The sequence below is a fragment of the Anabas testudineus genome, chromosome 4 (assembly GCF_900324465.2).
Source record: "Anabas testudineus chromosome 4, fAnaTes1.2, whole genome shotgun sequence".
NCBI lineage: Eukaryota > Metazoa > Chordata > Actinopteri > Anabantiformes > Anabantidae > Anabas > Anabas testudineus.
This window is the reverse complement of record NC_046613.1, coordinates 24145306-24206253: the sequence shown is the minus strand read 5'-3', so window position 1 is coordinate 24206253 and position 60948 is coordinate 24145306. Positions and strand designations below refer to the sequence as shown.

At 38.5% G+C, this 60948-nt stretch overlaps 5 protein-coding genes across 7 annotated transcripts; 2 read left to right on the top strand and 3 right to left on the bottom strand.

Annotated features, from left to right (window-relative positions):
* Positions 1 to 312: 312 nt before the first annotated feature.
* LOC113152641 (tetraspanin-1) lies at positions 313 to 11091 on the top strand. The gene is made up of 6 exons (XM_026346007.1): positions 313 to 603; positions 3218 to 3292; positions 8176 to 8274; positions 9450 to 9593; positions 9979 to 10062; positions 10163 to 11091. The coding sequence occupies exons 1-6, from the start codon at positions 421 to 423 to the stop codon at positions 10220 to 10222; spliced, it is 645 nt and encodes a 214-aa protein (XP_026201792.1). The 5' UTR covers positions 313 to 420; the 3' UTR covers positions 10223 to 11091.
* Positions 11092 to 11356: 265 nt separating this feature from the next.
* On the bottom strand, positions 11357 to 24490 carry pomgnt1 (protein O-linked mannose N-acetylglucosaminyltransferase 1 (beta 1,2-)). 2 transcript variants are annotated; one of them, XM_026346171.1, is made up of 22 exons: positions 24435 to 24490; positions 23923 to 24149; positions 23312 to 23414; positions 22807 to 22922; positions 22377 to 22442; positions 22006 to 22119; positions 21765 to 21882; positions 21333 to 21431; positions 21047 to 21174; positions 20284 to 20354; positions 19898 to 19973; positions 19551 to 19634; positions 19269 to 19310; positions 19116 to 19174; positions 17845 to 17917; positions 17412 to 17540; positions 16869 to 16994; positions 16689 to 16753; positions 16527 to 16571; positions 16307 to 16442; positions 15982 to 16091; positions 11357 to 15010 (listed from the first exon to the last, which is right to left on the bottom strand). In XM_026346171.1, the coding sequence occupies exons 2-22, from the start codon at positions 24040 to 24042 to the stop codon at positions 14929 to 14931; spliced, it is 1962 nt and encodes a 653-aa protein (XP_026201956.1). In that variant the 5' UTR covers positions 24043 to 24149; positions 24435 to 24490; the 3' UTR covers positions 11357 to 14928. The 2 variants fall into 2 exon arrangements, with proteins under 2 accessions (XP_026201956.1, XP_026201955.1); XM_026346170.1 differs by having other exon boundaries at positions 24361 to 24477.
* A 1296-nt stretch (positions 24491 to 25786) lies between these two features.
* On the top strand, positions 25787 to 28643 carry LOC113151935 (interferon-induced protein with tetratricopeptide repeats 3-like). Its single transcript, XM_026344801.1, has 2 exons — positions 25787 to 25816; positions 26358 to 28643. The coding sequence occupies exons 1-2, from the start codon at positions 25812 to 25814 to the stop codon at positions 27667 to 27669; spliced, it is 1317 nt and encodes a 438-aa protein (XP_026200586.1). The 5' UTR covers positions 25787 to 25811; the 3' UTR covers positions 27670 to 28643.
* Positions 28644 to 30898: 2255 nt separating this feature from the next.
* On the bottom strand, positions 30899 to 38873 carry LOC113152968 (phospholipase A2 inhibitor and Ly6/PLAUR domain-containing protein-like). Of its 2 annotated transcripts, none has more exons than XM_026346525.1 (5): positions 38628 to 38873; positions 32241 to 32339; positions 31995 to 32153; positions 31768 to 31887; positions 30899 to 31669 (listed from the first exon to the last, which is right to left on the bottom strand). In XM_026346525.1, exons 1-5 carry the CDS (start codon positions 38674 to 38676, stop codon positions 31449 to 31451), a joined length of 648 nt encoding a protein of 215 aa, XP_026202310.1. In that variant the 5' UTR covers positions 38677 to 38873; the 3' UTR covers positions 30899 to 31448. The 2 variants fall into 2 exon arrangements, with proteins under 2 accessions (XP_026202310.1, XP_026202311.1); XM_026346526.1 differs by lacking the exons at positions 30899 to 31669; positions 31768 to 31887; positions 31995 to 32153; positions 32241 to 32339 and adding exons at positions 35760 to 36279; positions 36421 to 36546; positions 36668 to 36832; positions 36936 to 37040 and having other exon boundaries at positions 38628 to 38716.
* A 12460-nt stretch (positions 38874 to 51333) lies between these two features.
* On the bottom strand, positions 51334 to 53863 carry LOC113152969 (phospholipase A2 inhibitor and Ly6/PLAUR domain-containing protein-like). The gene is made up of 4 exons (XM_026346527.1): positions 53724 to 53863; positions 51936 to 52040; positions 51668 to 51832; positions 51334 to 51552 (listed from the first exon to the last, which is right to left on the bottom strand). The coding sequence occupies exons 1-4, from the start codon at positions 53770 to 53772 to the stop codon at positions 51368 to 51370; spliced, it is 504 nt and encodes a 167-aa protein (XP_026202312.1). The 5' UTR covers positions 53773 to 53863; the 3' UTR covers positions 51334 to 51367.
* Positions 53864 to 60948: the final 7085 nt, after the last annotated feature.

Sequence of the window (60948 nt, the reverse complement as noted above, 5' to 3'; positions counted from 1 at the left end):
AGATAAAGGTGGTCGTAGGAAAGGGCAGTTGTTTCATTCAGAGAGGTAAAAAGAGTTGTTGTTGCTCCATCTCGGTACATAATGGGAAGCCTGAGGCAGCGCCTCTCTCAGCCAAGAAATCCTCCTCTGTGAATCGAGGGGCGAACATTGAAGTCATGGTGTTACTTTGAGGTAATAATAAGAGGGGGTTAGTGATGTGAAACGGCTTCTTATTTCCAGAACCTATTACTTGTCAACTTGACCCCATCTGAATGACGGCCAAGCCTGCAAATGATTGATTTGCTCTGCATTGTTAAATGTTGCCTGTGTCCTCTGTAAAGCTAACTGCTCAGTGTCCCACAGCCATAGATTGTTGAAGTTGTAGTTTGCAGTTTGTTTTCCTGAATCTTCCTGCAGTTGGGCGGGCTGACCCTGTTGGCCATGGGGTGCTGGGTGAGCGTGAACGGGAGCTCCTTCCTGAAACTCCTCGGGCCGTTCTCCAATCAAGGCAAGCAGTTCGTCAACGTGGGCTTTTTCAGCATCGCCATCGGGGCCCTGCTGGTACTGCTGGGGCTTCTGGGCTGCTGTGGAGCCCACAAGGAGAGCAAGTGTCTGCTACTAACGGTAGGTGACCCAGGTTAGCCGTTTGTTGCCACTGATGCAGAACACAGTGGGTTAATCTGTGTTAGGTATCACATTAATAACGCGCCCCTTGAAAGAGCTGTGGTTTACTTTCTGCTTAATAAGTTAGTCCACCTACCTACACACTAGTCCATAACTATTTGGACAGTAAGACGTCTCATTATTTTGATTTTGTTACACATTTCTTTTGATCCCTATTATAGAGATTATTGAAATTCATACAAGGCACTAAAGTCTTCTGCCATGGTCTGATCTTAGGAGTAAGGTTTTCCTCCATCATTTTTAGTCAAGGTCACAGACGGTTGACACCCCAAAGACTGCACTTTGAAACCAAAGTAAACTGAAGCTGAAACTCATTCATCTTTGAGTGCAGTAGTAGGTTCAGCACCGAAGGCTGTAAACTTCACTCAAAAACAAGAGGGACTTTTCGAGCACAGCGAACACAGCGGGCGTTTGTGTTGACAAACCAACTGAGGATTTTGTGCAGCTTTTAAGCCTCTTTTCACTGATAAGTTTGGTTTTGACATTTACTGTTTTGCCTGAGGTTCAGTGTTTAGCACTACTTGTCACAGCAAGAAGATTCTGCTTTGCATGTTAAGTTTGCATGTTCTCATTGTGCTTATGAGGGTTAACTGGTGATTCTACACTTTCCATAGCTGTTTATGGAAGTTTCTCTGTCTGTCAGCCCTGTGACAGACCTGTCTGAGGTGTACTCTATTTCTCACCCACTGCTAGCAGCAGGTATGGCTGGATTGACTGTATTGGTTCACTCTCAGTGTTTCTAGGAAGCAGTTTTCATCAAACAAGTTCTGTTAACCCACTGTCTGTTACACACACACACACAATTATAAACTAGATGGTGAAGAAAGTGGAACAAATAGCAGCTGAAGAGCTCAATAATTTTCTCAGGTGGTAGGGACCAAACCAAACTTTAAACAGGAGGAGACAATGGACTCAAATAGGTGAATTATGTCTCTAAATATTTAAGTGGGCAGCTGTGCTCCATGTCTTTTATTGTAAATAATTTCTGAGGGTGTCTTCTAGGAAGATTCAAGACTAGACATGTATGGCAAATAATAAAGGTGAAAAACCAACCAAGTGCAAAAGTCAAAGGTGATGTGGTTCAGTCATCTACACGTCTTGTCTCATTGCCCTAAAACTGATTTCATCCACTGACCCTATGGTGTAAAACAACACAAATAATAATGTGTGGCCTCATAAGGTGCTTTCACACCGAGCTGCTGCACAGTCTCTCCACTCCTTACATCCGGCCCATCAACAGTCCAGCTAATATTCACATCTGCCCTTCCTGCTGCAGACATTTCAGCAACACCACCATTCCCTGAACAGCACAGTGTACATTATAACACTCATTAGTAACGGAGCTAACTACCTCTTAGTCCACTGCAGTGAGTCTAATGAGTAGCACAGTCAGCACATTTCCCCCCTATAGAGCCCTCATCATGTCCACATGTCCCATTGAGTTGAATGATGACGGTGCAGCAGATCCTGCAAGTGACAGCGCAGGACTGAGTTCAGATCTGGCTCCAATGAGAAACAGCTGTAATGGACTGAACAAAAAGGATGCAAGGCTGATAGCAGAGATCATTCAGGCTCTGCGTCTTCTTACTGTTCCTCTGTGTAATCGGCCAAGCTCTACTGACAAGCTGTGATTGTTAGATTCTGTGCAATAGGACTCTAGATATTCAGACATGTTGGAGAAAACAGACATAAAAATTTTTAATGAAATGTTTTATGACAGAATCAAGTCATAAATCTGCATTTGCTGCTGTATTATTAATTTAATTTAAAAGATTTTACTTTACTCATTTTATGATTAATCTGGTTTCAACTTTAGCCAAATTTACAAATTACTTTATTGTATTAATTTTTTAAATTTCATTTCATGGATATGTTTAAGCTTGTTTGACAGATGTCTGTGTGTGTGTGTGTGTGTGTGTCTTTTCTCTTACAAGGCTACACTCTGTGTATTAGGATATTAAAGACCCTCTTAAAAGTAGTGCTTGTCAGTCGTTTTGAACAGTTAGTAAAAGGCCGATTGTTGGTTTAATAACTGGTGTTAAACACCAAATCTTTGATATTTCTCTTTAAAACTGTTTTTAGCAGTGGAGCTTGTCACTGCCAGCGTGGAGCATGAAGCATGTCAGCCATGATCTACTACACAGTCTAGCTTCCTCTTTCTTGAATAGGCCTCAATTCGTATTAAAATGAACATTAACAGTTTGAACCCACAACCGAATGGTAAATGGAAAATGATCTGCACTTATAGCACTTTTCTACTTGTGTGATTTGATATGATCCATAGCTGAAAGAGAAGAAGTGAATTCCTAACTGTGAACTGAATGAAATGATTTAGCACATCAACGTGATTCATAATCTCATTAATCACACTCAGTCTTCTGTTACCTGGAGGTTTCACTACGTGACAAATCACATCATTCATTGAAAATCAGACTTAATTTGCAGAGGGACAGAAATAAACTACAAGTTCAAAAAATTGTGATTATGATTTTTGAAAAACTCAGTGTACAATATAAACACTTTGTCCTTACCGCCTCTCTTCCCCTCCCTGCAGTTCTTCTCCATCATCCTCATCATATTCATCGCTGAAGTGGCAGCAGGAGTTGTGGCCTTGGCCTACTCTTCATTTGTAAGTCACCTCTTTCTCTTTTTTAGTCCTTCTCTTCACTCCGTTCTTTAGATTTTGGTATTCTTTATGTCCTTCACTGTCTTTTTGAACTCATTGTCCTACACTCTGGATTTTATCTCAGTGTAAATTCTCCATCTTAACAGCAGCCATCGTTGAATTACTGGTGTTATGTCCACCTCACTACATTCAGCTACTTAATGAGACCGGGATAGCCTGGGGCTATGTGCGCTGTCTCTCCCTTTGAGCAATTTATTACTCTGGAATATTGAAGCTAAAGCATTTTATATGCAGAACAGCCTATTTACATATGTGTTCTCCCCTATCTCACATACACACGTGCTTCATTTCAATTTAGTGCCACGTAAAATAATTACAAGGATTTCAAATGAGGTTTAAAAGGAGGTAGGTCAGGACTGGGATACTAATAAAGAAAGGAAAAGGTTGAGATTTTATCCAATCAGAGATATATCTGGGGCCCCAGGAACAAGGGAGGTAATCTAACACACTTCCATCTGCAGTGAGAAGCTGATGAATGGAGCAGGCTCAATGAGAATTCCGTGTTTGTTTCATTTGTTTGTGCGTCCGCTGTTGGTCAAACAGTTGCACTCGGCAAATAAATACAACGCACTAGAAATACAGCAGCAGCACTGGTTCATTTCTGAGAAAGCCACTAGATGTCAAGTGACGTCTGGTGGCCGTGTGCAGTTCTTCAAAGAAAGAAAATTAAACATGGTAGCTACTGAACTGTACCTTCCTCGTTTTAAAAACTCGATTCCAATTTGGGAAACATAACGGTTTAGTTATGTTGAGGAACAAAAGCTAATTGTTAAGATTTAAGTACAACAGTAAGTTACACCTCCAGAATGTTGATGGCTCATCGTCATCATGGTTATAATAACACAACACGAGGTTAACATCAGTCAACAGTCGGTTAAAACACCAGATGTAAGTGGAGCGGTGAGATTTTATTTCTGTGCTCCATTCAAAATCCACCCTCCTCCCACTTCACACTGGTTTTTAAATATTTGTTTCAGTATAATGATGCTTCGTTATAACAGTTGTACTCACAAAGGTCAGCGCAACTAGACAGAAGTTACTGGGAACAAGACATAGATCAATGAAACACCATCACGACGCCTACAAATACAGCTTATGACAGATTAAATAGAGTTATTAGATGCAATATTAGGTAATAATTAATGTTGTAAATATTATAAATAGTAATGAATCTGTGTGGTCACTTGCTCAATAAACCTGATACTAGTAGTAATAATAATAGTAAAGCTAGTAACAGCTTTTGAGGTAAAGACCTCTGTTTTGGAACCTAGAAGAAATATTTAAATAAAATTAATAAAAAATATTTTTAAGTAATTTCTAGAACATTTTTGAAATAAATTTGGATTAAAAACAAAACATTTTTATCTGCACTTCTTTTTTTAAAATATATTTTTTACATTCATGCTCTGTGTCTGTCAGTATGTGTTTGAATCTGTTGCTCAGTTTCAGTTTTCTGGTCCTATCCAATTCTAGGTGTGCCTGTTCTCACACAAAGAAGCTGTAAGAGTGTGTGTGTTACTACTGCTGCTGCTGCTGCTGCTGCTGTTCAGGCAGTTTTGCTGAAATAAATCTGCCCTTTGTCTCCCCTGTCATTTACAAAAGCCGAGCTCACCAAGGTGAGCAATGTAAACGGCATCTGCCTAAAACGACAAAGAGCATCAGCAGGATGGTACAGAGAGGAGGGAGGTGTGAGCTATTGTTGAAGCTCAGTAAAATGCAAGACATTACTCTTAGATTTGTCTTCCATAGGAAGACTGTAGATGTGGTTTAGAGTCAATTTAACGCACTGTTTGTTAGCTTTAGCATCATCAGTTCATTACAAACACAAAGGACATCATCCATTCCATCAAGGATATGAGTGTGTAAGAGTAGGTGTCCATCTCCTGCTTTTGATAAGACACTGTAAACACAGCAGCATTAGAATAATGAATATGGTCAATATACATCTAATATGCATATATATAGCTGCCTGTGTCAATAAGTAAGAGAACGAGGCGTAGACAATGAAAGGAGACAATAAATAAAGCGTTGATCTATTCTCATCTACTTATCTGCAGCATAAATCTGCCTTATGGCCGCCTGGCCTCTGCAGCTCATCTAACCAAAGAGCCAATAACCTTCAGGTGGTCGGAATAACGGAGATTTAATAAGCAATTCCAGCAGGCATTATGAGAGGCTGTCAGTGGTCATGGTTGTTCTTTCTCCCCCAAGTGATTTGGAAGTGACCAAGGTGGAGATTTATGACTGGGACTATATAGACTCGTGGACAGTGGATTAATGAAAGACACTGTGGCATTTAATGTCCGGTCCAGCCCATGTTCGTCCGGTAAAGTACAGATCACTGTTTTCTTAATAACTCATTAGTAGTGATTTAGCTTCACGTTAGTATTTCAGCTCTTTAGAGCTTTTTAAGCATCTTTCAGCTTAAACATTTGGTTTTCCATGGCTCAACTTTAGCAGCAGAGGAAACTTAGCACAGCAGATACACAAACTGTAGCGAGGCAGCCGTTGCTGACCATTTTCACACCGCACACGGTTTATAGCTACTTCTAATCAAAATATGTCTGATAGGAAGTTGTAAATGGCACTGGGGTCTATTCTTCTTCTCATGCATTCATTTACAAAGCTGACCCTCCAGTTAGAGCACATCTACCATCGATTTAACATGCTGAATCATCAGAATACACACTGATGGGACTACAACTGGTGTCAACGATGTGGGACACACTGTAAAAACAAGGCCGACAAGGTCCGATATTATTAGACGACAGACCAGCAGAGCAGCACAGAATAGACCCCGGTATACAAGGTGGTCTATCAACACTATGATTATGATTCATGACCCTGAAATCATCTGTGGGCAAAAACTATTGAGCACAAGGCAACATCATGGACGAGTGCAGCATAATTTATATCCAAAAGAGCCCAGAAGGACAGACAGAGAAAAGTGGTACGAGCTGTGGAAGAACCAAATGCTTTCTATTTGCCAACTTGTTCAAATAAAGACTAAAGACCTGTACGGGTCCCTGATTCAGTTCATACCCCCTGGACACACAACCACCACCTTCATTCACTGTTAAGAGCTGTTTCTCATCATCACCGCTCTAGAAGCCATCTTCCAACTACTTCATTCTACTCTCACTGAAACTAGATCTTCTTTAATGGTTTATTTTAGCAGACATCTCAAACCCTAACTCACGTGGACTCTTTGGACGAATGGTTAAATTGAGTGTGTATAATAATTCTGATTAACATTCCACAAATTAACAACTGAGTTCATTTCCAGGGATCAATAACACATGCAGATGAAGATTTGCACCCTGTTTGTAGGTGTTCACTCGACTGTATTGACAGATGAGTTAACGCCTCCAGCCTCACGGTGCTGTGTGGGTAGGCTTTGTCCTGTCTGTCCACCACGTGAGTGTAAGGGCCCATATAAGTGTGTAACCATGTGAGTGAGTGTGTGTTTAACGGGATGTAGCGAGGCGCGGAGCCGAGTGACGGTGATGAATTAGGCGGCTGGTAATAACCCTCTCTGATCTCAGCCGCTCTCCCAGCATCTTGGGGGGCACTTTTAATTACGCTGTGTATCCCAGCATCCCTTTGGGCATCTTGTATACCCGCCCCCTTCACTGTACACACACACACACACACACACTTTTTGACACATAAATCTGATAAACACATGGCTTTATGTGGCCACAGGAACATACAGTAACACACACACCATCCCTCCTCATCAAATGGGTCTCTGACAGTATGCGACGGGATTATTAATCAAAATGGGTAAAAAGGGCTGAAGAAGGGAGGGGGGTGAAAGAAAAGCTAACCTGTGTGTTTGGAAAGGTTTTCTCGTTTTCTCTCTCTGGCCAGAAACCTAACCTGCCTTCTCTGCACTTTGGATAAGCCTGAATATCAGACAAAATGTGTCCTGACCAAAGCCATCAGGAGCATCAATATATATGTAAATGTCTCTCGGGTTACGACCATAAAAAAAGGAGAAGAAGAATGGAGAGTAATGGTTCGGTCATGTTTTGATTTATTTTCATTTTTTCCAGGTGCCAGCCTGGGGCTGTTTATTTCCCAGGTGCTTTGTGTGAGAGAAGATTTATTTAATTTCTGATGAATAGGTGACTCCCACAGAATTACTTTTCCTGCCTGTGAAATCAGCTGCACTGTTTTATTTTCTCAGGCCTCCACAGCGCGTTCTGTGTGTGAATACACTTAAGTGTGTGTCTGTGTGTGTGCGACTGTTCCGCTTTGACAGTAAAAGCTCCGCGGTGGAGTGATGTGCTTCTAAACCCATTCACAGAAGTGTATTTGCATATGTTGGTCTTTTATCTAAATAATGGACCCTAAAAAATACAATATGCAGCTGTGCAGTGTCTGGAAAGAGAGAACGGCTTTGGACATTTGGTGTCATTTCTTATACATGTGGGCATAAAGTGGACACTGAGGACATTTTAAAATGTGTCAGAATAATTCTGGAAAGTGAGCTCAAAATACTGGGACATTTTAGTAAAACATTTGATATTTTTGGTCAAGTAAATGCACGCCGACATAAAAGATGTTGTTTTGGAAAAGTAAGAATTGAAAATCAGGATGAATTTTTGACATTTTTGGAAAATCACACAACAAAAGAAAATTTGTGGAAATAATTCGCATGTAGACAGTTTTGAACGGTTCAGTCCTCATTTCTTCACTGGTTAGTTTGAGGGTTAAGAGCTGGTTCTAGGGATGAAGTGAGACTATGTGTAGGTTGACCTTACCAGCAGGACTGAGGACTGAAGGTCTGAAGATTTTCATCAGCCGTGTGTTTTCTGCAGGCTGAGGGGATCCTCAGAGCGTGGGCGGTTCCTGCTTTACAGAAGGATTACGGCAGTGATCCTGTGGTCACCAAGATCTGGAACAGCACCATGGCAGAGGTACTGTACCTGTCAAATCCTACACTTTGTCATACAGTTTCAACTTTAAGGGGCATGTTGGGTTATAATATTCCTGCTGATCATTTTCCACCTTACCGCAGCTACAGTTTTCAGTTCTCCACCAAAATCAACTTTGAGGTGTTGAGCTACATCATCTGTGGTGCATTTAAGGATTCTACAAAAAACTGCATCATATAAATTTGCATTTAAAAAATTTACCACAAAAGACAGGGGAACCCGAGGGACGGAGGTCCCTGAGGGTCCTGAGGAGGTGAAGCAGTCACTGCTAATCCAGAGTTCAATTTGTGTGTGGATGCTGGCAGGGTGTCATTTTCTATTTGCTTCACTGTCAACAAAGTAAATACTTAACATGTTTAGAATTTAGAAAACAAGCGGGACTTATTTAAGTCAAGTATCCTCTACAGGCTCTAACATGCTAAAGTCAGCGACCCAATCCTTGTGTACATACTTGCACGAGTTGCGCTCTCGCCTTTGCAGAAATTGTTGTGGGTCTCTGGCACCACAATGCTGTGGATCAGTGTGGAGCTGCACACAGGGAGGCAGCTGTGGAACAAGAAAGCGCTAAATGTTTATAGACAGTGTCAGATTTTGAGAGGCACATCGTGGTTCTGCACATCGTCGTTCTGCACATTGTGGTTCTGCACATTGTGGTTCTGCACATCGTGGTTCTGCACACCGGCTGCAATAATGTCATTTTGAGGACGTACATGAACGTTAGCTGCGACTGCTGCAGGCTGCTCCTCTTTGTCCTTCACTGAGCTGAACAAACAAAAATGCCGAAATGAATGGCTGAAGACTAAAATGCTGAACTAAATTCTTAGCTGGAGTCAAATAAAAGGCAAAACAGCAGCTCTACGCTGTTGATAAAATATGACGGCCTTTGTCCGTTAGTTCACCTCAGCTGACCTACTCACAAAAGACACAGCCAAGGTCACTCAAGGAGCCTCAGTCTTACATCTTTACCTCAGCCACTGAAAAAGAAACTTGCTGGAGCTTAACAATGGATTCTGTAGATTTGTATTGGCAAGTATAATAATCATGGTCAACATCAGACCTTGAGTTTTACTATATATATATTCCACTGACATACAACTGTGTAAAGAAACAGATTATTTTGTTTTTATTCTGAAGGTGTGTTTTCATCCCTCTCTCAGCTGAGGTGCTGCGGCTTCACCAACTACACAGACTTTGTGGGCTCTAAGTTTGAAAGCGAGAACAAAGGCAGTCTGCCGTTCACCTGCTGCTGGACCAACAGCACCACCTGCAGCCGAGACGAGGCGGAGCGCAGCGGCGTGCAGGTGAGGTGGAACACGCTGCTCCAATGCAGCATCACTGGTGAAATTCAATTTCAAAAGCTGCAGCTTCCAAAATGATCATAAAGTTTAATCTAAAGCAGCATAAAATGAATAATTATGATAAAACATGCAAATACACCAGTATTAGTCAGGGAACGTTTACTATGTTCACTTTCTTAGTGTCACATGTTAGAATGCTAACATATGCTCAGTGACGCTAATCACAAAGTTGCAAAAGAGTTCCTTCTTCCACAGTTTTTAATTATTGGGAATGAGGCTGCTGAATTTACATTAAAAGATGTAAATGTGACATTTGGTGACTTTGCTATCTGTGTTTATCAGGTCTATTTGAGAACTGATAATACTTTAATAACTCATTCTTCCAAAGGGCTGTTTTAAAGAAATCCTGAAGACTCTCAAAGACCACGCCAACATCGTGGGAAGTGTCGCAGCAGGAATTGGGATCTTAGAGGTAAAATATCATTAAAAGAAATTGAAGAAAGTCCTGAAGAATATTTGAGCCAATTTTTTATTAACAAATAAACGTATTGTTCTGTTTGTTGTTTTGTCAGATTGCTGCGATGGTTGTGTCCATGTACCTTTACTGCCACCTGGACAAAAGAGTCCACTGAGAGGAACATGAAACCATGACACAGATAGATCATACATGAAATCTCAGATCGATATTATTTAGCAGCTCGATCACTCAAATTCTATTTTCTGTTTTTCTATTCTTAGCCTTCAGGCAAATTTCTAAATGAAATCACATTTATCAGTAAAACTGAGCATGTATCCACATCTCATCACGTTTCTGTGCGCCAATCATAATCCATCCATGATGGAGCCACATTATCTGTTTCTGTACGAAGACTGTGCTACCCTGCATTATTTAAACATGTATTTCAAATGTGTTTCTCTACACAGCAGATCAAGCGTTGTGAAAGGAAGCAGCAGCGCTCCTTTGTCCTGTACACTGTTCATTAATGTTCCATCTCCTGCCCTTGAAGATTACATGCATTGTGAAACAAAGCTGAGTAAATACTGGCCAATAAAAAGGCCCATAATAGACAGGAGGTGGGGCAATGTTCAGCAGCCCCTGAATTACAGATCCTCAACCAGAGGTTTTGTTCTGCTGCTTCTGTACAAGAGGAAATTACAATGACAAAACATCATGTTGCTCACTCACACAGCGGCTGAAGGCTTTCTGCTTTTCAGTTGTGTGCACATCCATCCCATGGAGGGACTCGAGGATGAACTGATTAGATTTTGGATCAGTGTCTCTTGTCTGCCTCATTCTCATCAGTGCTTTTGCTCAGAAAACAGCCACCTGGACTCGTGCAGGAATGATTATAACCACAGTGCCGTATTTCCTGATCTAATAGAGATCAGGTGTTGACATACTGAGACTGAGGCCTTTACTTATTACTCTTTCATGATATAGAACGTTCCCTCTTAACACATGATTTTGTCCTTTTGTTTGAATGCAACATAAAACCTAAAAGCATCGTTTAGTAACAAGTAAGAAACTTTCTTATAACTTTCAGTAAATATGTTCTCGAACTGAGATTGTTTAATTTGTCATGTAATAATAAAAAAAAAAACTTGATCTGAAGAACAAAATGCTCTGTAATTATTTTATTTGTACTTTCAACTGATTTGTTCTTTTATTTCTTTTTATTATATCATTTTTCCTCCTGGATTTTTATATATATATTTTTTAATATATTTTTTAACATGGGAGCTGACAAATACACAAAGGATTAAAAACAACAACAGGAAGGTACTAAGATCATAACTGATCATATTAATAATATATAATTCTCTGAACCTTGTGTAAATTCTTCCTGGAACATGTCTAAACTGTATCATCCACAAATAAAACCTAGTACAAAGGTCGTCAAAACATTTAGTTGGGGTCAAAGAACTGAGCCCCGTGAAAAGAAAAGTCTGAGACAGATTCTATTGGTCTTGATGTGTACGTGTTATGGAGGAGGAGAAACTATATGCATGATTAAATGTGCATAGTAAAATTAAGAGAAAATGTATTTCAGTGGCCATTACCTTCATTAGTACTGTACATTTGCTGGATTTGAGTCCCAGCAGCTCAAGTTGCTTGACAGTTTCTACTGTTATTCATTTTAAATACTGTAATTTACATTTTGCATCCGGCTCTGTAAATAAAACCTCGAATGGCAAAAGGGCCACAAAAGGCACAAAAACATGTCATGCTCACTCTTCTTTCCATTTATGCACCTGTGATGTATTTAGAGTTCGATCTGTCATTTTCTCAGTGCTGCTGAGCTCCATGTTCAACAGTAACCCCCCAGAACACATGTAGAAATCAATATTTCATCTACATCTCAGTCGGCAGCCTCTGAGCTCGGCTAGTTAGGATGCTCAATAGGTCAAAAATGACATTTAGCACATGCACAGACACACAAACAGAGACTTCTGACTGACAGACTCAAGTTTGTTACTATTTACATTCTCTCACTTATGAATAAAACCTTTTTCTTAATTAAACCTAATGCAGAGGTACATTCAGAAACCTATCTTTTAATCAACACAATGGACGTCAGTGCACCAGGTCACAAACACGACAGGCTTCACTAACAGTTTGGCTCACGTTGATGAAGAAGAAGGGATGGACATGTACTGGCTGTCGTTTATGAACCGAGAGCTGAGTGAAAGTTCAGAAAACCAGCTTTGAAATATACAAATCAAGGTCAAGATAATAGAAATAGATTTATAAAAGTGTTTTATCCATAATTGGGCAACGTACTGACTTCATTTATAGGAGCCAAATCTTTACTGATCAGTGAGGGGTCAAAGGACAGGAAACCACATTTGCCCTTGGTCAACCACAGCGGCTGCTGAAATCCACTGAACCCTGAGGATTTGCATACATTTCCCTCGCTGCATGCGTTTCCTCATACGGTTGTGCTGCCTTATGGTCTCCTGGGAAATCTGTCAGCAGCACAAGCCAGACAATGTGAGCATCTCTAGAAAAATCAGAGCTCAGAATAACTCCAAGATAATAGCTGCAGGCTTATTGCATGAATAATACGTACTAATAATAAACCCTTCTTTATGAATTATTTAAACAGCATCCAGCACAGCCCCAAAAGAGGAAAAGGCTGAAAGAGACTTCAGTAAAAACCATCTTTATTTACTCAATAAAAGGAACTCATACATGTCAAACTGCATCTCAAACTTACAGTATGTCTACCGATCCCGACTGTCACTCCAAGGTACCTGCTGCCAATTATACCGCAAGCAGTAAACAAACATTCAACAGTATTGCTGAGAAGACAATGATTTCGTTTTACCCTCTCGATTAAATGAGGAGAAGCACAAGCACCACTCGAGAAAAAAAGAAAAAAAAAAAAAGACAAGCTGACATTTTAAGACAATCATAAAGTAGAGTTGAGGTGAAATTTCGAGGACACAAACATCCATTAATTCACTCATGACATGAGCTCCAATACTGCGTTATAAGTGGTTCTGTCTGACGGGATTATCTGGCTGCACAAAGTAAATATGTGGTTCTCTGGCAGCCATTAAAATCAAATGACTGTGCAAATACTGGAGCCACAGAGCTGCATTGAAATGTGATTCACACGCTCACTCGTTTAGTGGGATACGTCAGCGGGAAAGCACGACTCGAGACGCAGCTGCTGACGACCACAGCGTCTCCTCGTCACGTAAAGACACGATTTTAGATTAACTGGTGTGAACAACACGGGGGGAGACACTAAAAAGACTAATAATTCTTGTTTGTTTTAGTGTTTGAGTAGATTATTAATGAATGGATCATTATAATACAGCGAAGCTGTAAGAGCATGTTCGAGTGTTTACAACTATCTCTTCAGGTAAAGTTTCTGAACAGGTGGTGGTGGGTGGGGTGCTGTTGAACACCCTGACATCGTACTGGCCACACCTATCCAAATGGTCTGGATCCACCACAGTTAGATGCAGTCACAAGATTGAGGGCGGCACATTCACTGGAGTGTCGGTAGGTAATTATGAGTAGAGATCCAGATTTGATCACTTTAAGTTAATGATCAGATAATTTTGGTTTAAAATAAAAATTTTCACATGAAAAATAAAAAATAAAAGATCAAGTCAATGTAACAAGAAAATCATCTTATTTAGAAAGATATTTAAATTATGATCTTGAGATAATTGACCTAATACAACAGCAGCAACTACGATCACACCTGTATACATATTCTAACTGTTTAATACTCACACGTTTGTTGTTGATAATACAAGGGGGAAAAAAAATGAAGAATAAGGCAACAGAACAAAATCCACTACGAGCCAACTGGATGCAAAAAGACAAATGAACACTGCTGCTATTTTCTGGTCGATCACAGCAGTTTTAGGTCAGAAAATACATGATCATTATCATGTTAAGTGGATCAATTCTGGAGTTGTTTCGTTTTAATAAGTCGATTCTCGCAGTGAGCACTGAGGTTCAACACCCAACACAAAGTCATGAGCTCTTACCGGTTGAAAGCAACAGTCAGTACATTCAGAATGAATTACAGTGTTTGTTTTGTGTAGTTGCTTTCTGTAGTGTCTGCTGTAAAAAGTGAATATTTTACCCTTAAATTAATGTCAGCCACCACCGAGTGTCTTCATGAAAACTGACCCAAGCAGTCGACAGTAGCCCACAGGGCTGTCATCAGCTCTTTCACTCAAACTCAACATTTAATGCTGAAATATATGACGACCCCTTATTCATTTTCATCCAAAAATATATCTATATATGCATGTATATACATTATTTCATTATCTGTAAACGTTAGGTTTTTAAAAATGCATTGCTCTTGATAAAAGTGGATACAAAAAAAAAAAAAAACTGAAACAAAAAGCCAACAAACCACTAAACTCTTTGTTCGACGGCTGTAAAATAAATAGATAAGTTAAAATGTTTGTACAAGATGGACAAAGCACTCAGTAGTTAAAAAAACAAAGTAACACAAATGAATCACGTCTCATCAGTGTGTCGTCTGTACCGTTTCTGTTATAGTCTGGGTTGAAATTTAACGGACCGCAGCTCGTCCCACAGTTGTCACGGAAACAGCTGTTGACAGTCATTTGCTGGTTGTGCAACTGGCTTTAGCGTCAACTGTTGCCCATAAACCGCTGGATGGAGTCAGTAGTGTAGTTTGTAGTGTTAATCCCTCTTTTGTTAAAAAAAGACAATTTCCAGGTTCCACATCGAGGAGAGAGAGTCAGCGTGGTAGTAGTCCCAGGCTGGGTTTTAGGGGGATTGGTGTTAAGGCCTGGGCTAGTTGAAGTGTGTGTGTGTGTGTGTGTAATGTTAGGTCTACATCTGCTCCACGGGTGCTCCCTCTTCTTTGGGTGGAGGCTCTAAGTGAATGGGAGTGACATTGGCTGGTTTCTTCCCACTGGTCATGAGACAAAGAGACAGACGGGACAACAGAGACAGAGGGTAGACAGGTAGTGGTGAAAGATAATATCACATCTCTTGTGTAGGGGAAGGGAATCGTTTCAACTATGTTTCAATTCTCATTTTTTTATTAAATGAAAAGAGAAATTTTAATTTTTAACTTTAGCAGAAATAACTAAACAAATATGAAGCATTTTTCCTGCTTTACTGCAAAACTACACAAACATGAATTAAACTATAGAACAAGAGCCTGAAGAAAAAATAAATCAATTTCCTTTACTCGGTACACAGTGTTGGAAGAAGTATGTTAACGCTTATATTTAGTCGTTTGGCAGACGCCTTTATCCAAAGCGGGATAGTGAAGGGGAAGGGAAGGGAAGTGAGGTACAAGGTACAAAAGCATCTTTAGTGTTGTTCCATTAGAAGAAGTTGTCTGGGCTAAAAAGAGCCACATGAGGACTTCAGATGCTTCCTGTTCTTGTAAAGTTACTAATTTCAACAGTTGACGGTAAATAAGTACATGAGCCAGACTGAAAATGGCAGAAAGGAGGATGCACCTTCGCTCACATTTAATGTCAGGTTGCTTTTATGTCAGGCAATAATTAATTCATGCAGTCACTTGCAGACAAGGTTGAGACTTGACCAACGATCGACTGGCTAAATGCATCTACACTGACAGAACACTGCTGCTGTTAAGTCTCAGAATATAAGCTCAGTGCTGCACAGATAATTAGCTACTAACAGCAAAGTAGATCAATGCAGCATGGTGTTACATGTTATGTTCTTAAACCCAACACTTTCTTTAGGATAGTCTTAGAAAGCACGAGTAGTGGGTCAACAGAGAAGAAGAATTGATGAACGCACCTTTTCATATTACAGGGCATTAGATATTTGTTCAGATGGATGCGTTTGTAAAAGTCCAGTGTGCGTCTATGCTAACACAGAGTTTACAGTTTGAGCTTTACTTACGAGTACGGGGAGATCGGAACAGCCACCACCAGGACATGATTCCTTTTTCTGAAAAGCCGCCACAGGCCTCTGTGGTATCCCCGCACATCCAGGTCCCAAACATGCAGGCACTGGACAGAACAAGCAGAATTATCAAGGAGAAATACCAATAATACCTCATAATAACCAAAAGTTTTAACATACTTTTAATTACGTGCTCTTCTGCACCATGAAACGACAAAAATGAGCAAATACAAAAAACAGAGTAACACACAGTAATACCTAATGTTTTTTTAAACTTTTGTTAAACTGCATGTCAATATGACCGAGATAACAATATGCACACCTTGGCAAGCTCAGTCCAGGTAGATGTGTCCGTCTCGGTTTCCATCCTAATGAACATGGCGTAGACCTTACCCTCAGAGTCTGGTAAGAATGAATCCTCACACGGATTCTTAGTGTGGTCCAGCACCTCTGCTTCTCTGGAATCACACAAACAATTACACCAACCATTTCTGTAGTTTTCCCATGATCATAACTCAACACCTACGGGTTCTGGGACTCACTTCAGCAGGTTTTGAATCTCCACTTCATAAGCGTCTTTCTTCAAGCTGCGAAACACAAACACAGCCAGACTGTAATGATGCGGCTATATTACTTTTCAGATACAATTCGGGAGCTCATAACATTAAAAAGAGCCGGTGTCCACACGTCCCGAACATACACACCTGTCAACATTCTTCAGCTGCACATTGGGAACAGTGTTGAACCTGTGTTTCTTGAAATAAACCTCCTAGACAGAAAAGACGGCAGCAGAATAATATGAGGAGGCAACCGAAACAGAAATGACTAAAAATAATCACAGACTTCCTGAAAAGGTTTAAAAACACTTTTCTTTCAGGTCTTACATGGAAATAGCCGTTCATGTTTAGGCCGATGATGCCAAAGTGGTAGGAGCGGGACACATCAGGGATAATGCACTCTCTGCCCTTCCTCTGCTCAGGCATTCGCATCCACATGTCCCAGTCCCACAGCTACAGGACAAAAAAAAAAAAAAAAAAAAGGGTCCTTAATGTAGATTCACATATTTTAAAACTTATAATTATATTAACTGCTAAATTGTGTTTATGGTTATTTGATATACACATTGACATTTTAAAAATCTCTGCCAGGCATCTCATGCAGATATTTGAAACTACAGATAGATGTAGTTATGGAATAGTTATAATCTATAAGCTGCATTCGGCATCTTTTGTCACTTGGAGGCAGAAAAACTAGATGAGACAATAAATTATCACTTTTCAAAGTTGTTTTTTTAGCCACATGAACTCTAGCAAATGCACTGAAGAGATGAAAAGGCTGAAAATCATTCTGGTAATCTGTCTGCAGGAATAAAGGAAAACTGTAACTGGGAAAACATAGGTAAGTACTGTGTAGGCAACTTTATGTACCTTTTCAGGTGTTGGCCATTTTGGCTCCAGTTCGTCCTTGTAGAGGCTCTTTTTCAGCACCCAGCCCAGCCCGGGCATACTCTCCACTCTGTAGAGCAGGGCCGGGTCCTCCGCTGTGTGTTCATAGCCCTGTACAGGAAAGAACAGCTGTCAATGACTTTTCTGAAGGTATCCAGTCATCCTCCAGGTCACTCAGCTGAGAGAAACAAGAGTGGAACAAATACATCTCAACTGTTACGGAGGACACATTCACTAATCAAATACTGCACAATCACATGTGCACTTTCATATTGTCACTGTAAAGCAATGATGATCAGCATATGCCTGTTGCTGTCTCAACAAGGTTACATTTTTAAAAGAGGTTTGGTTAGAAATGAAGAGAAGCACAGTAAACAGTACTGCGCTGGTTTAAAGGGAAACAGTCTGAACTTACCTGGTCGTTCCAGGCTGAGATACAGTACAGACTATCGTCCTCCTCCAACAGGTGGATGGTCTGACTCAGAAAACTGCATCAAAAGCAAAAATCGACATTCAATACCAAGTCAGGGTTAGTAACATCATCACTGTGAAAACTGCCTTATTGTACAATGGAGAGTGACTAAACTCCTTATTTCAGAGAAGACTGTTTAGTACCAAGACAAAATGTCAGATAATCAACCACTTAAGCAAAGTTCCAGTTTACAACTGTGGCACAGTTTTATTTAATGGGATTGTTGGGTTTTCTATATCATTTTTTGTATAATTATACTCTTTAAGGTCTTAAACCTTCCACTGTCAAGTGCCTTGAGATGACTTCTGTTGGGAATTGGAACTATACAAATAAAATTGAATTGAATTTAATTTCAACAGAAAGGTCGGAGCTTGCAGAAACACAAACATTAGATATTTCATATTTGCCTAACCTATATTGTCAAAACTCATCACATAACGCATGGAATAAGTGAACATCAATATTTGCTGGGATTAATGTACACTGAACGATTAGCTCTCACTGGAACCCCTCCCGCTTTGTACAGGTCAGCACAACACATCAGTATTACAGTATTATTAGTTTACTTTGACACTGAGCTTTAGTAATTATGCTATGTATATATAATTTATTCATTTTGACAAAAGAAAGACATCAGTCTGGAAATTCTGCCTGGAAGAACCAGGTTCATAGTCACACACCCACACACACACACCCCCACACACACACACCCCCACACACACACACCCCCACCCCCACACACACCCCCCCACACACACCCCCCCCCACACACACACCCCCCACACACACACACCCCCCCACACACACACACACACCCCCACACACACACACACCCCCCACACACACCCCCCACACACACACACCCCCACACACACACACCCCCACACACACACACACACGCTTTAAATCAGCAAACACACAGTTCAGAGGTGAATTTGTCCAACAAAGAAAAGATGGAGCTTTTCCACAGCTCATCACTGTGGGTCTGCTCCCACCTAGTGGTGACCTGGGTAGCTAGGAGTGGTTCTTGAGCCCTTCTGTAGCAGAGTGTGGTGTGAAACTTTCTCATAAAATAAATTCAACTTTCAGTTAACAGCCAAACGCATGTTACTTTTACTAAAAAAAAAAAAAAAAGATTACAAGCTGCATTGTCTGTTTTAGCTCCGATAATGATCCAGTTATCAGTCATTCATGAGCAGCACATACTAAAGTACCTGAAGAAGTCGATGGAGATGTCCAGGTCTTCTTCTAGAACGATGGCAAAATTAGCATCCTGATAAGAACAACATAGACAACAATTATAATCAAACTGTGAAAAGCAAACCCTAGAGAGCCTCAGCGTTTGGCATGAAAAGCACTGTACTCACTGGGTGGAGGTTGAAGGTTGCAGTCAGACTCGCCTTGTAGTGCTGTGACAGAACAGACACATTTTCATAACAGAAACAAGGACTAAGGTCTCAGCTATGTTTTGACTTAAATTCAAAGCATTTTAATTTCTTGTATGGGACAGTTGACTGCGTTGCAGACACTGAACATGAGGACCGCAGCAGTCTCCTGGATTCACTGTATATCACACTATGAAAGTCGACAGTTATCACACCATGAACATTTGAACAACCCCTTAAATGTGGCGCCAGCTGTTGTTTTACCTGCGACACTCTGGCATTCTTGATGCTGATGGGTGTGTGTTGAACTCCCTTGAGTCCAAACAGCTCCACAACATCCATCGGCTCCTGGATTAATAACACACATTTGAACAATAAGATGTAGCAACACAGCTGTGGATCATCTGTGAAATGCTCTAGTCTTAATGTGAAACCTGGGATTCAGTTTATTTAATAAAGTTTTGACACATTACATGATTTTAACTACACAGCAAAATTTTAACCAGTTTGTCGCAGTGTTTTTCATTTTACAAAATAGATCCATAAATCCAAAGGCATCATAGTCTACATTTCTGTAGTGACTGAAATTCAAGGAGAAATAAGAATAATACCTCATAATAACCATCAATGAAGACTGTGATCATCTGTGGGTTGACACCATGCGCTGAGAGAAGTGACCTCAGCATCCTGAAAACAAACGACAACTGGCTTTAACTTTATTTTAGAGGACTAACTTTATTCTTATTTATAACTGTGGGACTGGTTCCAACATATCCATACAGATACATACAGATACATGGAAACATATTTATAGATGACTTGTCACAAAGGCATTTCTACAACATTACTTACAGTCCGGTAGAAAAGTAAAATAAAATAAAAAGTCTGTTTTCTGGTGCCAATTCTTTAATTACAAAAAAAAACAACAACAAAACAACAACCAAAAGGCTTCACAGTCCTTTTGATCACGGATACAAATATAAATTATTAATCTTACCGGTAGAGATAGTTGGGTCTGTTCCCTGCGATGACTGCCACTGGGACATTGAAGACGTTATTGTTTGGGAGCTGGAAAAACAAAGAGTTTGTATCAAGAGTGTTAGTCTCTGAGATCAATGAGTGGTCAGGTTCTGTAGTAAGATGTCACAGGTTAGAGCAAAAGAAAAATAAAAAAATACAGTATGTGTGAATTTATCTGTTCAGCTGAGAAAACGGAAGGTTTCAGACTTATAGAAGATATTTCCCATCAATTTCAGACTTAAGACAGACTTCAGAAGACTACACCACTGCAGATAATGATTTCCTTCTGCTCAATGTTCCCTAAAATCTTTGCAATGCCTCCATTCAATACACCTAGGGATTTAACAGTTTGACCGCCACAGCAATCAAGTCAAAGAAAGTGAGCTACATTCCACATTTGTTTGGGGACAGTGAGAGAGTCTGAAAGCCACAATGTTTAAAACAAAAGTGCCAACACTGATGTTCAAGAAGACGGAGCTGAGCTCTGATTCACATATACTATTCTAAGTCCAGTCCAGTCTTATGTGCACTGTAATGAACATGTCATATACACATCCCAACATTTTGACCCTACTTGAATGTTGGTCAGTGTCATATGACAAATAAGATGAAAATAAATATATGTTAAAGCCTTTCAAAATAAGTATCACTACTATCTCAGTCCTCAATATGTGCAGCTTAATGAGGGAAAAAAAAAAAAAAAAAAACAATCTAGTGCTGTGTTGTATTTAGTGTCTTACAGGGTCGGGATTGAACTCGATGGGTGCTGGGTCTTTGCAGCTGCAGATGCTGCCGTATCCTTCCACTTTGCTGCAGAAGAGCTTCCTTCTTCTGTTCAATTCAGTGTCTGCCCAGTGGCACTCTGCTTCTGCAGAACAGATGATCAATCACATGCAGTTTGACAGTATTAAGTAATCTTCATCAATGATTTAAAGCATGATCAGAAGCAGTTGATCAGGTGAAGCTCTCATTTGAAGTATAAAGGAATATTTCACCATTCTACATTTTGTCAGAACTGTATTTTACCTTCAGAGGCGGTCAGCTGCACCTCGGTCTTCAGAAGCACTGGGTCTCCCCATGTGGACAGAGCTGGAGATTTTGAGTGCTTCTCTCCATACACCTGACCTGGACACACAAAGCACACATCTTAAAGCTTATCAGACTCTAAAACACTGCACACTGCTTATTATACCAACTATCCTTTTTCTCAGTGAACCTCAAGCAACAGCTAACTTAAGTTGCCTTTTGTACCTTTAATGAGGACAAAATCATGTTCTTAACAAGCTGATCAAGTATATGATCAATAAATGGTTAATTATTAAATGTTCACTGTGTCATAAAATACAGAAAAGGCTTTACTGATTCACTGATTCCTCAATGAGAGGAAACATAGTTTGAGATCTAAAACACTGGGAAATTGAAGTTACAACAAATGAAATCAAATGTTTACTCCTCTACCTCCTTTCTTTACCACCAGAGTCCACATGTCCCTCCAGCTCAGGTTGAGCGACACCTGGCTGCCAAGACTCTTCAGCAAGTTCTTAGCAGCATCCTTCAAGTGGAATGTTCCCTCATCCTGCAATTCATTTAATTTCATTAATTCAATTTCCACTTAGTCCGATTTTACCTTTGAATTTATCATCTGTCTGTATGAATATAACATCAATTACCAACATCTGACTCAGTAGCAGTAACTGACCTTAATAGTAAAGATGAGGACTCGACCCCGGGTCACCATGTTCAGGAAGAGGATCATGGCTTCATCTTCATGGGGAGAGTAGGTGTCAAATATCCTCTTGGCCATCACATGACCCTGAGACAGAAACAAACAGAGCAGATCTATCAGAGCTTTCTTTAAAACAGGGGAGGGGTGTTAGGTTGCTTCTCCTCTTATATATTCTTTATTTAGTTTTTGCTGTTTGTCTGTATATGATATAACAATCAGGACATATCAGTCTAGCAATGCAAAGGAAAGAAAGTGTGTATTACAACTTGGTTGTGGCCCCAAATAAAACATGAAATTGTAAGAAAAGGCATTTGTTGGCCTATAATCTGGAGAACAGTGCTCACAGTTGCCTGGTTGAGAACAATCACATGGATGCCTCTGCCCTGCTCCCTTGTGTCATCTTCCAAAACCTACAGGAAACCAGAAAATAAAAAATAAAAACACTTTAAGCTGCACCAGATAGTGTAACTGTGTGACCACAACAAACAATTTACACTGGTTTTGAAGACAAACTGCATTTTCCAAAATGTTTCATGGTAATATTTAGCTAAAGTGCATGGAATTAATTTGAATAAACACATTTTTCATTTGGTTTGATTGGTTCGTTTAACACTGTGCTGTTAACAAAGACTATTAGTGAATTGGCCTATTTGGCCTGTTATTTGTACTGATTAAAATCACCAAAAACAAAAAAAATAACTTTGACTAAACCATAATTTCAGTTTTTAAAAAGTGTTTTATGGTGGTTTTGACAGAACAGTCAGTTGAACTTACAGTGGTTCCATCCACTGCCACGTAGACCTTGGAGCGGCTGGAGTACACTTCAATGTCGAGGACTTTGCGTCCATTAACAGGCCTGCGTGGTGTCTCCATGTTGGGTATTGCATCCTCTAATAAAAAAAAATAATTTAAAAAAAGTACATATGAAAGATTGGATAAATTTGCAACTGTGTAGATACAGAATCGGGGACATTATGCACAAGACAAAGTGAAGGCTTTAACTAGTTCACTTAGTGTAAACGTCAAAGCTTCAATAGAGGATTAGAACAAGCTGACACAGAATAAATCAAGTCCAGAATGAGCCTTAGAATAAAGACCAAAGACCAAAAAAGTATCTACAGTATGTGTTCCAAAATGTTTTATGTGCTAAAATGAAAATGGGAGTTGATATGGTACAAGCTAGGAAAACAGATTCAACTGTTAATGGAAAAATGTGAGCAACATCTGATCATTCATGTGGCATTATCCATAAAAACTTTATTAAAACTCAATGTCTTACCATACTCTTGAGAAGCCGCATCTTCATTAGCTACTCGTCTTGTGTCCAAGATGAGTTTAATATTGACTATAACTGTTATCAGCAGAAACAACACAGCACCAGCCTGAGGAAGGGGGGAAACAGTTTAGTGGTCACTTACTTAATTTGACACCCTAAATTGGTCTTAATGGAAAAAGAGTAAGTGAACAAGCCAATGTAATGTGTGCATTAATTGCAAGAATAACTCATTATGTAAATGAACCCAGCCGACGACACCTATGAATGAAACTGGAATTACATCAAAGCTAGTTCCCCTCTGGATATTGTGCCCCTCTCTATAGTTAGATCAGATGTAACAGAGGTAGTTGTTGGTGTAAGTTTGAACACCATATGCCTGCTACTGCTGGGAGATTTTAAAACGTTTCTAGGGCAAATTTAATCTCTGCAAGTGCTCTGGCTTCAGACTGGTGCAAAAATTACCTTTCCCAGAAAAAGTGGTTGACTCAAGGTCTAGAGCATTTTTCATTCTCAGTACCGTTTTAAATTTATGCAGAAGTCAGGAGAAAATAAAGCATATAACGTTAATTAATGAAGGAATTACTACCCAAACCTAAGAAGCCGGTTTTACTGACCTGACAGAACCGTCGGATCGTCCTTTTATTGGTTAGCTTATACTTCCAGGTGAGGTACAAGCTCCTTTGTTGGCGGGGGATGAATGGCTTGGCTCGGGGATTGGGAGTCCAGGTCTCCATCCCGGACACCGAAAGAGCTCACACCCTCCGCCTTCCCTCCTCCACCTTCTGCGGCAGGGACATACACTGCTCCTCAACACCACCCACACTGGTTGTCACATCGTTACCTGAAAAACGCCAAAAGGCACGGCACGAGTCAGAAGTAAAGTTTGCTAATCACCAAGTTTAGTCGACAGGTAGGTATTTTAGCTAGCTAGCTAGCTAGCTAACCGCTCAAACACAAACAGTGACTACTGGAGGCAGTTCTAGTTCACTCAGCCGGAGCCTGACGCACTCTAATAGTCTCCTTTCTGTAGAGATAACAGCATAAGTACTCACAGAGTCTTCGATAATCCTTCTATTAACCTTTCAATCTCCTAACGAGCAGCAAAACCAAGTTATTTGGCGTATACCTTGTAACTTGTGTTTCATGCACAGTGTATCTGTCGCGGAGCAAACGACGTCATCGTTCTTCTTCGTGTCTTCTGTGATTCCAGTCAGTTTAAACCCAGGTGTTCTCTTTACTGACCTCCACAGGTTAAGTGATAAAAGACTTTACACCTGTCCTTACATCAATCACACATTTCACCCACAGAGTCAAAAACTACAATTAATTTAACCAAAACTCCACATGGAAACGGAACTTCATGTAACTATTACACCAAGCAGGTTACCTGTGTTATAACTAGTTATAACATGAGGCTGAGGTGCATTTTCTTCTGCTTTGTTATTTGATTGCACTAATTAGGCTACAATTACAATACAATACAAAGATTTTAGAAAAAGACTTATAATAAACTTTAACACATTATGTTATATAATTATTTCTACATTATCTTGTGTAATTTACAATAATATAGACGTCACAAAAGACCTTTATATATTTCAGTGCATTTGCTAAGTGCATTAAACACCTTGTCCATCAGTCTGCTTTTCTTTATCTACTTTTTACTAAATGAATCCCTGCCTATTTTATTTTAGTTTACTTAAGTATAGTATAGTATAGTTAAATTTATGAATAAATACTACTTTACAAAAAAAAAATACTCTAATTGCAACATGGGAAAATTTTATTTTTGTAGATATAATTCCAGAAATGGTCTCAGTCATACTGTCCTCGTGTTTGAGCCAGTGTTTCCAGTGTTTCCAGTCTTTCTGGCTGACTGATTTACAGTCTTTGGTCTTGGCTCTCTTGTTAAGCTGGAATGTGGCACATTTTCACATGTGTCTGGATTTATACATTTATAGTGCTATTTATCTTTTAAATGACATGTATTATTTTATTGCAAGCTATCACGGCCTTATCTTGCAACTACCTTATGTAGAAATAAATAAATGGCCCGATGAGAATACTGGACTTGGACTTAATGACTTACAACTCAAATTTGACTCCAACATTATGACTCACAACCTCAAACGGACTTTAGTCTATTGGCCCCTTCATTGAGAATGTCTGGTTCTGTGCTCCCTAAACCATTATGTTGACTCCATCTAACAGCTGCACATCACAATGCTCGAGCAGGTGAGAAAGGGGAGTTTGTCAGTATTGATCTTATTCTGCAGTGGGGGGTGTGAATAAGTTCTTTATGATTAAAACCTGGCTTAACTTACTGTTAAATTTCTTTACAGATAAGATCATTTAGGCTCCATCCAGAACATTTCGTCACTTACACAGCACATTAGTTAAACATTAGTGATTTTATGGTGCTGCACCCAAAGCACATAGACACATAAAAAGCACAAACCAGAGTTACATTCAGAAACTGTTGAGTTCCAGTGACAGCAGGGTAATGAGGTGAGTCGCTGCTTTCTCATTTCATATCTATAATCAGTAACATTGTTATTATGTTACTGACTTCATTTTGTGTGACTTTCAGATCGTGACGTTCTTCATGATCTTCTGCCACTTCTTCCACTGTTAATTTAGTTACTTCTCCCATTTCTCCTGTCTCATACTTTGCTTTTTATCAGTTCTTTCTTCTATTTACTATTTCTTTATTGTTGTCCCTGCTCTTTCATTCAGTGTTAAATAGACATTATATAGATTTTATTCGACCCTTATATGAAATTTGTTTTTGGGCTCTACAATACAGTATCTCAGAAAAAACAAAGGCATGATGGCCTATGTAGACCTACGTAGGCAGTGGAGGTCAGTGGCAGAGCAACATAATAGCTTAACAGACACCGCAGGGCATTAAACACACACGGTATTCCTCAAAAACTAAAATCCACAGTGACATCTTATATTAAATGTTAAGACTGAAACAAGAAATTTTACAGTATATAACATTAGTGCACAAGCAATGTGATTTCCTCTTTGTAATTTTCATCATCAGTGCTGCTCAGAGTCGGTCGACACTGGAGTCCAGACTGGAAGCCCTGCAGTGTCACTTCACCTGGGATCTGGGCCCCAGTAGATCCAAACTGTTCCATCTAAGAGAAAATTTGGAGGACATCGGCACAGAGGAGGGATACAGCTGGCTGGGTCACATTTTCAACCTGCAGGGATACACTCACTTCCAGCTGGGGTTCACAAGTGTTGCCCGGTGTTTCTTCAGCAAGGCTGCAGAGGCCTTTCGCCAGATCAGAAACACTGTCTCAGAGGATGGACCCTGGTTGATGGTGAACTATGGGAACCTGGCTTGGCTGCACCACCAGCTGGGAGAAGAGGCAGACAGTCAGGCGTACCTGTCAAAGGTCGACGCCCTGATGAATGAATACCCACCTCCATCCCAGGACGAGCTGCATCCAGAGATCTATGCTGAAAAAGCCTGGACCCTGATGAAGTTCAGCAGAGACCAGAAGCTGCTGGCTACAGATTACTTTCAGAGAGCCATCAGGATGCAGCCGGACATGGTGGACTGGCAGACCAGCCATGTCTTTGCATTAGTGAGTAGCTTTAAACACCATAAAACAATGCTGGGGACAGACATCACAGAGAAAATGAAAATTGCGAAGGACCATGATCCAGACAACTTGTACCTTGCTGCTCTGTACCTTGAGGCATGTGCTAAGAAGGGGAAAAACATTGAAAAAGAAGCACGTTTGTTAGCCAGAAGGGTTTTAACAAAGCCTGTCAGCAGCTACAGTGGTTTAAAACCGTTACTAAAGCTGTTTAGGATCTACGTCTCTATGGATGAGGCTACAGATTTGGCAGAGGAGGCTGTGGAAAGACATCCACACGAACGTTATCTGAAGAGATGTGCTGCAACCTGCTACAAAATGAGGATCTTTTTACAGAAGGACAATCCCCTGGAGCACAGCATGATCGAGCGAGCAGTCAGTCTCCATAAGGAAGTGATTTCTCTTTACCCTCACTCGTCACTTAAAAGCAAAATCTCCCTTGCAAACATATTTAGCCAAACAAATTACAGCCAGGCTGCAGCTGCCCAGATGTATGAAGAACTGCTAGAAAGTGATCTGGATCCCGACGAGGCACAGATGCTTTACAACTACTACGCAAAATATTTACAGTTCAGTCAAAAGGACAGTTACAGGTCAATAGAATATCACATGAGAGCAGCAGCGATACCACAACAATCGTACTATCATGAGGACAGCGTCAGAATTCTGGAGAGGATCAGAGAAAGAAACAAGAACCGGATGTGTGGAGCAATAGAAGAGTTTCTGAAAAACCTCCATCACTGAAGAAACTGTGCTGTAGTGTCCAAGTGAATACACTCAGCTCTGCAAACAGAAGCATGTTAATTTCATAGGCTTTCATTGCACCAAGTAGAGTTTGTTTCCTCTTACACCTCTATTTTAATATCTGAATTATTGTTGTCCTGTTGCTTTTTAATCTGGGGCCACTTTACTTCAGAAAGATGTTTATTGGCATCTAACTTGAACCTGACCTGTTCCGTCTTTGTTTCTCAGCACAGCACTGAGAAACTGAGACACAGCGTCTCATTACTGTTTAATTTGTTGCTGAATCCAGACACCAAACTCTGAGGTATGAAAATTGTCTTTTTATGAATCAGGGCCTTTAACTATGCTAATAATAAAATCTCATAGGCACACAGCATCAGTTGACACTAATCTAAACACTTAAGAGAGTTGAGTGACTCTGGTCTGACTTATGGTGAGAACCAATTTAAAACTTTTGAATCTCAGGTAAGAATTCGAAAATGTTTTTGCATGAGGCCCAATGTTTTTATATTTCATGCATCTTCAGTTATATGCTTTACACCTTCTAGAACTGCACAGTGTCACACTTTGGGTAGTTTACATGTTTAATGAATTGGATTTTTATTACCTTCTGTGGTGTATGAGAGATGTCTAAAAGTCTTACATTATTCACTGCTCTCTGCAGGTCTGCATTAAAACCACCATAATCACCAGGTGATGTTACCAGGAACCACATTATTCCATATATATATATATATTTCCTATATCAGAAAAGCGTGTAACGTGGTTTGGACATCACACAAGTGTTTCTGTTTCAAGAGATGTGAGTACAAAAAGAGTAGAAAAGTTTTTTATTTATTTATTTTTTTAAGTGCATAGGAAGATGCGGAAGAGTTCTGTTTTCAGCAGTTTAAATATTGCAAGTGAGGTGGCTGAGCGTGCAGAGATAGGCAGCTCATTTCACCATCATGGGATCACGTGATGGTACCACCAGACGACGTTCCCTGGTAGAGCTCAGTGGACGGGAGGGGATGTAGATTGAACTGAGATAAAATGTGGAGTTAACCACTCTGTAGGCAAGAGACAGAGCTTTGAACTTGATCCTTGCAGCCACAGGAAGCCAGTGCAAAGATCTGAAGAGCGGTGTGACATGAGACCTTTTTGGTTGATTGAAAATGAGGCGTGCTGCTGCATTTTGGATCATCTGGAGGGGTTTGGTCGTGGATGCCGGTAAACCCATCAGCAGTGCATTGCAGTAATCCAGACGAGATAAGATCCAGACGAGATAAGATCAACGCCTGTACACACACACTGTTCTGTACTTTTCCAGTTTTCACAGCTGGAAACAACAGTCACCACGGTACAACATAAGTGTCTCAGACCCTAACATGCTCTCATGTGTCAACTGGCTAATGAAGTCATGATGTTAACCAGAGCTGAGACACCACCTACAAATGCTTGTGGAAAACACAGAAAAACATTTTCACTTCTGTCTACACTCTCTGTGTTTCATTTTTATTCTCTCTATTATTCTCTCTGAGCTAAACAGTGAGTTTTACATTTAGGTGCCGGTGCATAGAGATATCCGAGGGTGTATATATATGTTTATATATTTATGCATGTACAGTATGTGTGTATGTATGTAAGTATGTATGGGCACACATATGGTATGTGCAGATGTATGTGTATTTGTATACATGGGTACGTACAGGTTTGTACAGTTATCCTGTATATTTTACCTCTGACTTCTGTCCTTGATTTCTACTTGTTTTGTCTCATTACGTAAAAGGAAGCAGGGACATCAGCACATTTCATTGTAAACTGTACTATGTATAATTGTGCATATGATAAATAAAACGTATCTTATCTTATCTATACACGTCATTCTATCACCCTTTCATCATAAGAATGTACCTTAATGCACCTCTCTGCATTTTTTATGTGAACTCTTGATTCCTGTTAACTTACAGAACTGTGGTAACACATGAGAAGACCTGACAGCATTTTAAAATGATGAGCAGCCGATTCTCTGGTTGTGTATAGACACGTTCATACAGCTGTATGAACTATTTTCAGTGAGTCTGTCTGTTCTACAGCTCTTGATTTTTCTTACAAACAGTAAAACATGATTGGACACGTTTAATATGCAGACAATCAGGTTTTTCCCTGTGGATGTTTTCAACAGTCAGCAAATGTAATAATGCTGAAAAGGTTTTAGTCTCTCTGAAGATTTATTTTCCATTTTTAACCAACTTGTGGTCAATGTGTTTTAATAAATGTTAAAAGAATGTGTCACCTTGTAAATCTAACAGTCCTGCTCAGTTTATTTTATCTCTCAGCTCTGCTACACTACGCTCTAAAATACAAAAGGGCATTCAACCAGCAGAACCTCTGTGTGTAACAGTGGCAACGTTGTGCAACATCCAAAACTCCCCTTTGAAAATACATTTTATAATTTCATGTCAAAAGACCTCATGGACAATCAATTCATCGTTTCAAGTTGAAACAAACTTAACATTTTGAGCCTACTTTAAATTAACCACAGCTCTGTAAGTTAACAGGAATCAAGAATACACAGGAAGAGCCTAAGGCTAAGGGTTGTGCAACACTGTTCTTAGTTCTTAAAACAACTAGAACAGATCATGATCACTTAGTCTACAGTGACAGGCAACTGTGTAAGTGGTAGTTTATTTTTTTAACATAATAAGATCATAGGAAATGTGGTTTAAGGCACAAACCCCCACATATACACATGACCACATGTCAAAGCCCCAGAGTCTTGATGGAAAAAAGGCTCTGTCTTTAACCAGGATAATGGTAGAAACAGAAACCAGACTGAGGAGCTCAAATTTCATGACGGTTCATTCATTCAGCTTGTGGAAAACACAGAAAAAACATTTTCACTTCTGTCTACACTCTCTGTGTTTCATTTTTATTCTCTCTGAGCTCATCATACTGATTTCTGAAAACAGAGAACTTTTTACTATTTCAGTTGGTTTGAACTTGAATATCACTGCTCTCTTGTGCTGGTCTTTGTTAAAAAAGACATTTTTTAATTTACCTGCAGTAAAAATGAATAAAGTAGATGACACTGAGATTTATACATTGATCAGCCACAACATAAGAGGATGTTAGGCATTAAACAGTGAGTTTTACATTCCTGCCATGCTGCCCTCTGTCCACCAAAACATTAGATCTGATCAGTGCTAAAAGACCTAAGAGTCAAACAGAGCAGAGACAAATCAGGAACCAGGATTCTCCTTAGTCAGAAAAGCTTTATTAAAGATATTTCACCAGACAGTTACAGCAAAATAAGATTGAAACACAGAACAACAATGGTTTTATTCTACTGAAAGACCTCTTTAGCAAAAATAGTTTCTGAACAATCCTGATATAAATGTGTCTATTTAACCGTTGTAGCGTTGGGTCTTATTTCCATGCTGTTGTTTGAACTGAAGGTGGAAAATGAACATAAGAAACTAACGCACACAAATTGGTCTCAAAAGCAGAAAAGCACTAACTAAACATATCGACACAAACAGTTTGTTCAGTATTAATTCATGTAGCCTGAATAGTGAAGAGACAGAAAAGGTTCTAGCTGTTTTTTATGTGAGCACATGTAATAATGATGAAAAATGCTTCTCTCGAGATTTATTTTCCATTTCAACCAACTTTTCTGTTAGAAATGCTAAAAAATGGTCATTGTGTTGTAATAAATGTTTAAAGAATGCGTCACCTTGTAAATATAACCGTTTATTTTGCTCAGTTTATTTTGTCTCTCAGCTCTGCTACACTTTGCTCTAAAACACAAAAAGAGCAAAGAGACCAAGCAGCAAAGGCACAACGCCGACTTTGACCATCCAGGCTGAATTACAGAAGATGGTTTTACTACCTCTTGGTGTAATCTTGAGATTAAAAACAGCAGCCACATCAGTTCTGACTTTCAGCTGAGAAAGGAGATCACATACGTTTGAAGATACACAGCCAAGATAAGGAAAAGACACTCCACCAACCATTTGAGCTATGGATAAGAAACATCAATGTATTAGTCAGAATTTATCCAATGAAAGAAGAAATGATATCGTTAAGGCAGCAGTAACACATTGTGTGAGGACTCACAATTTGCTTCGAGGCAGCGGTTCTGCACTCCCACACACTCTGCTGTGCCATTACAAACTTTATCCACAGGACTAGTGCAGACGGGACACGTGAGGCCATTCTTTTGGCCCAGGTCAGGGTCTGAAACAGAACAACAACAGAACACGTTTTCCCGTCATTGTTCATCACTGTGGTGAACAGCACACTAATACTGATGTATTTCATTAACTGACATGATATTTACTTACATGGTATGTTCTGATTGTTGCAGCCATCTGTCTTACAGCATTTAACAGCTACAGTGCTAATCGAATCACTGTAGGACAAAATCTGATTGTTTGCAGCGCAGAGAGAAGATGGCAGACAGGCTTGGAACATAGTTTCTCGTCTGTGTCCCCCTCTCTCTTCTAATAAAACAGACATGAAAACCATGAGCGGGCTCATCTAATCCAGAGTCAAACATATATGGAAACTTATGTTCTACTACTTTTTACCTATAGAAGCAGTTGTTACACACAATTCATCTGAGCCACAGGTTTTCAGGACCGGGTCAGCGGACTGGTCTCCACGTTCATAACACTGGAGAGTTTCAACTGCAAAGAGGAAAAAGTGATAAATAAATTATAATATGTATTGTATAAATACTGAACAGGAAATAAATTTGTACAAGTGTCATAAACTATATGTCCAGAATCCACCCATCCATCTTTCTCTGCTTATCTGGGGCCAGGTCCCAGGGGCAGCAGTCTAAGCAGGGATGCCCAGCTTTCCCTCTCCCCAGACACCTCCTCCAACTCTTCCAGGGGAACACTGAGGCGAAGAGGTGGAGAGCGCTGCGCAATCTGAACCCTGAAAACAGTTCAACAGTCTTTTACATCTAATAATTGTTCCTCCCCACTCTGAAATCAAGTGAAGTCATCTCTGGTATTATCATCTTGGAACATGTCCGTGTCATCAGGCTATAAATAAAAAAATCTATTGATGGAATAATCTGGTCATTCAGTGTATTCAGGTCGTCAGCTGACCTCATTCTTTGGACACATAACATTGCTGAACCTGGACCTGACCAACTGCAGCAGCCCCAGAACATAGCACTGCCACAACCCACATTAACGCTTATTTGAAAATGTTACTGCTGTTAGATCAATTAGATGAGAGTGAGTGCCACCAAATGCCACTAGAATAGAAAGCTGGTTGTTATCGTTTTAGGCTGATTTGAAACCAGGTAGACTACTGGTCGAACTTTGTCACAGTGAGAGTCAGGTTACATGATGATCACCAGAATATGACATCCTCATCAAAAAGCAAAATCAGGTTTCACACTTTGTGTCAAAGTCAAACCAGATTGAGGTCTCAGCATTTTGTGCTTCGTTACTCTGTATAAACTCAGACCCTTTCATCTGGGTGTCTGAGATGTGCACACACATTGTGGTTTACGTGCACGAAGATTATGCATGTAAGATTATTATTTTTATATATAACACATTTATAAAATTGCACCATATTAATATTCTGTCTGGTTTGAGAAATTTTTCAAATACACACATACAACGTGTTTTCTGAGAACTTAGAAAGTCACATTTAACCCAGATGGATTCTCTCACTACAGAGGTTTCACTCATCACAGCCACACATCTATCTGTGCTGTAGCCTAATACATGAGAAGACCTGACAGCATTTTAAAATGATGAGCAGCCGATTCTCTGGTTGTGTATAGACACGTTCATACAGCTGTATGAACTATTTTCAGTGAGTCTGTCTGTCCTACGGCTCTTGATCTTTCATACAAACAGTAAAACATGTTTGAACACATGTTTAATATGCAGACAATCAGGAGTTTTCCTGTGGTTGTTTTCAACAGTCGGTTCATTCAGCCAATCCTCTTTCAGAAGTTGGGTTTTTTCTTCTTTTTCTTTTTCTGCCTATTATTTTTGCTCTTGTGTCTTTGTGTTCTTTCAGCTCGTGTCTATAGGTGTCCCTGCAGTTCTCATCCCTGCCAGCAGAGGAGTTCCACCACTCAGTTCCACCTCAGTCTGTCTCCGTTCCCTCGTGTCTATTGTTTGTTGCTAGTGTGTCTCTGTTTCTCCTACGATTTGTTCGGCACTGCCTATCCTGTTTGTCTCCTGCTCTTGAATCCCTGAGTGTGTATTGGGTTCTTACATCCTCTTTGCGCAATAGTGGTTGTGGCAACGTTGTGCAACATCCAAAACTCCCCTTTGAGAATTTATTTTATCATTTCAAGTCAAAAGACCTCATGGAAGAACAATTAATTATATCAAGTTGAAACCATTTGAACATAAAACTTAACATTTTGAGCTGACTTTAATAAATAAAAGAATTTTAATTTAAATAAATAGACTTTAAAACACAGTTCTGTGCGTTAACAGGAAATGATACTGAATTGAGAGGTTTTGCAGTATGACTCCCTTTTATATTTGTATAATATTTATATATTTCAGTGTATGCTGTATGCTGTAAAATAAAAAAATTAATAATGAACGAGATGTAGTTCTATTTAAATGTCTTAAACTATAGGTCCAACAGCTGACAATGGAACTTTCTTGCATGTCATAACCTTCCATATAAAAACCTTCATCATCACAGATGCAAATTGTTTTTGCCTTGTTGCAGCTTCTAAATTGACAGAAAAGTGTGAGAAATGTGCTTCAGCAACACACACACACATGTTCCGGCCTATGTTGAAGTTTTGACATCATCTGTGGTTTAACAGTTAAAAACAATCAGAGGTGTGTGTTTAACATAAAGGAGGGGTTTGAAAAGAAATGTCACCAAAAAAGGAGACTAGACGTACAAAAAGCTCTGATTGGACAGTAGTGAATGGCGTCTGTTCAAAGAAACCAAAAAAAACTTAGGTGTAGTTTCTCTGACACATTTACTCACCACAAAGGAAAAACGTGGTTGTTTGTGGTTGTATAACTGGAACAGTTTAGATATCTTGGTGTGAGTTTCTATTATAGACTAAGCTCAGGTCATAATTTAGATAGTAAAGAAACACAAACTTTGTCTTTATTGGTTCAGAATGTTGAATATATACAAGTTGAATTTTAACATGATGAAGATGTTTGAAATGTGTGGAATCACTGTATTTAGACTGAACTAGTGAATAAAGAGTCAAAAAGAGGATTGATACAGTAAAGACACGTCTACAGTCCAGTAGAGGGTTAACATGTCTCAGGCCAGTTACCAAGGTTGAATATCAAGCTTCATATCATCATATCAAAAAACTATGTTGTGATACACAGCAGCAGACAAAGACCAGCAGCCTGTCAAACAGTAATAGCTACAGTCTTTCTCTTTCTCTACCTGAAATCTTCTGATGCTACTGATGAAAAAGTTCAATTCAATATATTTCAATTTTATTTGTATAGTGTCAAATCACAATAGAGGTCATCCCAAGACAGTTTACAGTGTTTAAGGTTTGGGACCTTACAGAATATTCTTATACAAAGATTGATATAGAAAACCCAACAATCCCATTTGAGCAAGCTTTAGGCAACAGTGTAGAGGAAAAACTCCCTTTAGAGCAGGGGTGTCAAACTCATTTTAGTTCAGGGGCCGATACAGCAAAACTTGATGTCAAGAGGGCCCGGACCATTAAAATCGAAGCATAGCTCTTAGTCATAGCTCATCATAGCTATAAATAACAATAAATTCATGTTTATTTTTGTTTTGTTGGAAAGAAGTACAATTACATTAAGATATTTTTTATTTTATTTAATGAACTATCCATTTACAAAACATGTTGAGGTTAGGAAAACAGGAAATTAAATTTTTAAGATTTAAACTTTGCCAGAAACAAAGCAGAAGAGAGCGCTAGACGGCTGTAGTATCTCAGAGTTAACTTTATGTTGTTTGTATTATTCTATTTGTATCTGTGTTGTGTTTTCCAGGTCTCTCCTGTTAAAGACAATTTAATTTCAACATTATCGTTTGTTTGTCTGCAATGAAAAAGGATTAAATAAAGTTTTGATCATAAACTGTTATGCACTGTGTGTTCATGTGTCAGTTGTGGGCTGTATTATATCCAGGAAACACATTATTTTATATATATCAGAAAAGCTTTATTAAAGTGGTTTGAACATCAAAAAGAAGATTTTACAACAGCTAAAAACGTAGGATACATTTTCCTTTTTTAAAGGAATTTGCTTTTAACAAATAATAAATGTTTTAACACTGTATTTAAAAAAAAAGAATCAATAATATTTCATCAGATTACACAAACAACAGCAACAACACTCTCAGGTAACTTTAATAGTCCTGTTGAATTTATTATCACTCCCGTCTGTGTCACTCTCTGGATTTTGTTCTAAAATACAAAAAGAGCAAAAAGACCAAGCAGCAGCGGCACAATGCCGGGGTTGATCATCCAGGCTGAATTACAGAAGCTGGATCCAGCAACGCTTGGTGTGATGTTACCGACAAAATGGACCAACAAATCAGATACTATAGAGAAAACTTCACATGTCTTTGCAGATACACAGCCAAGGACAGGAGTAATGTAGTCATCTCCCACTGTGGATGATAAAAATCACAGCTGTATTAATCAGATTTGAACAAATAATAATTTCAAAAAGAAGAAATGACAATGGACACTTTATGGCATCATTAACAAATGGTGTAAGTCTGTAACCAGTATGCAGCATGAGGTCTTACCATTTACAGCAATGCAGCGGTCCTGCACTCCCACACACTCCACTGTGCTGTTACAGAACCATTCACCATCAGGATTCCTAGTGCAGGTTGGACACTTGTGTCCATTTTTTTTGCCGTGACCAGGGACTGAAACAGAACAGACAAAGAGACAGGACAACAACAGGACAGACGTTTGTCTTTGTTCTTTACTGTGGTCAACTGGGACTAATACTGATGATTTTAATTAACTGAGTTCATGTTTACTTACATGGTTTATCCTGTATGTTGCAGCCATCGGTTTTACAGCAGTGAACAGAAGCTGCCACAGTTCTTTCAGAATCACTGAAGGACAAAATCTGATTGTCCAGATCACAGAGAAACGGCGGCAGACACCCCTTTATGAGCTGTGATCTATCCTGTCTTTCAAGATTATCTATAAAATCAAACCACATTTTCTCAAACAAGAGAACTTATTTAACACTAAATAAAATACTGATGGAAACAAACTGTATATTTGAGTGTTTTGTATGTTTTACCTTGAACAGCAATTGTTGCACAACAACCATCAGCAGAGCCACAGGTACGTAGGACTGGAGGATCTGGACTGGAAAGTTTTCTATAATAACACTTCAGAGATTCAGCTGAAATGTTGAAAAAAAAATCACCCATAAATTAATATTAATATACAGTGTTTCTACAAATACAAAACATGTAAAGAACACTTTTTAATCACAGTCAATTAAACTTCTGGAATATTAACTGTCACTACAGTAGCAGAGGGGGATGTTAATCAGTTTCAGCTGGTTTGGTGTTAATGAAATGAGACGACCCCAACAGGAATGTTTTTATAGGTTGGGGACACACAGACCTATATATTAATACACACACAGACGGATATATATCTTCCCCGGGTGCATACACAACCTGAATGTGTACATCTTAAGTTGCTCAGCTAGTCTATACTACTATACTACATATATACTATATTCCTATATTTACAGTGTAGTTGTTTGCAAATTCTAACCCTGCTCGTGTGGATGTTAGCCTGTAAGTCTGTAAAGTGGTCTCACTTGTATCAACTGAACCTAAACTTAAACTTAAACACTCAAAGCTTCAATAAACTGGCTGTGACCGCTTTAGTGGATGTTTACTGCAGGTTAGTATCAAACAGCAGAGGCTACACTGATGCTAAAGTTAACTATCAAATGAGTTTCACTAAATGAACACATGATCAATTTATTTAAGTAGCATTTACAGTTTTACATGGATAAGACTCTTGCAGAGCGTGACAAACTGTTGTAGTTCACCACATTTCCTTTACCAGTACGTATACTGTCAGAAAAGGAGGTGGGTTGTGTGATCCATTACAAAATCTATGTCAAGTATAAAAAAAAAAAAAGGTCTCACTCAGCTACAGATGCCACAAAAACAGTCTAATAGAAAACACAGTAAAAACATCTGTACAACATATTCTCACATTTTCAGTCACATTATTTCCACACAAACATACTAACAGATTAAATTGCAATGCATAATGTACATACTGATAATATTCACATATGTCAACTCTGTATTAAAATAATTATTTTCAAATTATTTTCAAAATTCCTCAGGTTGAAATACTTTCCAAGCAAAAATATACACGTGTAATTAATTGAAATTAAATAATTTTTCATAGCTTGACAGCAGTGAAAGTAACTTTGTAAACCTTTCTCTCAAATATTTTTTAATAAATACCATCCCACCTTCCTCAGAGTATTTGTTTATTGATTATTACTAATTTTATTATGAAAATCCTGTCAGCAGCAGTTTAACCAGCACAGAGAGTTGATCTACAGACTCTGACTCTAAACACTAATTTTACACTGAAATTTTATAAGTTCTGAAGCTGCACATAAAAAAGTACAAGAGGTTTGTTGATTAATTAAAATCTAAGTTTTGCTGCAGCTCTGTCATGAAGTTGTTGAGTTACGTTGCTCAAGTCAATAAAGGTGGAAAATGATAGAGCTAAAGTTCAAGCTTTTCCTGCTGCTTTCACACAGATAAAAGAACCAGAATCATTTTATTCATTTAATCTTCTCAATTATTTAACCAGAACTTTGCATTCTACAGAATTTTAATGTTGGATTTGTGAAAGAACAACTCAAAACTAACTGAAGTAACTTAAAAGTTGAGTTGACTGTTTAATGTGACACCTATTTAACTCTTTAGTTAGTGAGTAGAGTTACCTGTGTTGGAGATCATCCAGATCAGAGTGAGAGACAGAATCAGCTTCATCCTGATGAGTAAATGTGCAGATGATCTTACTGTGTCGACAGAGAAGTAAAGAGCATGCTTTTATGGTGCAAGAAAACCACAGGAAACATGGCACGTAGCACAAAAAGTGGCTGTAGATTCTTCTCACGCTTTCATGTCACACTTTCAGGTTCCCACACTTTCATATTCAAAATAATTGTCTGTAGAAACCACAAAACATGAGCTCCAGCCTCTTTCTGATGAGTCACTCATATCATGTGAATTAAACAGTGTGATAAAAAGCTCTCCCTTTGGAGCTGTTCCTGTGGATGATTTTACTGAGAGGTGGCTAAAGGTCTTAAATCAATTCACATGAAATAATTCTACAAACAGGTGGAAATTATTCATGTAATACACAGCAGACTCTGTAAAAGTATTACTGTTTGGACATTTTAGTTTGTAAAGGTGACAATGAAGTGAATGACACAAAGCTCAATCTACGGGTAGGGTCGGGGGGGGGGGCTCTGTGGAAATGAATCTGTAGGTCTGGACAGTTCTTATATTTTTGCAGGAGTGGCTTCAAGTAGCTTCTTATTTTACATCAACAATTTCTCATTTGAAACTGTGATAATTCAGATCACTGTGTGGACACCAAGTCCAGTGACAGAGGAGAAAAACCAATGACCACATTATTCTCCTATATCAGAAAAGCTTCATCAAAGTGCTTTAAACATATCAAATAACAAAATACAGTAGTTACAGCAAAACACACATGAGGCACAGAGGATGGTTTTATTGTTTAGTAGAGCTCTTACAGTACAGCTACAGAAACATGACATAAAGTGTTGAAGCTGTGCTGATTAATTCATGCAGCCTGTGTAATAAACAGAAGAAGTTGTACTTTAAGTAAACGTAGCAGCTGGATAGTGTAGTGGTAACATCAGCGCCCTCTGTCCCTGAGACAGGGGTTTGAATCCTGGCTGTGTCCTGCTTCCAGTATCTTCTGATGTTTACCCTGACTTTGTCCAAACAAATAGACCAAACAGCAAATGGACGACACCGGCTTTGACCATCCAGGCTGAATTACAGAAGCTGATTGTCTGCAGCACAGAGAGAGGACGGTAAATAGTGCAGCTGGTTAGTGTAGTGGTAACATTACTGCCTCCCATGTGGGAGACTGGGGTTCAAATCCCAGCTGTGGCCTGCCACCAGTAGGGGTTCTCAGGTAAGACCCCCTCATGCTTACCCTGCCTACCATTGTACCCTACTTGTGAGTTGCTTTGGATAAAAGTGTCTACTCTTGATTGGTACCCTTCTAAGCTGTCCTCCCTGCCAAGTTTCAATGAAAAAACGCACAATTAAGTAATGTTTTATCCAGTCTAACAATTGTTGCACACCACTCATCAGCAGAGCCACAGGTGTGAAGAGCTGATGGGTAATACTGTTGTCTACTGTAATAACACTGTAGAGTTTCTGCTGCAAGAGGACAAATTCATAAGTATTAATATACAGCATGTCTACAAGTAAAGTAGTAGAATAGAGTTCTTATGGGTTTAATGATAAAAAAGCACCAATTAGCACTAAATGGAGAGCGGCTAGGCCGGATGGGGAGGGAACCAGGAGAGGGAGTCATTGGTTCGGAGTGCAGTTTAACTGCAGTGTGATGAAACATAAACTGTGTTGGCCTAATCATTAATAATCTAACATCTGCTCTTCACATTGGTGTATTAGGCTGCCTGACAGCTGGGATTTAGATTCTGACACAGAGTCTGGACTAAAGTGTCCCCAACAATACTGTGATGGATTTAAAATGGTTGTTTCAAATAGTATGTAGGACTGACACCAAGTGTTTAAAAGGGGTACTGCAGTGCAAATTTTAAGCAACCCCCTCCTTGAACACAAAGCTCATGCGAGTTGCCAGATGGAGGTAATTTCAAGTACACCACCAGTAAATGTTTCTGATCTGTGCTTGTTGCAGCAGATGCAGATGTAACCTAACGAAGAAGAAAAAGAACAGGGAAACACGTTCCAGTCCAGCATCAAACACTGTTCTTGGTTAAATGCTTTCAACAGGTCACCTACTTTAACCCAGTGGTGTGATCCCTGAACCAGATCATAGAAAACACCTTCTGAGGACCAGACCCATGTCTGGATGTTGAACAGGAACATGGTATATTTTCATACAAGGTAAAACAGGATGTTGTAGAATGAATCTTTTAGTGGACAAAAACTATTCTGCCTGTGTACATTGCTATGTTCAGTATGAACATGTTTACCACTTGTCATTTCCATTAATTGTGAACACATCATTATATTAAAAGAAAATTTTATCCAGCTGTAATTATGTTTCTCAGAAAACACATTTGTTGTTCCGGTTTAGTTGTTTGGGACTGTGTTGACTCAGTAGTTTGATAATTTATTTAAAGAAGTTCAACATGTTTGAACATCAACTCAACATTAAGTTATGAATTTATTTTAGGTCAACAGGAAAAAACATGGTTAATGGTACCAAATTGTAGAATTGAAGAATTAATAATTATTAATAATTAGAATGGTCCAGATCAGAGTGAGACTCCTGCAGTAGGTCTCAGCCTTAAAGTGCAACTAAACAGAAAAAGGAAAAGAGTAGATTGTATGTTCTGACTTTCAGTGCAGCAAGAGCTGAGGGTAATTCTTTTAACTTTCTCTGGAGAAGTTAATTTACAACCTCACTTAGTCCAGTGTTTAATGATAAATATGAATTAGTATTGCATTTGGAAGGTTGTTAAAAAATCTATGACAATTTTATGGTTATTTAAAAAAATGAATACAATAACACAAAAATATACAGAAATAAAGTATGTCTGCACAGAAAAGCAGACAGAAAAGAGTCCAGTTCTGGTACTGTGTAGCTGGTTTACCTTTAACTGGAGTCTTCAGAGAAGCAGGTCAAGCAAGTCAAAACCTGTCAACACTGGAAAAGAGTTTAGAAATAATAGAAAGTGATAGATAGATTTGAACAATACAGTTAGGTTACATTCCTGATGATGCAAAACAAGAAGCAAAAAAAAAGCTGTTTGAGAAAAATCCACAGAAATGGTCCTCATTCATGTTTCATCAAGAGGGCAGAAAACAAGAAGCTTGTGCAGCAGTGTGAGATCCATTCCTGAGAATTTCTCCCTATCAGAACAACATCTGGTACAATGACATGATGTTTCTGATAATGCTTCAGATTGTAGCCCACAACTTCCTGTGTAAACCAGAGTAACAGTGCACTTTTGTGAATTATGGTGTACGTATTTTGTAACTAAGGGGATCTATTCTGATATTATGTTACATGCTAAGAAAGTTTCAGAGTTACTGTGTTGTTTAAACAGGGTTAAAATCAAACAGGAACTCTTCTTTTGTTCTCACATAAAAAAAAAAAGACATGATCTTAGTCATTTCTCTAGTGTCCTAAAGAAATATAATGTTTTATTTATTATCACACTAAAAACCATGATTAAAACCTCTTAGTCTTTATCACAATATGAAAAATATTCAAAATGCACAAGTCCCAACATGTTCTACATTGTTTAAACGTCTGTTCAGCAGTTTGTGATTTGTAGGTGGGTTTAATGACATGAAGATGATTGTTTTCTGGCAGTAAATGCACAGCAGTTAAAGAAATCCACAAAGCATCGTTTTGTTTACTGTGTTCAACTCTTCACCAATTCATCTGTGAGTGAGTGTTTGCTTTACAATGACAAATAAAAAACTGCACATCTATGTCATAGCTGCTGTAACTAGAAACTGTTGACAACAGAGGAAAATGGGAAAGTAAGCATAATAATAAAAAACATTCTTATTTTTTAAATGTACATGGAATTACTGTTCTGCACTGTTACAATTTAGTTTTTAAAGAGTCATCTGGAGGAATAACGCCTTTCTGGCAGCTGCTTATTCAACATGATGGTTGATGAGGTTGTTGCAATTATTGTTAAAGTTCTAAAACCTGATTTTTAAGTGATACAACACAAAGATTTGAGTTAAATTTGAGTTGTGATTTTGGATTTACTGACACTTTGAGAAAAAACACAGTCAACATGACAACAGGACAGTACTCCTGGGACGGTGATACAGAGATAACCTGAGGAGGAAAGTCACACACCACACATTGTAATGATTTATTCAGGGGAATCATACTGTTTGTGGTCTATGTGCCATGTAGTGACATTTTAACAGCTATTTGAATATCCACACAAGCACATGACATAAGTGTTATGAGGTTTAATAATCAGTTGTAGTGTGTGAATCAGTAACCCTAACCAACCCAGGAACATTCAGGTCACACATGTAAGTTTTATCAGTAATTAAATCAAATGTATACTAAAGTCACTCTATACAATGTTGAGCCTTATTATTTCTGTTTGCTGCTGTTCACTTTGTTCTGCTGGATGTCAGACTCTGATGTTGACTCATCTGATCTGAACATTCAAAGAATATCTGTGTTTCCAGTTCCTGTACTTTAACTCTGTGTTTTTGGAGGACATGTTGCTCATATGCAAGTCTGCGAAAGGTTTTTGCTTGACAGGTGTGGTATGACTGGCTTTAAATCAGCCCACAGCTCAGTCAACAGCTCCAAAACTGTATATCTAGACACAGTTGTGTTGAAATGGTAAAAATGCCTCCAACTTTCTGATGTACCTTACCATGATGTTATTAATATTTTACCAAATGTATTAACACGGGTGATAAACACTCATCATATTCTTCATCACCAGAATAACAGCATTCATCTGTGCACAAGCAGACTGCAAACATACTGTATTAAATACAGATGCAGTCACAGACACTGCATGTGCGTAGTCTATGTACAGTATTAGCATTTTCTTCTTTCTGAATTCTGACCACTAAGGCAAAAACGTCTTTCTGCATACTGGCCAAAACAGAGATACTAGCTACTGATACTGTTACTGATACTCTTCCAGGTTCCTCTTTCCTTGTCTCTTCTTTAATCTGATCCTGTTCCCTAAATTCACTGTCTTTAGCTTGTTTTTTTTTTTCTTGTACTTCACTGCAGAACAGTGCGTTCATCTAGGGTTAGGCTTGGGATGTGTTGAGATTCTACAGCTCCTGTTAGATATAAAAACTTCTATAAAATCTACTTTTTGTCTGTGTTTAATTGAAGAAATGAGGGATTTAAAAAGATAACATAGGAGAAGCAGAAGGATAACAACAGTGACAGTCCCTTATTTCTCTAAAATACTGGGTGCCCAAAAGACTCATCCTTCTCTCATCTGATTGTCAAACACGAACAAACATGGACAAATCTTTCAAATCTCTGGTTGTGAGAGGCATGATACACATATACATGTATAAATAAATATATATGTAGTACAATTTCATGTCATGGCAAGATTGAGCACAGCAACAAGACACAAGTTAGTTATGCTGCATCAACAAGGTCTCTCCCAGACAAAAAGCACACTGGGGTTTCAAGATGTGCTGTTCAAGCTCTTTTGAAGAAGCACAAAGTAACGGGCAACACTGAGGATTGTAGATGCAGCCATCTGCCTCGACCGGTTGGGGTGAGTGGAAAGAGAAGAGAGAAAAGAATAGAAGGCAAAACAACAACAACAACAACAACAAGCAGAATTAATGGTGTTCTCAATGCAGAGAAATACAGCAGATACTTATCCATCATGCAATACCATCAGGGAGGCGTATGAATGGCCCCAAATTTATTCTGCAGCAGGACAGCAACTCCAACCATACAGCCAAAGTCATTAAGAACTATCTTCAGCGTGAAGAAGAACAATATGTACTGGAAGTGATGGCATGTCCCCCACAGAAACCTGATCTCAACATCATAAAGTGTGTCTGGGATAACATGAAGAGACAGAAGAATGTGAGAATGCCTACATCAACAGAAGATCTGTGGTTAGTTCTCTAAGATCTTTGGAACAACCTACCAGCCAAGTTCAAGTGTACCTAGAAGAATTGGTTCTGTTTTGAAGAGAAAGGGTGGTCACACCAAATATTGATTTGATTTAGAGCAGGGGTGTCAAACTCAATTGCACAGGGGGCCAAAATCCAAAACACACTTTAGGTCACGAGTCGAACAGGATAAACATTTATTAAACACACTAAAACTTTTAAAACTTATCTTTTTTGAACATAAAACTTAAATAACTTAGAATATTTTGCTCTCTATAGAAATATATCCTCTCTAAATTATATATTATATATTAAGTTAGAAATAAAGTAAAAATTAAAAGAACAAACATTCAAATTTCTTAAAAATCTTATGTCATTTTATATAAAAAATAAACTTAAACTTTAAATATCCCAAAAGATTTTGCTCTCCATAAAAATATATCCTGTCAAAATTATACAAATTCAAAATATGAACATGCTGCATAACAAAACCTGGAAATATAAATAAAATTTGTGCTTTTCAGCAATAACAAATCAAATCATTCAGTCTTTGCTCTTAAGTCATTTTATCAGAGCTGCATCTGTTTTTGTCAACAAGTTCGTTTATATTTGTTGTGATGTTCTGTGTTGTGGAGATTCTCAGGATGGACTGTAGGTTCTCACCAGTGAGACGACTCCTGTGTGCTGTTTTGTTAGTCTTCATCACTGAGAACAGCTTCTCACTAAGATTTGTTCTACCAAACATAAACAATGTTCGAGCCTCATGTGGACGGAGCTGGGACATTTCTGCGGGAATGGAGTGAATAAAGTGTGCAGGTCCTGCAGTGTCCTACTTTACCTTCAGTCATTACACTGCAGCTCAATCAGCTTCATCTGAATCTACACAGGTTCCAGTTTCCACATAGACGGTAAATGGGTTGTGAAGCAACTCTAAATTATTTTCTTGTTCGTCAAAGTCTCCAAAGCTCCGTGAGAACTCAGTTTATCAGCAAAGTGCGTATTTCTGAACACCGCTGTAACGATATGGTTCAACATTACTTGGCATCCTGAGGACCAGCTTCATAATAACTAGCAGCATCATAAACTAGACTTGATTAACGCGGAATATGTTTGGCAAGGCAGCTGAAGCGCTGCATTATGGGATCTGTAGTTTATTGTGTTACTGGCCCTTCATATCGCCGGGCCATTAATAACAATAATATAGAAATGATCTCGCGGGCCGGATATAGTTACACGCCGGGCCGGATGTGGTCCGCGGGCCGTGAGTTTGACACATATGATTTAGATTTATAGTTTAACCATTAACTGCAATTTGTTCATTTATGAAAATAAATGTTTAACACTTCCATTTCTGAAAGCATTCTTTGTTTACAGCATTTTTTCACACCTGTCTAAAAACTTGCACAGTACTGTAGATAAAATCTTATCTGTCTAATCTTTTAATCAAACCTCTGCTTGTTTAAGCCAAATTCTGATTTTCTGTGTTTGATACCAATAAATTTTTTTTCTGTGGGAAGTTGTGTAGATTTTTTTCCAATCTCCTGGTGTCATCCAGTTTTAGACGCAAAATTTATTTTGAAGTTGTGCTATTTTAGAGAAAAATCAAGCTTAAACTGCCCATAAGAAGTAAACCTAAAAAAAAAAAATAATAATAATAATAATAAAAAAATGAAGACAGGTGTTTCAGCTACGTTTTCTTCAGTCTGCAGTATTTATGTTCGAGTCCCTTCAACTTGTCACCAACTAACTGTGTTAATCAACTTGGTGGGCCAAGTGAGACATCTGCACCTTAAAACCCAGTTTTAAATGTTTGGAATATACACTAGAAAGAAATAGTAGCAGAAACATGGACATGTATTTTTTTTTTCTTACTTTGATGTTAGTTTATGTTTTAATTGTTACACTCACTAAAAGAAGTAATCTTTGTTTCTACCAGGAGAGGACGCTGTAAGTCTTTTTGTGCCCTGTTCCTGTTGGTAGTTGAAAGAAAACTGTTACTGACTTGAACATTTATTTGAATTCTGCATCTGTACTGTGGAACTATCTCAGAGATCAGAGCCCAGAAAAGTCATCACATAACTTAAGGTCCAGTTTACGTAGAAAACAAAGTCGGAGAATCAGTTAAGGAAATCTTTCTCTCTCCCTCTGATTGTTTGACAAGCGTTCCTGATTTTATTTTAACAAATGGAGAATTTGTACAATTTGAAAAACAACAATAAAAGTAAAATGATGTAAGAGCATGTTGACTTTTCTGAAGCCAACCTCCCTGGATGTGGCTGCAAGAGGATAACAACTAAAAGTGGTAGAGAGCAGTAAACCCAATATATATTCAATATGTCTTTTCAGAGTCCTTTTGTTATCTTCATTGGTGCATCATTCTTTTCTCCTGTACTCTAAAGACAAAGAGTCCTAGCAGCAGATGGACTGGTGGTGTTGTGAATTGATTGCACAGTGTGACTCGCCAAGCAAATAGGTAAACAGACAAACCAACCTTGTGGTAAAAAGAGTGACGTGTAAAACTATTCTTGCATATTTAGTTTGAGTTTTATCACAGTTTAATTAGAGGCTGAATAATTTTAACAAATTTTCAGATTAAAATTGGCCTGAAAGTACTTTACAACTGAATCTGACAATTATGAATAACTCTGACTACAACTCAACTTACTAACATTTTCTAAAAAACTGCTCCTCACAGTTAAGACTAAAAATTATTTAAAAAGCACCTTATAACTGAATTAAAGAATGATTGATCAGGTTCCAGAATTGAGTAAGTTTTTCCCCAAATGTTTCATCACATCTCTGTGACTCTAAACAAAAACTGCAAAGACTTTAAGTTTCCCCAAAAATCACACAGCTATAACAGGCTTATGTCTCACAGATCATCAAGTAAACATTTAAATCTCTACCATCAGAAGTGCTCGTGCATGGTAATGTTACTTGTTACTTACTACTTGGTAATTGGGGTTTTGCATTTTGAACGCTGGTGTTTCTAGGTGAACACAGTGGGCTAAATGATGCAATGCGAGTTAGAATATTTGAGTGAAACCAATAGCATGGGGCTTAGAGGTCAGCTGTTTGGAGACATGTTGCTGCAAATTAAACATACAGGGATCCAGAGCTGAGTATCAGAGTTCAGAGATCCAGAGAGTCAGAACCAGGTAAAAGAGTTCACAAAATCCAGAGTTACAGACAACCTGTGCAGAGGAACAAAAGCTACAGTCTAACAAAGAGAGTGGCAGCAGGCAGCACGCGTAGAGAAACGACAAGAGGAAGTCAAAAACAGAAGGTTCAATGATGATAATCTCACTAAACTAGACGAAAACCACAGGAAATGTATGTTCTGATATTGTAATCACAAAGACTGAACCAGAAACCAGCTCTTCTATCATAATGAGCCAATAATTTCTAAATACTGAAGATGCAAGTTCTTGAAAATTGAGACTGAGTGTGCAGAGGTGGGTAGGTTGTCCCACCATCACACTGAGCAGATGTTTTGCCTGTGATCTTTTGAGGTGAGGGGACCACAAGACGTCGTTCACTGGCAGAGCACAGTGGATGGAAGGTATTGTAGACCTGGATGAAGGAGTTCAGGTAGATAGGTGCTGTGGAGTTGACAACTTCATAGGTAAGAGTCAGAGCTTTGTCCCTGTTTTCTCTTCAAGTGCTGCATGTAACCCAGAGGACAAATAAAGAAACATAGATAAAAAGGAGAAGTGGAAGTTCCTAAGGCCCTGACTGGATAATGAATAATGGTGTCTGGTTAAAGTAACTAGAAGACAGATCATTTCAGAGCCTCAGGGTCCTGATGGAAAAAGGCTGTGGACACTGGTAGAAACAGAAACCACTGAGTGAGGAGCTCAAACTTCATGATGGTTCAAATGGAAGTAAAAGATCTGACATGTATGCTGGAATCTAAAAATGTAAAGCTTTTAAATGAATCCTGAAATAATCAGGGAGACAGTGGAGAGAGACAAAGACTGTAGTTGAACCTTCCTGTTCTGAATAAACCAAAGCAGCAAAGGGAAAACGCCGACTATGATCGTCCAGGCTAAATTACAGAAGCTGGTTCCAGTAACTGTTGGTGTAATGTTGAGGTTAAAAACAGCAGCCACATCAGATCTGACTTTCAGCTGAGAAAGGAGTTTACATATGTTTCAACAAAGAGAAGAAGAAAAATCCTATAGATAATAGATCAATATTAACATACAGCATGTGTTTATATATAATGATCAAGAAATAGTTCTGTTCAAATGTCTCAAACTATAGGTCCAAAATCTGACTGGGGAACTTTGTTAAGTTTTGAAATCATCTGTGGTTTAACAGTTAATAACAATCAGAGGTGTGTTTAATATAAAGGAGGAGTTTGAAAAGAAATGTCACCAAAAAAGGAGACTAGATGTACATCAACAGCTCTGATTGGATAGTGGTGAATGGCGTCTGTTCAAAGAAACCAAAAAAAACTTAGGTGTACTTTTGGTGTGAGTTTCTATTATAGACTAAGCTCAGGTCATAATTTAGATAGTAAAGAAACACAAACTTTGTCTTTATTGGTTCAGAATGTTGAATATATACAAGTTGAATTTTAACATGATGAAGATGTTTGAAATGTGTGGAATCACTGTATTTAGACTAAACTAGTGAATAAAGAGTCAAAAAGAGGATTGATACAGTAAAGACACGTCTACAGTCCAGTAGAGGGTTAACATGTCTCAGGCCAGTTACCAAGGTTGAATATCAAGCTTCATATCATCATATCAAAAAACTATGTTGTGATACACAGCAGCAGACAAAGACCAGCAGCCTGTCAAACAGTAATAGCTACAGTCTTTCTCTTTATCTACCTGAAATCTTCTGATGCTACTGATGAAAAAGTTCAATTCAATATATTTCAATTTTATTTGTATAGTGTCAAATCACAATAGAGGTCATCTCAAGACAGTTTACAGTGTTTAAGGTTTGGGACCTTACAGAATATTCTTATACAAAGATTGATATAGAAAACCCAACAATCCCATTTGAGCAAGCTTTAGGCAACAGTGTAGAGGAAAAACTCCCTTTAGAGCAGGGGTGTCAAACTTATTTTAGTTCAGGGGCCGATACAGCAAAACTTGATGTCAAGAGGGCCCGGACCATTAAAATCGAAGCATAGCTCTTAGTCATAGCTCATCATAGCTATAAATAACAATAAATTCATGTTTATTTTTGTTCTGTTGGAAAGAAGTACAATTACATTAAGATATTTTTTATTTTATTTAATGAACTATCCATTTACAAAAGATGTTATGAAAAAAGTCAGATTTTGTGCACTTCGGTTTATCATTTACATGTGTGCATTACAACTGATCACAGTGATTGTACAAAAGGCACAAAACACAAAAGTCACAGGTATTTAAATCGGAAAAATATGGTAACCAATTGCACTTGAAGATTTAATCAACTTATCAGGTTATAGGAATATTGTTTACTCCATTGTCCACTTGTGTGATAATTCTCAAAACTTAAATTGACTCCACACATCTTACAAACCTGTGTTAGCCGTTTTAAATGTTTACAAAAGAAAATAATCACCTGGCCTGTAAATATTGTAATGTAAGATTTATACATGAAACACACATAAAAAATACATAAATAAAATTTATGCCCAAACTCTTTTTTAGTAAAGTGCCGTATTATAAAGTGCCGTATTATATATTATATTATATTATATGTTATATTTCTTGAACACCAACACGTGTTGCACACACACCAAGCACACAGGTTTCCCAAGCACCTCTTTGAATAAATAGGAAGCGGTCCATTTTTCTTGGAAACACTCTTTTCTCCTTCTTGAGAAAGACTTTTTGGCCAATGGGTTGGGTGGGTGATGCAGCAGGACGATGAAGTCTGAACAGAAGTCTGAGCTGAAGCAGGTCTGTAAAGATCAATGGTCCACAGTTATTCTTGTTATTCAGGTTCAATCAAAAGCTACAGGAAGAACTTGTTGAGGTTAGGAAAACAGGAAATTAAATTTTTAAGATTTAAACTTTGCCAGAAACAAAGCAGAAGAGAGCGCTAGACGGCTGTAGTATCTCAGAGTTAACTTTATGTTGTTTGTATTATTCTATTTGTATCTGTGTTGTGTTTTCCAGGTCTCTCCTGTTAAAGACAATTTAATTTCAACATTATCGTTTGTTTGTCTGCAATGAAAATGGATTAAATAAAGTTTTGATCATAAACTGTTATGCACTGTTTGTTCATGTGTCAGTTGTGGGCTGTATTATATCCAGGAAACACATTATTTTATATATATCAGAAAAGCTTTATTAAAGTGGTTTGAACATCAAAAAGAAGATTTTACAACAGCTAAAAACGTAGGATACATTTTCCTTTTTTAAAGGAATTTGCTTTAAACAAATAATAAATGTTTTAACACTGTATTTTAAAAAAAAGAATCAATGATTTTTCACCAGATTACACAAATAACAGCAACAACACTCTCAGGTAACTTTAAAAGTCCTGTTGAATTTATTATCACTCCCGTCTGTGTCACTCTCTGGATTTTGTTCTAAAATACAAAAAGAGCAAAAAGACCAAGCAGCAGCGGCACAATGCCGGGGTTGATCATCCAGGCTGAATTACAGAAGCTGGATCCAGCAACTCTTGGTGTGATGTTACCGACAAAATGGGCCAACAAATCAGATACTATAGAGAAAACTTCACATGTCTTTGCAGATACACAGCCAAGGACAGGAGTCACTCTGTTGTAAGCATCCACTGTGGATGATAAAAATCACAGCTGTATTAATCAGATTTGAACAAATAATAATTTCAAAAAGAAGAAATGACAATGGACACTTTATGGCATCATTAACAAATGGTGTAAGTCTGTAACCAGTATGCAGCATGAGGTCTTACCATTTACAGCAATGCAGCGGTCCTGCACTCCCACACACTCCACTGTGCTGTTACAGATCCATTTATCATAAGAAATCCAAGTGCAGGTTGGACACTTGAGTCCATTTTTTTTGCCGTGACCAGGGACTGAAACAGAACAGACAAAGAGACAGGACAACAACAGGACAGACGTTTGTCTTTGTTCTTTACTGTGGTCAACTAATACTGATGATTCTCATTAATTGAGATCATGTTTACTTACATGGTTTATCCTGTATGTTGCAGCCATCGGTTTTACAGCAGTGAACAGAGGCTGTTGCAGATCTTTCAGAATCACTGAAGGACAAAATCTGATTGTCCAGATCACAGAGAAACGGCGGCAGACACCCCTTTATGAGATGTGATCTATCCTGTCTTTCAAGATTTTCTATGAAATCAAACCACATTTTCTTAAACAAGAGAACTTATCTAACACTAAATAAAATACTGATGAAAACAAACTGTATATTTGAGTGTTTTGTATGTTTTACCTTGAACAGCAATTGTTGCACAACAACCATCAGCAGAGCCACAGGTACGTAGGACTGGACGATCTGAACTGAAAAGTTTTCTATAATAACACTTCAGAGATTCAGCTGAAATGTTGAAAAAAAAAATCACCCATAAATTAATATTAATATACAGTGTTTCTACAAATACAAAAAATGTAAAGAACACTTTTTAATCACAGTCAATTAAACTTCTGGAATATTAACTGTCACTACAGTAGCAGAGGGGGATGTTAATCAGTTTCAGCTGGTTTGGTGTTAATGAAATGAGACGACCCCAACAGGAATGTTTTTATAGGTTGGGGACACACAGACCTATATATTAATACACACACAGACGGATATATATCTTCCCCAGGTGCATACACAACCTGAATGTGTACATCTTGTTGCTCAGGTAGTCTATACTACTATACTACATATATACTATATTACTATATTTACAGTGTAGTTGTTTGCAAATTCTAACCCTGCTCGTGTGAATGTTAGCCTGTAACCCTGTCAGTAAAGTGGTCTCACTTGTATCAACTGAACCTAAACTTAAACTTAAACACTCAAAGCTTCAATAAACTGGCTGTGACCGCTTTAGTGGATGTTTACTGCAGGTTAGTATCAAACAGCAGAGGCTACACTGATGCTAAAGTTCACTATCAAATGAGTTTCACTAAATGAACACATGATCAATTTATTTAAGTAGCATTTACAGTTTTACATGGATAAGACTCTTGCAGAGCGTGACAAACTGTTGTAGTTCAACATATTTCCTTTACCAATATGTGTACTGTCAGAAATGGAAGTGGGGTGTGTGATCCATTACAACCTCACGCTCTGATTTCTGAAAAGTATCTACCAGCGAACCCAGAGATAAAAGCTATAAACTAAAAGAGACATTTAACTTTAAAGTCTATGTCAAGTATAAAAAAAAAAAAAAGGTCTCACTCAGCTACAGATGCCACAAAAACAGTCTAAAAGAAAACACAGTAAAAACATCTGTACAACATATTCTCACATTTTCAGTCACATTATTTCCACACAAACATACTAACAGATTGAATTGCAATGCATAATGTACATACTGATAATATTCACATATGTCAACTCTGTATTAAAATAATTATTTTCAAATTATTTTCAAAATTCCTCAGGTTGAAATATTTTTGAAATACTTTCCAAGCAAAAATATACACATGTAATTAATTTAAATTAAATCATTTTCATAGCTTGACAGCAGTGAAAGTAACTTTGTAAACCTTTCTCTCAAATATTTTTTAATAAATACCATCCAACCTTCCTCAGAGTATTTGTTTATTGATTATTACTAATTTTATTATGAAAATCCTGTCGGCAGCAGTTTAACCAGCACAGAGAGTTGATCTACAGACTCTGACTCTAAACACTAATTTTACACTGAAATTTTATAAGTTCTGAAGCTGCACATAAAAAAGTACAAGAGGTTTGTTGATCAATTTAAATCTATTTGTTGCTGTAGCTCTGTCATGAAGTTGTTGAGTTACGTTGCTCAAGTCAATAAAGGTGGAAAATGATAGAGCTAAAGTTCAAGCTTTTCCTGCTGCTTTCACACAGATAAAAGAACCAGAATCATTTTATTCATTTAATCTTCTCAATTATTTAACCAGAACTTTGCATTCTACAGAATTTTAATGTTGGATTTGTGAAAGAACAACTCAAAACTAACTGAAGTAACTTAAAAGTTGAGTTGACTGTTTAATGCGACACCTGTTTAACTCTTTAGTTAGTGAGTAGAGTTACCTGTGTTGGAGATCATCCAGATCAGAGTGAGAGACAGAATCAGCTTCATCCTGATGAGTAAATGTGCAGATGATCTTACTGTGTCGACAGAGAAGTAAAGAGCATGCTTTTATGGTGCAAGAAAACCACAGGAAACATGGCACGTAGCACAAAAAGTGGCTGTAGATTCTTATCACACTTTCATATTCAAAATAATTGTCTGTAGAAAACACAAAACATGAGCTCCAGCCTCTTTCTGAGGAGTCACTCATATCATGTGAATTAAACAGTGTGATAAAAAGCTCTCCCTTTGGAGCTGTTTGTGTGGATGATGTTACTGAGAGGTGGCTAAAGGTCTTAAATTAATTCACATTAAATAATTCTACAAACAGGTGGAAATTGAATTCAAAGATATTATAGGTGAAGTTTAGTCATGTAATACACAGCAGACTCTGTAAAAGTAGAACTGTTTGGACATTTTAGTTTGTAAAAGGTGACAATGAAGTGAATGACCTGTGGAAATGAATCTGTAGGTCTGGACAGTTCTTATATTTTTGCAGGAGTGGCTTCAAGTAGCTTCTTATTTTACATCAACTGTAATAATTTCTCATTTGAAACTGTGATAATTCAGATCACTGTGTGGACACCAAGTCCAGTGACAGAGGAGAAAAACCAATGACCACATTATTCTCCTATATCAGAAAAGCTTCATCAAAGTGCTTTAAACATATCAAATAACAAAATACAGTAGTTACAGCAAAACACACATGAGGCACAGAGGATGGTTTTATTGTTTAGTAGAGCTCTTACAGTACAGCTACAGAAACATGACATAAAGTGTTGAAGCTGTGCTCATTAATTCATGCAGCCTGTGTAATAAACAGAAGAAGTTGTACTTTAAGTAAACGTAGCAGCTGGATAGTGTATTGGTAATGTAGTAGAAAATTTTCCTCTTCCTTTATATATTGCTCAATCTTAGTAGATTTCAAGGAAGGACTCAGTGTGATGAACCATCTCAGTTTAATACGTACATGCCGGCATGGAGAAAACACCACAATCATATATGTCTTCTGCTCTACCTCTCTCTAACCCTCATACTTATACTTCTCAGGTCTCCCTCCACATAACATTCCTAAGGCACTAAAGACATAAATTCTTCTACATATAGACTAAATGTTTATACCATAAATTCCCACTACAAGTCTGTGTTTCTTTACTCGTGACCTTATGACCCCGAACTCCTTTCCTACCCATGTCCTATCTATGAACCCTTGTCCTGTCTAATGTCTCCTATCTTCTTTCATACTGAAGTTGCTGTTTTCTCCTACAGTAACATCAGCGCCCTCTATGCCTGAGACAGGAGTTTGAATCCTGGCTGTGTCCTGCTTCCAGTATCTTCTGATGCTTACATTGACTTTACCTCCTTGCTTTGGATAAAAGCAGCAAATGGACGACACCGGCTTTGATCATCCAGGCTGAATTACAGAAGCTGGCTCCACGAACTCTTGGTATGATGTTGAGGTCAAAATGAGAAGTCAAATCACACCTGACTTTGTCCTGAGAGAAAAATCCACATATGTTTGTAGATGTACAGCCACGGACGGGGATGAATGTCTTTTGTCTTTCCACTGTGGACAATAATTCACTGTTGTATTAGTCTGAATGTGGACTTATTATTTATTTAAGAGACGTACAAGGGACACTTTGTAGGATTATTAACACACTGTGTGATAAGGCCTGTAATCAGTGTTCAGCAAGAGAACTCACCAAAGACATCAATGCAGCAGTTCTGCACTCCGACACAATCCACCGTGCTGTTACACATTTCAGAAAACCTACTGCAGGAAAAACACTGCAGGACAGGGTCTGAAACAGAACAGCAAATGCCACCATTGCATGTCATTAACTTTGTGTCTCCTCTCTCCGGTAGTTGTCTTTCCTCCTCTCTGTCTCCCTCTGTACTTTTCTGTACTTTAAAGGGAGTTTTTCCTCTCCACTGTTGCTTAAAGCTTGGTCAAATAGGATTGTTGGGTTTTCTATATCATTTTTTGTATAATTATTCTCTATAAGGTCTTATACCTTACACTGTAAAGTGCCTTGAGATAACTTCTGTTGTAAATTGATGCTATTCAAATAAAACTGAATTGAATTGAATTGAGAAAGCACAAAGCAACGGGCAACAGTGAAGATCGTATACGCAGTGGTCGGCCAAATAAACTACAGCAGATGAAAGACACATCTTCCACAAAAACATAAGAACTGTGGTGCAGAAGAAGGCAGCAGGTGATTTGGTCTGATGGGTCCAAATTAGAAATATTTGTAGCATTCTGCTACAGCCAAATATTTCTAATTTGAACTAATCTTTTAATCAAGCTTCTGCTTGTTTAAGCCAAATTCAGGTTTTCTGTGATTGATACCAATGAAATTCTTTTCTGTAGGCAGTTGTGTAGATTTTTTTTCAAACCTCCTGGTGTCATCCAGTTTCTATTTATTTTGAAGTTGTGCTTTTTCTAGACGAAAATCAAACTTAAATTGCTAATAAGAAGTAAACCTGTCACCCACTTAAAAAAAATAAATAAAAAGAAGACAGGTGTTTCAGCTACGTTTTCTTCAGTCTGCAGTATTTATGTTCGAGTCCCTTCAACTTCTCACCAACTAACTGTGTTAATCGACTTGGTGGGCCAAATAAGACATCTGCACCTTAAAACCCAGTTTTAACTGTTTGGAATATACAGTAGATATAAATAGTAGCAGAAACATGGACATATATTATTTTTAAATTTTTATCTTACTTTCAATTTAGTTTATTTTTTAATTGTTACACTCACTATAAGAAGTAATCTTTGTTTCCTGAGAGTACGAGAGTAAGTCTTTTTGTGCCTTGTTGCCTGTTCCTGTTGGTAGTTGAAAGAAAACTGTTACTGACTTGAACATTTATTTGAATTCTGCATCTGTACTGTGGAACTATCTCAGAGATCAGAGCCCAGAAAAGTCATCACATAACTTAAGGTCCAGTTTACGTAGAAAACAAAGTCAGAGAAACAATTAAGGAAATCTTTCTCTCTCCCTCTGATTGTTTGACAAGCGTTTTAACAAATGGAGAATTTGTACAATTTGAAAAACAACAATAAAAGTAAAATGATGTAAGAGCATGTTGACTTTTCTGAAGCCAACCTCCTTGGAAGTGGCTGCAAGAGGATAACAACTAAAAGTGGTAGAGAGCAGTAAACCCAATATATATTCAATATGTCTTTACAGAGTCCTTCTGGTATCTTCATTGGTGCATCATTCTTTTCTCCTGTACTCTAAAGACAAAGAGTCCTAGCAGCAGATGGACTGGTGGTGTTTTAAATTTATTGCACAGTTCGACTTGCCAAGCAATTAGGTAAACAAACAAACCAACCTTGATGTAAAAAGAGTGATGTGTGAAACTATTCTTGCATATTTAGTTTGAGTCATATCACTGTTTAATTAGAGGCTGAATCATTTTAACAAATTTTAGGATTAAAATTGGCCTGAAAGTACTTTACAACTGAATCTGACAATTATGAATAACTATGAGTACAACTCAACTAACTAACATTTTCTAAGAACTGTTGGCGCGTATGAAAAGAAACATGCCTCTGCTCAGTGCCTTATTGAACAGCACGTCCTGCTTGAGGAAAGCAATACTGTCAAATTGCTCCACAGACCTTACTCAGGCTTTGTGTGAACTAGCTGTAAACCTTTTAAAAGGACACATACCCATTTCAGACAAACAATATAAAAAACTCAAATGGGAAAAGAAACACATCAGAATGATTACAGACAAAAAGACAAGTTTAACCAAGAAAGAAAAACTCTTCAGACGGGTGGTTGTCTGGTAACTTTACTACTGCCGCTCTGCCTTTCCTAGGACAACTAATTGCATTGTAGATGAATGCATTCCAGGTATTCCACCGGTTTATAAATTAAAGGATTACGATGAGGAGCCGATTGAGGGGAGTTTTTATGAAGCTGTGCTACAAAAAGTTAAAGTGTTGGGTGATAAAGTTTTCCTTATAGAAAAAATATTGGGTGAGTGTAAAATTAGAAGTATAAAACATTTATTGGTCAAATGGAAAAACTGGCCTGAAAAATTAAAGTCGTACATCCGAGCTAGTGAAGTGGGGAACGTATAAGACTCTAACGCAACAATCAGCACCACCAGTCTCGTCACTACCATGGGTGAGGGGATTTATGTCATGCTTACCTCTAACGCTAGCTGCAACGTATTTAAAAACAACACAAGTTCAAATTTCAGGGGGGATTTAGCTCAACAAATTGACCTAGATGGCCAGTGGGAAGTGGCCATCACCGATATCTCATACCCCCATACTTGGTACACGGTGAAGAGGGAGCATGTATTTTTAAAATCTGTCACTGTGTGGCAGCATGGGGCCCCAGCGTTAGGAGAAACCGCACCCATACCATCCGGACAAAAACACAATCCTGCAAGAGTTAAACGCCCACTTTAAATTACAAGGCACTAAGATCCTTCTGGCCTATGATGAAATCAAAAGGAGATTTAAATGGGTGGGGGGAGGGCGTTATTCTCTATGTTTCTACCCCCCATTCTGTCACCTACTGGGATTAAAAGAGGGTGAGTGGCTAGAGGCTGGACCTGGGCCTGTCCTCTCACCGTATGTCGATGACATCAAAGGGGGATTTTATCATATGTAGGCCCTACTGCTATAGTGACATCGTACGACATCAGTTGGTGGGTGACGCCTCCTTCGCGCTGTTAAAAGGGCAAGTACGGTGACATAATCAGTCAATCTTTTAACCCCCCCACAGTACATACCTCTGGCAAAGGGTCATATAGAAAACATTCACATTGAAATGAATACGGATCAATACTGGTAAACCTCAGATACGGTAAGACAATCGTGACATTACATTTTAGACCGGTTAAAGCGTCATGGCACCCCCAAGTTATTAGGCTCACCCCCACCGTTTTGTGAGTTATTACGAAAACCAATTGGGTGCCTTGCCTAGATTTCATGGAACCCATGTCATGTGCGGTTGCGGGATAGGTTCAATATTTTCAAAATTGTCTTGTTTTGTTGTGCCGTTGTTAAAAAAAGGGGTCAGTGTGGTTAAACCGCATTTAGCGACAGCGGCCAAAAACATTGCTTCTGATATGTTGAGCAAGGCTGTGAGCAGAATAGCAGCTAATCAGGGGAGCCAGGGGTCAGGCATCATGATTCTATCAAGAAGACCCAGGAAACGACCACCCGGTGGGCGGCTGGGCGTGCGTAAAAAAGCTTGGAGCTTGAAGTCTGCCGGGAGCTCCCACGACATATTTACATGAGAAATCGTCCAAATGCGCCATGTCCGAGCTGGATTTGTTATCCTGTCCCATGTCCCAGCTCAGTATCGAGGACAAGCAGTAGCCTAGGCCTATACAGAAATCAGGCCGATTTCAGCCATCACACACCACGGTCCGCTGGAGTGATTTGTACCGGGCGATGGCTAAAAGTATTTATTCATTTATTAATTAATCGTTATTTATTTATTATCGGTTAATCGCGAGGCATTCACTGGAGGACCAAACTTGTCCTCATTCAACTTTGTGCATGGTGATGTGGAATACTTGGCAGTCTGTCAGGATGGAAGACAAATACCGGCGAAAGTACACCAACCTAATTTTACAGATGATCAGGCTGTCAGGGAGTTCTACTCACTCTACACGGCGATAGGCCAGCATCTTAAAGATTTCCCTTTATGCATAGACAGAGATGATTTTCAAAACAGCTATGCTTTATTTGTCTTTAATCTCACACCCGATGAAGACACAGACGCACTAGCGCCTGTGACCACGGGTACATTAAGGTTAGAGATGCGCTTTAGAAATCCATTACCCCACACGACAGTGTTCATTGTGTATGCCTGCTACAACTGAATCCTTGAGATAAATTCAAAAAAGAAATATCATGGTGGATTATTACTTAGCTACTCATAATGAACAACCATCAGATTCAAAACCTTTTACATCATTTGCTGGGTGATGTTTTCTGCGGAGTTACAGTTACTCCAAAAGAATTTTTAAAGACCCGCCTACTTTATAGTAAACACGGACCCACGGGATCTACCAGGCACACATTGGCTTGCCTTGAGCCTGGATGAAAGTAGAGACGCTACATTCTTTTGACTCTTTTGGATTCCCACCGGACTATTACCCAAAATCCATACCACAGTTTCTGGAAAGTTGAGGACAACACTGTAATTAATCACTATAACCATATGGTGTGTTCATTGGAAATGTTTCTAAAATGTCATAACCTGTATTGTATAACAAATAAACACGTCAAGTAATTCATAAATATTTTCATTAAGCGTCTTTATTAATATGAAACAAAACAATTACAATGCATGCATAATCATGACATAGTGAGCCAACGTGGTGATAGAGTGATGTTCTTCTTTTTCTTCTTCTTGTAGCGGCCATTGAGCCACCAGGCGGCCTGGTGCAGAAGGTTCAGGGTTCAAACCCCGTCACAGACCCCGTCATGTTTGAGTTTAAGAAAAGATTGCTGTGCTGTGCAAAGTGACATATAGAATAGACTCGCTGCAAAGTGTCTTGACCTATAAAATAATTTTTTATTAATCACACTCTGCATAGGTCTTAGGTTTTAAGCACCCTTTTTTTGTGTAGGCATTAAACTCTCGTGAGTTTAATTTTCCTTCAATAGATAAACAGATCAGGTGTCAATCATATAGGACATCCGCTATTAATTATGGCAAATTAATATAAAATTATGGTTTCATAATTCATAATTATGGGGAGCAGGACCTCCGGGGGCACAGTTGTCACATGACTTTCGGGGGCGGGCTTATGAGGCTTATCAGACCCATCAATCTCATTTTGACAGACAGGTGTCATGATATTCTTTGACATGTTGCTGCAAATCCAACATACAGGGATCCAGAGCTGAGTATTAGAGTTCAGAGATCCAGAGAGTCAGAACCAGGTAAAAGAGTTCACAAAATCCAGAGTTACAGACAACCTGTGCAGAGGAACAAAAGCTACAGTCTAACAAAGAGAGTGGCAGCAGGCTTCCTAAAAGTCTGTGGAACAGGTGGAAACTGTCAAGAGTAGACAAACGACAAGAGGAAGTCAAAGAACAGGAGGTTCAATGATGATGATCTCACTAAACCAGACGAAAACCACAGGAAATGTATGTTCTGATATTGTAATCACAAAGACTGAACCAGAAACCAGCTC

What these genes read in the sequence shown, in the direction of transcription:
- pomgnt1 (XM_026346171.1), bottom strand. Translation starts at nt 24,042, where the DNA reads ATGGAGACCTGGACTCCCAATCCCCGAGCCAAGCCATTCATCCCCCGC. An exon ending in CAACCTTCAACCTCCACCCA is followed by an intron (nt 19,175 to 19,268) that starts GTGAGTACAGTG and finishes TGTTCTTATCAG; the next exon opens with GATGCTAATTTTGCCATCGT. An exon ending in TCTCAGCCTGGAACGACCAG is followed by an intron (nt 17,541 to 17,844) that starts GTAAGTTCAGAC and finishes TTTCCTGTACAG; the next exon opens with GGCTATGAACACACAGCGGA.
- LOC113152969 (XM_026346527.1), bottom strand. Translation starts at nt 53,772, where the DNA reads ATGAAGCTGATTCTGTCTCTCACTCTGATCTGGATGATCTCCAACACA. An exon ending in TGCAACAATTGCTGTTCAAG is followed by an intron (nt 51,833 to 51,935) that starts GTAAAACATACA and finishes TTGATTTCATAG; the next exon opens with AAAATCTTGAAAGACAGGAT. An exon ending in CAACATACAGGATAAACCAT is followed by an intron (nt 51,553 to 51,667) that starts GTAAGTAAACAT and finishes GTTCTGTTTCAG; the next exon opens with TCCCTGGTCACGGCAAAAAA.
- LOC113152968 (XM_026346526.1), bottom strand. Translation starts at nt 38,676, where the DNA reads ATGAAGCTGATTCTGTCTCTCACTCTGATCTGGATGATCTCCAACACA. An exon ending in TGCAACAATTGCTGTTCAAG is followed by an intron (nt 36,833 to 36,935) that starts GTAAAACATACA and finishes TTGATTTTATAG; the next exon opens with ATAATCTTGAAAGACAGGAT. An exon ending in CCGCTGCATTGCTGTAAATG is followed by an intron (nt 36,280 to 36,420) that starts GTAAGACCTCAT and finishes TATCATCCACAG; the next exon opens with TGGGAGATGACTACATTACT.
- LOC113152641 (XM_026346007.1), top strand. Translation starts at nt 421, where the DNA reads ATGGGGTGCTGGGTGAGCGTGAACGGGAGCTCCTTCCTGAAACTCCTC. An exon ending in GCAAGTGTCTGCTACTAACG is followed by an intron (nt 604 to 3,217) that starts GTAGGTGACCCA and finishes CCCTCCCTGCAG; the next exon opens with TTCTTCTCCATCATCCTCAT. An exon ending in CCTTGGCCTACTCTTCATTT is followed by an intron (nt 3,293 to 8,175) that starts GTAAGTCACCTC and finishes TGTTTTCTGCAG; the next exon opens with GCTGAGGGGATCCTCAGAGC.